At 43.3% G+C, this 72,089-nt stretch overlaps 2 protein-coding genes and 2 long non-coding RNA genes across 7 annotated transcripts; 2 read left to right on the forward strand and 2 right to left on the reverse strand.

Annotated features, from left to right (window-relative positions):
* Positions 1 to 6,108: 6,108 nt before the first annotated feature.
* On the reverse strand, positions 6,109 to 7,751 carry LOC127344510 (fasciclin-like arabinogalactan protein 4). Its single transcript, XM_051370810.2, has one exon. The coding sequence runs from the start codon at positions 7,618 to 7,620 to the stop codon at positions 6,331 to 6,333; it is 1,290 nt and encodes a 429-aa protein (XP_051226770.1). The 5' UTR covers positions 7,621 to 7,751; the 3' UTR covers positions 6,109 to 6,330.
* A 15,503-nt stretch (positions 7,752 to 23,254) lies between these two features.
* On the reverse strand, positions 23,255 to 28,918 carry LOC127344509 (protein ESMERALDA 1). 2 transcript variants are annotated; one of them, XM_051370808.2, is made up of 10 exons: positions 28,178 to 28,918; positions 26,654 to 26,723; positions 26,235 to 26,302; positions 26,063 to 26,151; positions 25,216 to 25,413; positions 24,903 to 25,107; positions 24,519 to 24,686; positions 24,187 to 24,354; positions 23,917 to 24,107; positions 23,255 to 23,798 (listed from the first exon to the last, which is right to left on the reverse strand). In XM_051370808.2, the coding sequence occupies exons 1-10, from the start codon at positions 28,568 to 28,570 to the stop codon at positions 23,636 to 23,638; spliced, it is 1,713 nt and encodes a 570-aa protein (XP_051226768.1). In that variant the 5' UTR covers positions 28,571 to 28,918; the 3' UTR covers positions 23,255 to 23,635. The 2 variants fall into 2 exon arrangements, with proteins under 2 accessions (XP_051226768.1, XP_051226769.1); XM_051370809.2 differs by having other exon boundaries at positions 26,654 to 26,719; positions 28,178 to 28,581.
* Positions 28,919 to 32,682: 3,764 nt separating this feature from the next.
* Positions 32,683 to 34,946, forward strand: LOC139837670 (uncharacterized). 2 transcript variants are annotated; one of them, XR_011754270.1, is made up of 6 exons: positions 32,683 to 32,769; positions 32,878 to 32,980; positions 33,483 to 33,626; positions 33,779 to 34,065; positions 34,226 to 34,434; positions 34,541 to 34,946. It is a non-coding gene; the product is annotated as an uncharacterized lncRNA (long non-coding RNA). The 2 variants fall into 2 exon arrangements; XR_011754269.1 differs by having other exon boundaries at positions 34,229 to 34,434.
* A 1,549-nt stretch (positions 34,947 to 36,495) lies between these two features.
* LOC127338700 (uncharacterized) lies at positions 36,496 to 38,056 on the forward strand. Of its 2 annotated transcripts, XR_007874462.2 has the most exons (4): positions 36,496 to 36,553; positions 36,868 to 36,953; positions 37,454 to 37,556; positions 37,714 to 38,056. It is a non-coding gene; the product is annotated as an uncharacterized lncRNA (long non-coding RNA). The 2 variants fall into 2 exon arrangements; XR_007874461.2 differs by lacking the exons at positions 36,496 to 36,553; positions 36,868 to 36,953 and having other exon boundaries at positions 37,394 to 37,556.
* Positions 38,057 to 72,089: the final 34,033 nt, after the last annotated feature.

Below are 72,089 nucleotides of genomic sequence, written 5' to 3' on the forward strand. Positions count from 1 at the left end.
TAGGGGGAGGGGGGCTAAAACCCTAAACCCTGCGGAGGCCTTTAGTCGCGGTTGGCCAGAAGAACCGCGACTAAAGGTCCTCCGCCTCGGCGCACGCCGGCGGCCCACGTGGACGGGCCTTTAGTCGCGGTTCGTAAGGAACCGCGACTAAAGGGGGGGGCCTTTAGTCGCGCTGCTTTGGTCGCGGTTGGGCCACCGCGACTAATGGCAGTTGCCAACCGCGACCAAAGCCCTTTTTTCCACCAGTGCAGTAATCCTCACTAAAACCAGCCCCCCAAACTTTTTTTGAACTGGGCTACGACGGGCTTACGCCAGCCTGAACATTAATAAAGAACAAGCGTACAGGGGATCACTACAACTTTTTTAGAGAGAGGAAGGGAGCCTGGGGGGACCTCAAGGCGGGTCGAAGTTGTTACATCAATTATTTAGAGAGAGGGAGGCAGAGGGGTTGTACATCTATGAGCCCAAAGTCTAATGTCTTGGATGCATCTGCGGGAGACCAGGGTAAGGTCTTCGTCAACACCATTAAAGGTCTTGGCATTGCGTCTCTTCCAGATATTCCAGGCGATGACGATGCTGATGGTGGTTTCTTCGTAGCTTCTGCATCGCGGTGACAAAATATCTGGAAGACCGGAGAGGGGACGAGCTTGGGGGTCCTGAAAGAAGGAAGCCCAAACTTCACTAGCGCGGAGGCAGCGAAGGAGAAGGTGATCAGTATCCTCATCCCGAGGGCAGGAGAGACACGTTGCAGAGGGCCCGAGGCGATGTCGAAAGCGGCGCTCGTTGGTTGGGAGGCGCCTCCTCACAGCGAGCCAACAGAAGATCTTGCACTTAAGGGGAGCTGCGCTTTTCCACACTTTCTCCGCCACCACGTCAATCTCTAGATGCCTAAAGAATTAGAGTACACACTTTTGTTCGAGAGCTTTTTGTTAGTGAGGCGGTCCCAACGCGAATCCTGAGTGTCGCTGCTCATAGCCACAGAGCTAAGCTCGATAGCAAGGTTACGAAGGTTAGTCTCGGCGGCCTTTCCCCCAAACTCAAACTCATCAAAAGCTAAAATCATTCTATACCTCTTTATAAGCTTAATTACGAAAGGGTACGAAGCGGTCTCAGCTTTTAATGTGTTTTTTGGAAGGAAATGTCAAAGTAGTCTAACATGTTTGCTGAACGTTGCCGAATACTTTAACTCCGTTCCCAGTGTTGTACTTGTACAGCAGCAACGTGCGCTTTGGCCGTCTGAATTGTGTTCCTCCGTTCTGAACTTGATGCTGAATGAATTGTGAAAGGAATCCCCAATCCGAAATGTAGCGAGAAATTTCCTACGATCCTCAAAAGTATACTTAATAATAGATGCAGAGAAATCATGTGATCCGTTCCAGGGGCCAGCGGCACATGTCTGCAGGGGGAAATGATGCAGGGTTTATCCTTGGACCAAACTGGACTACAGTCTACACAGGCAGGGGAAAGTGTCCTTATCAGCAGGATACCAGATTCCTGTCCCGTACCAGTTTCTCAATCTTGCTCCTATTTTTTTTTTTCCAAGCAAAACAATGTTCAGAAACTTTAGGAACTTTCGATGCAAGTGCAACCATGCCTAAAATCCTTCCTTTTTCCCACTATTACATCTCCCATGCGAATTGGTAGTCATCATCACATGGTTTACGATCATGATTCCAACTGCTATCGACTTACTCTTTTCAAACATTATTACAGCACTTGGTAAAGTTGCTACTAGTAACCAGGGGAAAGTAAGCCAACATAGACACGTCTAGAAAAAAAAAAAAAAAGACCAGCCGAATGAGACACACCAAATGTTCAGCATGTCCTGGTACACCCTTTTTTTTGGATCTACCAACATGCTCACTAGACAAATATGTATACAAACTAAAACTAATGTTATCAGCATAGATCAAATGTTAACGTACTCCTTCGCACACAACAGATGATTAGTGGACACCCCCTAAGAACAAACATCAGGCAAGACACATATAGCAGCATTGGTAAATAATATTTTTTTAAAGCAGAATACATATCCACCGTTCCAAAACAGGTGAAAGAATGTGCTGAGAATGTTCAGAAACCAGTGGTGAAGTGATAAATCATCAGTTCGGAGTAATAAAAAATCATCAGGAACCAGTTGAATAATTAGCTTTTGTTGCTAACATTCACAATGGTAAAGGATGTCACTGCAACCAGTGGTGAAGTGATAAATCACCAGTTGGGAGTAATCAGCAATCTTCATGAATAGAGTAAAAATAAAATCTTCAGGAACCAGTCAATAATTAGCTTTTGTGTTAGCACTCACAATGGTAAAGGATGTCACTCAAACCAGTGGTGAAGTGATAAATCACCAGTTGGGAGTAATCACAGATCTTCAGGAATAGTAAAAAAAAAAATCTTCAGGAACCAGTCGATAATGCGCTTTTGTTTCTGTCACTCACAGGGTAAAGGATGTCACTACAGAGGGTAAGTGATAAATCACCAGTTGGGAGTAATCAGAAATCTTCAGGAATAGTCAAAAAAAAAATCTTCAAGAACCAGCTTTTGTTGCTGTCACTCACAGGGTAAAGGATGTCACTACAACCAGTGGTAAGTGATAAATCACCAGTTGGGAGTAATCAGAAATCTTCAGGAATAGTCAAAAAAAAAAAAATCTTCAGGAACCAGCTTTTGTTGCTGTCACTCACAGGGTAAAGGATGTCACTACAACCAGTGGTAAGTGATAAATCACCAGTTGGGAGTAATCAGAAATCTTCAGGAACCAGTCGATAATTGGCTTCTGTTGCTACCACACATAGAGTAAAAGGTGTCGCTGCAACAAGCTGGTAAGTACTTGGATTTTCCTAATAAAACTAAACAGTGAATGCCAGATACAGATCTTGTTGCAGTCGGTTCCGACACGATTTTATTTGTCCGGTTTTACTTCCTATAGGTAGCTAATCATCACAAGTATAGGCAGTACAATGATATACACATGCTACCCGGTGACCACAAACTAACTTCCACTGCTGTATCAATCAAATGCCTCCACTGACATCCAATGTGCCCTACCAGTTTGGATCATCTGAAGTGGTTTCATGTCTTTCCTCCGTCTAAGACTTCCTAGCATGTGATATGTCTAAGATGTATTCATTCACATCTTTCAAGTCCTTCAAAATCACCCTAAACAGTTTTACAGAACTTGCTATGGCAAACACAAGCAAGTTTTACTTTTCCTTGGACTCGTTTGACCGACAGAAGACTGATTACTTGCTAGACCAATGTCATGTCAGCTGCTTCTTAATTTTCACAGTACTAGCACAATAACGGAAAAATTGGTAGTATTATATACCACTGAAAAAACGATTTTTTAAAACTCTACCACTACCCTCTAGTAAACATATGCATACATTTCCCTTCTTTTTTGTTAAACAAAGTACATTCAGTCAGGTACAACATATGTGTGCAGTCCTTCTTGTGGAGCATATGCTGTATTTCCATTGTGCTCATTTTGTGTTGTTGGACTGAACACCCCTCATTCATCTAATAGAAACCAATGTGGCATAATATTTATCTCACACATTGCATACCCCTATTATTGCACACTTGTAGAGTACATTAGTGGTTAAGTTACACAAAAGAGGTAAAACTGAACTTACTTAAAAGAGGAGAAAATTTCAGATAAGTAGCCTGAAGAACATCAAACTCTTCGAGGAAAAGATGGACAGCTTCAAGTTAGTATTCAGTATTGATGAAGTCCAACTACCTCATAAACGTAAAGTCGCATATGAGCCAAAGGAAATAGTACAACGGTAGAGTTAAGAGTACTCTACAGCATGATGAATACCTGTAGTGTGCAAGACACAGATGCAAATGCATGAAACAGTACATTTGGGGACCTTTTCATCTTATTGCAGGCTGTACGTGGGCAGCCCACAATGATCAACTGTACCATCATCATGGCAAGACCAAACTCAATCTTGACCCGGACAAAAACCCTACGCTCTCCAGACAATGCCCACAGTTCCACGCCTCACTGAGTAATTTCTCTCCCCTGACACGAAATCACTCAGTTTATAAATGTTCCCTGAATCTGAATAGTACATCCCTGATCTGAACATTTATTCTTCTTTCCTGTTAATTTTACTGTGGTAGGAATAGCGCTCACTTCTTGATCAGTCAATTGGCCAATAAGTCATATTGTGATGGGCAAAGGAGTTCATAATATTGGTCGTATTGAGTGAAAGTCTAAATATTCGTTCTGGTAGAATATCCTTACAGATTTTGCATGAGTTCAGCTCTTAAGAACTATAACTAGACAGCACATGGGTAAAACTTTGGAAATAATGGATCAATGAGTCCTGACACGAATATTATCCAGAAAATGATTACATGGTCCTTTTGAAACCGGGTGAATCACATATTTTTAGAGCCGAGAGGAAAGAAGTACTCCCTCCTTCCCATGAAACATGTCTTAACAAAGTTAAGACAACTTTCATGGGATATGAGTCCCATGGCTAATTGGAAACTTGCACATGCTGGAATAAGCCCAGGAACTAATCAAGTAAACATGGGCCACCTCATCGTTAGAGCAAAACTACAACTAAACATGATCATCCTAAAACATGAAAGATCACCGAATGTTAGTAACATCGCGACAAGAACTACAGCTAGAAAGGACATATCAACAAATGTCTCTCGCCCTATATGTTGTGTGAAGTGTTCGGGTAGTAGACAGGATGTACTACAAAGGAGTGCTGCTAAGCAATAAGCATGATGCTAGTACAAACTCCTATGATCAGTAACTTATCAGACTTTACTTCCTTATCAGAATTATATAAACATGCTAAATTTCTTTTAACTATGACAGGTGTTTTTACGGTCAAATCTGTGTATGCAGATCATATGAATGGGCATACAGCTTTTCTTAAAAAATACTTGTGAAAGTTAACATTCCGCTGAAGATTAGGATCTTTATGTGGTTCCTTTATAAGAAAGTGGTTCTAACTAAAGATAACCTTGCAAAAAGGCGTTGGAACGGATGCACAAAATGCGTCTTTTGCGGTTCACAGGAAACAATTTGACCATTCGTTCATTACATTTCCCTTTTCCCGTTTAGTTTGGGGAGTGGTACGCTTCACGTATAATATTCTGCCTCCATCTAATGTAACTAATCTATTTGGTAATTGGTTAAACAAGATTGATAAAAAAACAAAAGCTCGAATTCGTGCTGGAGTTTGTGCTTTAGTTTGGGCAATTTTGACACGGTGTGGTTTTTAACAGAACTATCAAACCAAAATAATTGCAGGTTATACATAGGCTGCTTCATTAATACACATCTGGTCTTACCTCTCCTTCATGTGGAGTAGCGGGGACCTATGGATGCAGCTGGGTGCAATCGCCTGATGCCGGTTGTACGGGCTATATTCAGCTAGGTGGCTGGCTGCGTACTAGTCGCCTTCAAGATGCATAACTGCCTTTTATATCTGTGTAATTTCTTTAGATGGCTGATTCATGTTGCCACTTTGAGTGACCCTTGAATTGTAAACTCTGATACTTTCAAACTATGCAATACATTAAAGGCTGTGTGCATCATTTCGATGCATAGGCTAGGGCATAGCTCCCATTTATAAAAAAAAAAATGCTAAATTTCTTGCCTTTCAGCAAACGTTTGTAGGCGATTATTGGAGTATGAACTTGAGCTGTATCAATGCGAAAAACTATATTATCAGACTTTAGTCCCTGCACTATAGTCAAAGATGAGTACGGACTAGTGTATCATCAGTATATGGTAAGGGTTCGTTCGATCGTTTTCATAATCGACACGATGCATAGAGTAGGACGATGTCAGCAGTGAGAGGCAGAGGAATCTAATGCAGGTTGACGGCCAGGCCGCGTTCCCTGATATGCTATGGTGGCCAGCCCATTCCCACTCATGCCCACCGCCTGGCCTGTCTCTATCTATTTCCTCATTGCCAGGGAACCCCACCGACTAGTCCCGGGTAAACTGGTAGGACGAGTAATCAAGTGCTAATTCAAGCAACAATTCCAACACCAATTGGTGAAATTGCAATTCATAAGACAAGGTAGAACTGAAGGAGTGAGAAACAGCAAGCAAGGTGTTGTTCGTTTTGCAGAAGAAGGAATGCATAGATTTCTGCACATGGTATTATTATTTCCCTAATAATCAAGTGATGAAGAAACCAGAAACAATTGCTACTCTACGGAATTCTCTCCCCATTCCATTCCAGGTGTACACACACATTCATTCAATCTAGAAAGAGGGGAAATGGTAAAAGAAGAAGAAGAAGAAGAAAAATTAAGAGAGCGAGCGAGCGAGCAAGCTGGATCTCATACCAGAGGTAGGAGCAATAGTGACAGGTAGAGCAATCCTATACACCGCCAATTTGCCGATGCCCTTGCCGATGCCGACGATGGCTTGATGTCGGTGCCGCCGTGTAAGGCTGGCGGCGAGAACAGCTTCGCCGGCCTCGTCCCCACGCCACCAGAGACGTCCGGAGCCTTGGTGGCCGGAGGCGCCGCAGCAGCCCCCGCGGCGGTATCGGTAGTAGGGCGGCCGAACATTTCCTTGGGCAGCAGAACCTTGGAGACGGCGAAGACGGCGACGGGGTTCTGGTCGAAGACGGTGCGGGTGATGGTGGCCTGCACGACGCCGGTGTCGATGGCGACGGAGCCGTTGAAGCGCGTGATGTTGAGCGTGAAGCGGCCGGCCTCGGCGGACTCGGTGGCGAGCGTGGGCTGGACGGGGTTGACGATGGACTGGAGGGAGCCGAGCGGGTAGTAGGAGTGCAGCACGTGGAAGCGCAGCACGACGGCCTTGCGGTCGGCGGGGAGGGACTGGAGCCGGTCGGTGGCCGGGAGGTCGGCGAAGGCGTCGTCGGTGGGGACGAAGACGGTGACCCCGGCCCCGCGCTCGTCGGCCTCGAGGTCGTCCGCCACGCCCGAGGCCTCCAGCATGGACGCGGCCACGTTGAAGCCCCGCGCGTCGAAGAGGACGCGCGTGATGTTGACCGCGGGCGACGGGCGCGTCTCGGAGCCGGAGGCCGCGATGTCGAGGCCGGAGGGCACGATGAGGCCGCCCACCGCCAGCACGCTGATGTTGTAGGGCTCCGAGGTGACGGCGCCGAGGACGGTGGCGTTGGACGGCCCCGGGGACGGGGACGGTGAGCGGACGACGACGGTGGTGGAGTTGCTGCCCGCGGCTGCCACGGCCGTGAGGTTGACGGCGCCGAAGTCGGAGGGCGCGCGGCCGGTGGTCTGGAACAGCGTGGTGACGAGCTTCCCCGAGGCGGGGAGGCGGGCGAGGTCGGACGGGGAGAGGTACTCGAGGAGGACGTGGTAGCGCAGCACGTCGGCGAGGTCGGCGCCGGAGGCCGCGGCGAATGCGGAGGGCGAGCGCGGCAGGTTGGCGTTCGGCACGGCCAGCAGCGTCAGCGACGACCGCCCGGCCAGCTCGGCGGCCACCGGGCTGGACGCCAGCAGCCGCGTGAAGTCGGAGAAGTTGGGGAACGCCACGAGCACGGCCGTCACGTTGACCCCGGCCGCCGGGGAAGGCAGCGCGGCGAGTAAGACGAGCACCCCGAGCGCGAGGCCTGGAGCGGGAGGGGAAGCTCTCCCCATCTCCAGGTTACTGACGTCCTGCACTGGAGTAGAGTGGAGTGGGGAACTGGGCCAGTGTGAGGTAGAAGATGAGCGAGGAGGAACTTTTCGTGAATTTCTTGTGTTTTGCAGAGTGCTTTGGTACGAGTTTTCGATGCTAGAGGATACACTCCACACTCCACTAGAGTTTATTAATGGCGTGGCAGTGTGTAGGTGGGCGACTACGCCAGCTCCCAAAGTCTACCAGCGAACTTTTGCGAAGTGTGTGTGTACATGTCGCGTCACGTGTGCGTTTGGTACTAGTCGACAAAATGATGCTGCCCGAGTCGTCATTCTAGCCCATGTCACGTTTTTGGATCAAGGGCTTTCTCCGTTCTTCGCAAAATGTTTCATCTAAGAGCACGATGGAGGCAGCTGTCCAACTAGATTTAGATAATTTTTTTGACATATGCATGCCATGTTATGGTCTCATTAATATGTCTTTCTCTCAAAAGCTGATTTGGTTTTTCTCTTTCTCTCACATTTCCACTCAGTTTTCACTTTATGGTTGAAGAGACTGCCTCCTGATGAAGAGGCTACTTCCTTATCCGAACCTAATTTGGACCACCCGAACCAAGATAAAGCTGCGAGGCAACACCCATGAGGCTATGCATTGGCCATGCCCTAAATCTCCTCCTTGAACACTGAAAAGAGATTACGGTCTGCTTTCAGTTTTCATAACTTTTGCAATAGCTGACAAGCCTAAATGAAGACACATAAAAAAGACATATCTTTCACTTTTTTTTAAATGATGAAGAGACTTCTTTGGTTGCTCCATCAGATTTTATTATAGAAGATAGAAGCACACGCTAGAAATAGGTACCAGCATGTGTTTTTGACGCTGAGAAATGTTGTTAGGATTTTTTAAACAATGTTTCCAATATAGTACTAATAAAGAAGATAATTTTTTTTTAACACCACAAACATCTAGACATTTGTCCTGAACACGCACGCCCCTCCAAAATATACAACATAGAAGCAAGCTACTAGGAGCAAATCCTTGGAACATAATCCATCACCACTCATTTTGATGCCGCCATTGAACCGGGAGGGAAGCACAGGAGAATAGATCAACTACTAAGTCGTTGGATCCGAAGAGACAACCTCCTTTGTGACACCGTAGTCGACACATCGATTCACGCTCACGGTCGAGTGTTTGTTGCCGGGAGGAACAGGGAACATAACCCCAAGAAGACGCATAGGGGGCAACCAGATGAGAAGTATTGTCTCCGTTGGGAAAACCAACCCATCGGTGATGGGGACCATGAACCAACAAAACCACCACATTGGAGCAACAACCTGGATATGAACACCTCCCACTGGCCCCTCGATGCCGCCAAGCACAACATCGAGAAAGGGGAGGAGCCGGTTATACTTTATTTGATGCGCCACCATTGACCCCATAAAGATGGCACATACACGAAACCTTGAAATTTGCTTCCGCCTACATGCCAGACACCCAGAACCGGGGTTCCCCACCTCTCGACAGGAGGCGAAGAGGAGGGGAATCAATAGTCTTGGGATAGTAGGCGAAAGAAACTTGCAGTGGCAGATAGGGTTCATTAGAGGAGGGAAAGGAGCATATCTTTGTTGGATGACCCTTGTTGCATCTACAGGGATGTTATCTGCTTGATTGCACAACATGGTTAAGGAAACAAACATATGTTGTTTTTGTACAAGGTTCTTTAGATGCAACAATCACTAGTTTGGTTGATATTTACCTCATATTTTTTACACCTGTAGGATAACGTAGCATAGAAAACAAAAATTTTCCTACCGTGAACACGAAATCCAAGCCAAGATGCAATCTAGAAGACGGTGGCAACGAGGGGATTATCGAGTCTCACCCTTGAAGAGATTCCAAAGCCTACAAGATGAGGCTCTTGTTGCTGCGGTAGACGATCACTTGCCGCTTGCAAAAGCGCGTAGAAGATCTTGATCACGGCACCACGAACGGGCAGCACCTCCGTACTCGGTCACACGTTCGGTTGTTGATGAAGACGACGTCCACCTCCCCGTTCCAGCGGGCAGCGGAAGTAGTAGCTCCTCTTGAATCCGACAGCACGACGGCGTGGTGTCGGTGGTGGTGGAGAAATCCGGCGGAGCTTCGCTAAGCGTGCGGGATGTGGTGGAGGAGAGAGGGCCGCTAGGGTTTGGGAGAGGGGGGCGCCGGCCACTAAGGGGTGCGGCCACCTTGTGGTCTTTGGGTGGCCGGGCCCCTCCCCTTGGCCCCTCATTATATAGGTGGAAGCCCCAAGTGTTGGACTACAAGTCTCCGAATAAGACCCGAACCCAAAACCTTCCATGTGATAGGGAAACCTACCCAAGGTGGGAATCCCACTTGGGTGGGATTCCCCCCTTCCATGTGGGGGGTGGGTGGCCGGCCCCCATAGGGGAGTCCACTTGGGACTCCTCCCCCTTAGGGTTGGCCGGCCATGGGAGGTGGAGTCCCTCCGGGACTCCGCCTTCCTTAGTGGTTTCTTCCGGACTTTTCTAGAACCTTCTAGAACCTTCCATAGAACCTTCCGGATCATTTTAAATCACATAAAATGACTTCCTATATATGAATCTTATTCTCTGGACCATTCCGGAACTCCTCGTGATGTCCGGGATCTCATCCGGGACTTCGAACAAATATTCGAACTCCATTCCATATTCAAGTTCTACCATTTCAACATCCAACTTTAAGTGTGTCACCCTACGGTTCGCGAACTATGCGGACATGGTTGAGTACTCACTCCGACCAATAACCAATAGCGGGATCTGGAGATCCATAATGGCTCCCACATATTCAACGATGACTTAGTGATCGAATGAACCATTCACATACGATACCAAATCCCTTTGTCACGCGATATTTTACTTGTCCGAGGTTTGATCATCGGTATCACTCTATACCTTGTTCAACCTCGTCTCCTGACAAGTACTCTTTACTCGTACCGTGGTATGTGGTCTCTTATGAACTTATTCATATGCTTGCAAGACATTAGACGACATTCCACCGAGAGGGCCCAGAGTATATCTATCCGTCATCGGGATGGACAAATCCCACTGTTGATCCATATGCCTCAACTCATACTTTCTGGATACTTAATCCCACCTTTATAACCACCCATTTACGCAAGTGGCGTTTGATGTAATCAAAGTACCTTTCCCGCATAAGTGATTTACATGATCTCATGGTCATAAGGACTAGGTAACTATGTATCGAAAGCTTATAGCAAATAACTTAATGACGTGATCTTATGCTACGCTTAATTGGGTGTGTCCATTACATCATTCATATAATGATATAACCTTGTCATTAATAACATCCAATGTTCATGATTATGAAACTAATCATCTATTAATCAACAAGCTAGTTAAGAGGCTTACTAGGGACTCATTTGTTTGTTTACATAACACACATGTATCAATGTTTCGGTTAATACAATTATAGCATGGTATATAAACATTTATCATAAACATAAAGATATATAATAACCACTTTTATTATTGCCTCTTGGGCATATCTCCAACAGTCTCCCACTTGCACTAGAGTCAATAATCTAGATTACATTGTAAGGTACCTAACACCCATGGCATTCTGGTGTTGGTCATGCTTTGCCCTAGGGAGAGCTTTAGTCAACGGATCTGCTACATTCAGATCAGTGTGTACTTTGCAAATCTTTACTTCTCCATCTTCGATGTACTTGCGAATCGAATGATAACGCAGCTTGATATGCTTCAGCCTCTTGTGTGACCTTGGTTCTTGTGCATTGGCGATGGCACCCATGTTGTCACAGTAGTTGACTAGTGGGTCCAATGCACTAGGAACCACACCGAGCTCTATAATGAACCTCTTCATCCATACCGCTTCGATGAAGCCTCCGAAGCCGCTATGTACTCCGATTCTCGTTGAGGATTTCGCCACCGTGCACCGCTTCGAGCTTGCCCACTTCATCGCAACACCATTCAATATAAACACGTACCCAGACCGTGACTTAGAGTCATCGGGATCGTTGTTCCAACTTGCATCGGTGTAACTTGTTACAACGAGCTCTTGGTCACCTCCATAACAAAGAAACATATCCTTAGTTCTTTTCAAGTACTTCAGGATATTCTTGACCGCTGTCCGGTTGTTCCATTCTGGATCACTTTGATATCTACTAGTCAAACTAACAAAGCATGTGCTACATCCGGTCTTGTACATAGCATGGCATACATGATAGAGCCTATCGCCGAGGCATAGGGGATTTGACTCATCCTTTCTCTTTCTTCTCGCTCGTAGCCGGACCTTGAGTCTTACTCAAGACCTTGCCTGGTAACATAGGTAAGAATCCTTTCTTACTTTCGTCCATTCTAAACTTCTTTAGAATCTTGTCCAGATATGTACTCTGTGATAGCCCTATTAGACGTCTTGATCTATCTCTATAAATCTTGATGCCTAATATATATGATGCTTCACCAAGGTCTTTCATTGAAAAACTATTATTCAAATAACCCTTTACACTGCTTAATAGTTCTATATCATTCCCAATCAATAATATGTCATCTACATATAATATCAGGAATGCTACAGAGCTCCCACTCACTTTCTTGTAAATACGGGCCTCTCCATGACACTGTATAAACCCGAAGTCTTTGATCACCTTATCAAAACGTCGGTTCCAACTTCTCGATGCTTGCTTCAGTCCATAGATTGAACGCTGAAGTTTGCATACTTTGTCAGCATTTTTAGGATCGACAAAACCTTTGGGTTGTACCATATACAACTCTTCCTCAATGTCTCCATTAAGGAACGCCGTTTTGACATCCATCTGCCAAATCTCATAATCGAAAAATGCAGCTATTGCTAACAAAATCCTCACAGATTTGAGCTTCGCTACAGGTGAGAAAGTCTCATCGTAGTCAACACCTTGAATTTGTCGGAAACCCTTTGCGACAAGTCGAGCTTTATAGACAGTAATATTACCATCAACATCTATTTTTCTCTTGAAGATCCATTTATTCTCGACAAATTTCTTTCAGCTATCGTAAGTCTACCAAAGTCCATACTTTGTTATCATACATGGATCCCATTTCGGATTTCATGGCTTCTTGCCATTTGTTGGAATCTGGGCTCATCATCGCTTCTTCATACGTCGCAGGGTCTTCATCATTGTTATCCACAATCATGACATTTAGACAAGGATCATACCATTCAGGAGTGGCACGTTCCCTTGCCGATCTGCGAGGTTCAGTAGTTGTCTTATTTGAAGTTTCATGATCATTATCATTAGCTTCCTCTGTTGTCTGTGTAGGCTGCACAGGAACATCTTCCGGTACTGCGCTATTCTGATGAACGAGCAGAGATTCTTCAATCTCATCGAGTTCTACTTTTCTTCCAGTCACTTCTTTAGTGAGAAATTCTTTCTTAAGAAAGGTTCCGTTCTTAGCAACAAAGATCTTGCCTTCGGATCTGTGATAGAAAGTGTACCCTATAGTTTCCTTAGGGTATCCTATGAAGATGCATTTCTCCGCTTTGGGTTCTAGCTTGTCCGGTTGTAACTTTTTTACATAGGCTTCGCAACCCCAAACTTTCAGGAACGACAGCTTAGGTTTATTATTAAACCATAATTCATACGGTGTCGTTTCAACGGATTTTGATGGTGCTCTATTTAAAGTGAATGCGGCTGTCTCTAATGCATAACTCCAAAATGATAACGGCAAATCAGTAAGAGACATCATAAAACGAACCATATCTAAGAGAGTTCGATTACGACGTTCGGACACACCGTTTCGTTGTGGTGTTCCCGACGGTGTCAATTGTGAAAGTATTCCGCATTTCTTTAAATGCATGCCAAACTCATAACTCAGATATTCACCTCCGCGATCAGATCGTAGAAATTTAATCTTCTTGTTACGTTGATTTTCTACTTCACTTTGGAATTCCTTAAACTTCTCAAAAGTTTCGGATTTATGTTTCATGAAATAGATATACCCGTATCTACTCAGATCATATGTGAAGGTTAGAACATAACGATAACCACCGCGCGATGCTACACTCATTGGTCCGCACACATCGGTATGTATGATTTCCAATAAGTCAGTAGCTCGCTCCATAATACCAGAGAATGGAGTCTTAGTCATTTTTCCCATTAGACATGCTTCGCATCTATCAAGTGACTCAAAGTCAAGTGATTCAAGTAATCCATCGGTATGGAGTTTCTTCATGCGTTTCACTCCAATATGACCAAGACGACAGTGCCACATATAAGTAGAATTATCATTCAATTTAATTCGCTTAGCATCAATGTTATGTATATGTGTATCACTACTATCGAGATCTAACAGAAATAAGCCATTCTTTTTCGTGTGCTCGACCATAAAAGATATTATTCATAAAAATAGAACAACCATTATTCTCAGACTTGAATGAATAACCGTCTTGCATTAAACAAGATCCAGATATAATGTTCATGCTCAACGCGGGTACAAAATAACAATTATTGAGGCTTAAAACTAATCCCGAAGGTAGATGTAGAGGAAGTGTGCCGACAGCGATCACATCGACTTTGGATCCATTTCCAACGCGCATGGTCACTTCATCCTTTAGTAGTCTTCGTTTATTCTTTAGTTCCTGTTTCGAGTTACAAATATGAGCAACCGAACCAGTATCAAATACCCAGGTACTAGTACGAGAACCAGTAAGATAAACATCTATAACATGTATATCATATATACCTTCTTTCTTCTTCTTGACAAGGCCGCTCTTCAGATCCGCCAAATACTTGGAGCAATTATGCTTCCAGTGTCCCTTCTCCTTGCGATAATAGCACTCAAGATCGTGCTTAGGGCCGCCTTAGGTTTCACAGGAGACGTGGCAGCTTTCTTGCCACTCTTCTTGTTCTTGCCTTTAGACTTGCCCTGTTTCTTGAAACTGGTGGTCTTGTTGACCATCAACACTTGGTGCTCTTTCTTGATCTCAATCTCAGCAGATTTCAGCATGGAGAAGAGTTCAGGTAACTCTTTGTTCATGTTCTGCATATTGTAGTTCATCACAAAGTTCTTGTAACTAGGTGGTAGTGATTGAAGGACACGATTAATCCCCAGTCTGTTAGGAATCACTATTCCCAAGACACTGAGTTTCTTCGTAAGATGCCTTGGCCATGGCGAGCATGTGCTCACTAACGGAGCTGCCTTCTTCCATCATGCAAATGAAGAAGTGTTTCGATGCTTCATAGCATTCCACGGCCGCATGAGTTTCAAAGATAGTCTTCAACTTATTGATTAACTCATGTGGATCGTGGTGCTCAAAACGTTTTTGAAGATCGGCTTCCAGACTGCATAGGATGGCACACTGAACTTGAGAGTACCGAGTTTTCCGAGTCGCGTAAACATTCTTTACTTCATCGGTTTCAGTTTCTGCAGGAGGGTCACCTAGCGATGCATCAAGCACATATTGCAGATTTCCGCCATTGAGGAAGATCCTCACATGACGGAACCAGTCGGTGAAGTTGCTACCGTTGCTCTTAAGCTTTTCTTTCTCTAGGAACTGGTTAAAATTGATTGAGGACGCCATATCTACAACATATTTGCAATAGTTTAGACTAATGTTTATGACAAATTGAGTTCAAATTTTAATTCAACATAATTAAAAACTAGGTGAACTCCCACTCAAAACAATATCCCTCGCATTGTCTTAGTGATCACACGAACCAAATCCACCACACCAAGTCCGATCATCACGAGACAAGATGTAACTTCAATGGCGAACACTCAAAGTGTTCATCATATCAATCATATGATTCATGCTCTACCTTTCGGTATCACGTGTTCCGAGACCATGTCTGTACATGCTAGGCTCGTCAAGGCCACCTTAGTATCCGCATGTGCAAAACTGTCTTGCACCCGTTGTATGCACTTGTTGAATCTATCACACCCGATCATCACGAGATGCTTCGAAACGACAAGTCTTGGCAACGGTGCTACTAAGGATGAACACTTTATTATCTTGATATTTTAGTGAGAGGGATCATCTTATAATGCTACTGTCGCGATCTAAGCAAAATAAGATGCATAAAAGGATTAACATCACATGCAGTTCATTTGTGATATGATATGGCCCTTTTGTCTTTGCGCCTTTGATCTTCATCTCCAAAGCACGGACATGATCTCCATCATCAACGGGCATGATCTCCATCATCGTCGGCGAAGCATCAAGGTCAATGGCGCCGTCTTCATGATTGTCCTCCATGTAGCAACTATTACAACTACTTTGAAATACTACTCAACATGAAATTTAAAGACAACCATAAGGCTCCTGCCGGTTGCCACAATACAATAATGATCATCTCATACATAGTCATCATCACATTATGGCCATATCACATCACCAAACCCTGCAAAAACAAGTTAGACGTTCTCTAATTTGGTTTGCATATTTTACGTGGTTTAGGGTTTTCGAGTAAGATCCAATCTACCTACGAACATGAACCACAACGGTGATACTAGTGTTGTCAATAGAAGAGTAAATTAAATCTTCACTATAGTAGGAGAGACAGACACCCGCAAAGCCACTTATGCAATACAAGTTGCATGTCGAGCGTGGAGCAAATCTCATGAACACGGTCATGTAAAGTTAGCCTGAGCCGCTTCATCCCACTATGCCACAAAGATGCAAAGTAGTCAAACTAAAGATAACAAAAGCATCAACGCCCACAAAACCATTGTGTTCTACTCGTGCAACCATCTATGCATAGACACGACTCTGATACCACTGTAGGATAACGTAGCATAGAAAACAAAAAATTTCCTACCGCGAACACGAAATCCAAGCCAAGATGCAATCTAGAAGACGGTGGCAACGAGGGGATTATCAAGTCTCACCCTTGAAGAGATTCCAAAGTCTACAAGATGAGGCTCTTGTTGCTGCGGTAGACGATCACTTGCCGCTTGCAAAAGCGCGTAGAAGATCTTGATCACGGCACCACGAACGGGCAGCACCTCCGTACTCGGTCACACGTTCGGTTGTTGATGAAGACAACGTCCACCTCCCCGTTCCAGCGGGCAGCGGAAGTAGTAGCTCCTCTTGAATCCGACAGCACGACGGCGTGGTGTCGGTGGTGGTGGAGAAATCCGGTGGAGCTTCGCTAAGCGTGCGGGATGTGGTGGAGGAGAGAGGGCCGCTAGGGTTTGGGAGAGGGGGGCGCCGGCCACTAAGGGGTGCGGTCACCTTGTGGTCTTTGGGTGGCCGGCCCCCTCCCCTTGGCCCCTCATTATATAGGTGGAAGCCCCAAGTGTTGGACTACAAGTCTCCGAATAAGACCCGAACCCAAAACCTTCCTTGTGATAGGGAAACCTACCCAAGGTGGGAATCCCACTTGGGTGGGATTCCCCCCTTCCATCTGGGGGGTGGGTGGCCGGCCCCCATAGGGGAGTCCACTTGGGACTCCTCCCCCTTAGGGTTGGCCGGCCATGGGAGGTGGAGTCCCTCCGGGACTCCGCCTTCCTTAGTGGTTTCTTCCGGACTTTTCTAGAACCTTCTAGAACCTTCCATAGAACCTTCCGGATCATTTTAAATCACATAAAATGACTTGCTATATATGAATCTTATTCTCCGGACCATTCTGGAACTCCTCGTGATGTCCGAGATCTCATCCGGGACTTCGAACAAATATTCGAACTCCATTCCATATTCAAGTTCTACCATTTCAACATCCAACTTTAAGTGTGTCACCCTACGGTTCGCGAACTATGCGGACATGGTGGAGTACTCACTCCGACCAATAACCAATAGCGGGATCTGGAGATCCATAATGGCTCCCACATATTCAACGATGACTTAGTGATCGAATGAACCATTCACATACGATACCAAATCCCTTTGTCACGCGATATTTTACTTGTCCGAGGTTTGATCATCGGTATCACTCTATACCTTGTTCAACCTCGTCTCCTGACAAGTACTCTTTACTCGTACCGTGGTATGTGGTCTCTTATGAACTTATTCATATGCTTGCAAGACATTAGACGACATTCCACCGAGAGGGCCCAGAGTATATCTATCCGTCATCGGGATGGACAAATCCCACTGTTGATCCATATGCCTCAACTCATACTTTCCGGATACTTAATCCCACCTTTATAACCACCCATTTACGCAGTGGCGTTTGATGTAATCAAAGTACCTTTCCGGCATAAGTGATTTACATGATCTCATGGTCATAAGGACTAGGTAACTATGTATCGAAAGCTTATAGCAAATAACTTAATGACGTGATCTTATGCTACGCTTAATTGGGTGTGTCCATTACATCATTCATATAATGATATAACCTTGTCATTAATAACATCCAATGTTCATGATTATGAAACTAATCATCTATTAATCAACAAGCTAGTTAAGAGGCTTACTAGGGACTCATTTGTTTGTTTACATAACACACATGTATCAATGTTTCGGTTAATACAATTATAGCATGGTATATAAACATTTATCATAAACATAAAGATATATAATAACCACTTTTATTATTGCCTCTTGGGCATATCTCCAACAACACCACCGCACATAAAGAACATATTACCACTTCGTTTATGATTCCCGACATAAAAATGCCAATATGTTACGCCAAGGATCACCCATGCATGATGAGATTGGCGATATCGAGATAAGTAAGGTCGATATTCCGAAGGCGTTGGTTTATGATAGGGTGGCAAGCAGCACGGGTTGTGGGCATATGTTTTTACTAAGCTAGCTTAAATTATGATCGGTTTTGTAAGTATTTTTGCACTAAAATTTCTTCTACGGGACGGGAAGTGGGCGCCGCCTACAACCGTAGGTTATGGTGTTGCTGAAACAACATTTCATGATCTCTAGGGTGTTGTGTGTTTGGCGACAACACCGATGATCATTTAAAAATATGTTAAGCGGGATGCAGAGATTCTATTCAAATATCACCATCGGCATCGACACCCCCCCCTACAAAGGAGAAAAAAGTGCCAGTTTTACCAGTTGGGCGGCACTACCCTCCACATCAGGGCGGCGGCTGGGCGGCACTACCGCCACCCCAGGGGCGGTAATGCCACTGGCCTCCAGAGTTCATCGTCGGGGTGCACTGCCGTGCAAGCCAGGCGGCGCTACCGCTGGGGGTGGGAGTGATGAGGGATTAACTCGTCAATGCCTACGTATTGTAGACTTAGGATTTCGTAGAAAGTAGAGGGTAAGTAGATCTCGAAGGTTTCAAGCCGAACAAAGGTGCTCAACTCTTACGGTGGCTAGGGTTACAATGATTCGATCCCTCTTCCACCCTCGGCTTCCCCTTTATATAGGAGGTGAAGCCGAGACTTTTCTGTGTCGTACAAGTACAAATTATCAGGCCGCGTTGGGATTTTTCCCTATATTGATACAAGTTTCCTATAATAACTCTATCTTCCTAATTCGAGGATCTTCAATCTTCTAGGCCTCCAAAGCTTCGAGTCCATGGGCTTTCCTGATCCACTACAAACCAGGGGTATTCATACGACATGCCCCGTAGGCATACCCATGTCAGGAAGGCACTCCCGCTATCCTCGAGCGGCACTGCTGCTGGGTAGTCAGAATCCTGATCCTACTACCAAAATTCTACCGTATCGATCCAAATCCCACTATGAATCCAAATCGCGTAGAACCCATGTTGAGCCCTGATCCGAATCATAGAATCCTTTAGAATAATGTAGAATCTCGATCCCTTTTATGGATTTTTTCGATTCTACTAACTCATTATTTTTCCATCCGTAAAACCATACAAGGATACTACTTAAACATCCCAAGCCCTTTTCACTTGCTTTACTACCCTTTATTTACCTACGAAATCTCAAATGATCTATTGCTAGAAACTTTATGTATTAGAATTTTTATCTCCATTATACTATTACACAAACTTTCTATGTGATAAAAAGTTCTTCTCTGAGTAAGTATGGTAGGATCCCAGATTCTACGATTCGATACTACGACTCGATTCTGCCTGACAAAAATCGATCCGACTCCGAATCCCAACCCTGACTACCAGTGTATGGGCGGCACTACCGTTGGGCTCGAGCATCACTAGTGCTGGAGCCTGCTTCGAGCTCTTCTTATGGACAAATTCCCGGGGGCGGTACTAGCTGAGCCACGATTTTCACTAGATCTCCTCCCTCAACCACCCAAAGTTCTTGATCTTTGGAGAATCGAAGGAGAAGACCAAGATCTACATCCTCACCAAAGCGATTTGAATTTCCCCCTCATTCACTTGAGGCCCTTTGGCTAGAGTTTCCTTTGGAAACCCTAGTTGTTATTTACACCATTGATAACTTGTTGTGTTGTAACAGCCTTGGGAGCCCCCAATTCGGTTGTGGATACGTGCCCCAAGAACCTTGTAAACTCCCGCTTTTCGCCTCAAGGAAATCCCTTAGTGGATCAGTGAGCTAGGCCTTTGTGGCGGTGCTCACTGGAGAATAAGGTGAGGCATTTGTATCGTTGGTATGGCCTTCGTGGAAACCACACCTCTCCAACGTAAACGTACTACCCCTCAAAAAGAAGGAACTACGGGAATCATCCCTTGTGTATCCGCGTGTTTCACTCTCGGTTACCTTTATTCTTTATTGTCTACATTGCATCTTGCTTAGTGGTAGCTTGTCATCTAGGTAAATTCACTTAGTTGCATATCTAGAAAAATTACCTTTTGTGAAAAGCCTAAATTGAAAAGGAACTAAAATTTGGCAGCTAGGTGCGGCATACGATCCTTTTAATTGGTATAAGAGCCCCGGCTCTTATTTCGTACTTAACCGCCTAAGAGTATGCCGAACGATGGGGATAAGGAGGAGGTCGGTAAGCCGGTGTCCATGGACGATCTCAAGGCTTTGGAAACTACCTTGAAATCTTCCATGGATGCTCAAATGGTAGCAATGCGAGAACTAATCGTAGGGCTAATGGCGGCGAAAGCCCTCCCGTTATTCCCATCCTAGAGGACACAGACTTTTTATTAGCGGGTAAACCTTCGGACTCACCCTCTAGTAAAAAACTTGTGGATGGTGATGAACTTGATAAAGCTAAGGCCTCTAGCGCCTCTTCCCTAAAGGGAGATGGTGGGAAGAGGGAGTATCATGCTAAAAAGTGGCGCTCCCCCCAACCCACCTATCCCTCACCCTCATATAAACACTAGATGTGATCCACCTAAGCTTGATGTTAGTGATTTATTAAATGGCAATTTGAGTTTCACTCATGTGTGGGCATTGCCTCTAATGAGCTATGGAGAATCATCAAGAAAGGGTACAAACCCCACGATATTGAAAACTTATAAAAGAGAAGTAGTTGATAGTCAACTCAACTCCATTGCTCTACACATGGTCAACAACCAATTGGTTCAAAAAACCTGTTCTACATAGTGCACTCCATTGAAAGCCTGATGTACAAAAGTGTAACAAAAATTAATTTTACTTGGGGTGAAAGCTTGGTGCACTGAAGTAGAAATGTAACCTTTGTTTGGGGTGAAAGGGTGTTGTCTTAAAAGAGCCAAACAGATCTACAATCTTTATATTCGCACTCGCGAGATTCGGTACCCTGAAGTCGACTTAGGGAGCCACTTTAGCCTGAAATCATGTCAGTCGATGCCAGCTACGTAAAGAAGTTAGTTTAGCCTGTTGAGAAGCGTTTGATTCACTACCATTAGGCTGCTGCTCGAAGATGGATATCTGGAAAGAGGATCCAGCAAATGCCGTTTTCAAATGGAAAATGATTAGATTCCCCCGGGGCTGTGCGTCTCGCAGCCTCCGGGTCGCGCGACGTGCGATTTTGCCCCGATCACTTGGTCAAAAATAAGCCACGTCACCTCCTTATCTCTTCCACACCAGCGTGCGAAAACGCCGCCTGCGCCCTCCTCCGCCTCGCCCAGCTCGACGGCGCCGCGGCCGCCGCCTCCCCCGCCGCGCGAGGATGCCGCCGCGCCCTCCTCCGCCTCGCCCAGCTCGACGGCGCCGCGGCCGCCGCCTCCCCGCCGCGCGAGGACGCCGCCGCGCCCTCCTCCGCTCGCTTCAGCTCGGGACGGCGCCGCGGTCGCCGCCGTCGGCCGCACCGGGGCGGTCCCGCCGTCGTGGCCTCGCTCGAGACGGCCCTCCTCCGCCTCGCTCAGCCCGACGAGCTGCGCCGCCACCGTCGGCCGCGCCGGGCGGTCCCGCTGCTCGTGGCCCTGCTCGAGACGAGCGGCCCGCGCGGGAAGAAGGACGCCGCGACGGCGCTCGCCGTCCTCCGCCGCGCCCCAAGCTCTAGCCACGCCCGTCGCCGTCCTTTGCAGCTACGGCCGACCCCGGCTCCCTCTGATGCTAATGACATCCGGCGGCGCCCCACACGTACTCCTCCTTCCTCGACCATCTCCTAGCAGCGGTGGGGCGAGGTCCTGCCAGGTTGCCTTTGCTACCGGCTGTGCACAACGGTGTTGCCATGGCGCGGCAGTGTTGCTACGTTAGGGATTGCTTGCTGCCTTAGGCTTGCGGCGTTGCTACCTGCGAAGGATGGTTTTGCTATTTTAAGGTGTTCGACATTGCTACCGGCGGATGGTAGATTTTTGCTACCATTGGCATAGGGCGTTGCTACTAGCGGCTTCTAGCGTTGCTGTCCTGGACGGACGGAGTTGCTGCAACCTCGGACGGCGCTGCTGCCGGCTGCAGGCGAGGTCTCCGTTAATGTCTTAAGAGGATTTGCAGCATATGAATAAAAAAATTGCTACAATTTATTTTGCAGTTTTGCTACATCTATGTAATATGTTTGCTACGTGGTCTCCGGCGAGGTCTCCGACGAGCCCAGCTTTTTTTTTTGTTTCATAGATGAACCGTTTTTTGCTTCAGTCATTTGCTGCCGGGGGTGATTTTTTGCTGCCGGAGATGTTTTTTTGCTACATGCAAATCTAACCGTCAAAATGATTGATCCGACGGCTGGGGACCCGGGGCTGGGAAATCAGATCCCCGGGGGACGCCCAGCAGTTTCGTTTTCAAATCCATCAGAGATTTCACGGGGAAAAAGGTTATTCGCAAATCACCAGCTTCTTCTCAGAAGTGCTATCATCCCCGTAGAGTACAGCGCCATGTATTGCAAACCGCCAAACCGAGCATGTAGCCGGACTTGACATGAAAGCTGCTTTACATAACTGCCGCTTTGTGACTTTGCGTCCTCTACGTAATAAAGTACTCAACAAAATACTCACTCAAAAGACTTGTTTACCACTGTCCTTCAGACAGTCCACAATGACACAGGCGCAGAGAAATGTAAACAAAATACGATACTCCAAATACGGAGTACTTGTTTACCTCTGTACCTGGATACCTGGTTGCTCAGACAGTGTCCAATGAGACATGTACCATGTGCACCAAATCTCCACTCACCTTAGAAATACGATGTTTTTTATTTTAAAAAAAGGGTCCATGTGCACCAAATCTCCACTCACCTTTTGGGTCCTTCCTTCTTTGCATTGACCATAATTTGTCTTCTCATCTTCTGTAGCAGCGCAACCAAGTTACACAGCAATGAAACCCTGGAATAATCTACCATCTACTCTGCATTGTACCACTCCAAAGAATAGACAATAAAAATACATTGAGAGAAGGGGCCAGCATCAGATAAAATCATAGACAAGCAGAACAATGCGAACAATGTGTGTCTTCCCTTCAAAATTCATATATCACAATTTGTGTTTGCTTCCTAGCTGAGCAATGTACAAGGAGAACTACAAACACAACATGAAGATTGACACTACATTGTCAAGAAGTAGCCCTAGAGATGGTTAAGACCTAAGAGATACATCTAGTATAGAGGAGATCAGTGTATTGTTAGCCCCAGAATTAGCCCACGTGAATATAGCCTGAACATGTCTCTGCAAAAGTCGACATGGGGGGAGGGAGTGGAACACTGCAATAGGGGTGTCTGATGAGGAACATCACACCACCAGACTGCACGGAAAGAATGAGCATACTGTACTATGATGTCAAAAAGAATCAGGATCAGTCAAAGCAGTCAAGGCAGATACTATCTAGCCTGGATGGGTTTAGAGTGTTCTGATTTATTGGAACGGCACATGCAGTCAGGGCATGGAAATGAGTATATAGATTCATTTGCTCTTTTCATCTGAATACCCTTGGCATCGCTGTGTGACCTCATATTAAGCAACTGGCGTCTCAATGACTTCCATCTGCATAAAAGGGGAGTGCAGCTTCAATAAAATACGATTTAGGATTTCAAAATGAAGAAATACAAAAATATCCAAGGCTTCAATGTGAAGAACTGGCCACGAACCACAATTAACATACCCGATACGTGGACTGTCAAAGAGTATGGCCAATCTTCTTTTATCAGGCTTAATTGTCTTTGAATGCCCACCATACAAGTATCTTCTGTGACCAAGAAGAAATTGAGGAAAATTTCCGCCTTGAGTAGTCACGAAAACCTCACTATGCACACAGACACTGTAGTCAATAGCCGCCATCCTCGAGGAGAAATTCTGGAAAGCATGCACTATGTTAGAGCAGCATACTTCAAAGTTCAGTAAATAAAATTTTGCATCTCTGATTCCTACAAACCTTGAAAGGAGCAAGTTCTTCATCTGATGCCAATGTTTCTTTTGTCTGTAAGAGAGGGAACATTTCAAGAAGAGGAGCCATGTTCTTCTCTGCTTTATATATCTTTCCAGAAGCCAAATAGATGGAAGTGTTATTACTGAAACCCATTCCACGAAGCATTAATCCGACCTAAACACCACACATCATGGACATGTAAGTCTTTGTGACACAAAATCAGCACCGACTATTGTCGAGATCAGAATAAACTTGCTGCAAATATATCTTGTATTCACTTCATAATGAAATTCCTGAAGCATCTTTCAAAGAAGTAACACTGCCATTACATAGCATACCTCCAAAGGTGTAAGTGGACATTTCCCATTCATCCTTATTGCTCCAGGCCTTATTACACGTCCGGGCCTAGTAAATTTACCACGCCAGCCTCTTTCCCTGGCCACATCCAATTCCTTCTTCTCCTCATCACCACCGTCAAAGACACAGCAAGAGAAAGCAACCATATCCTGTAAAAAACACAGTGGATGACAGTTCTTTGTCAGATAAGCATGTGCAAGCCATACTTCAGAAGTGAAATTCTGACAGAAGAATGTGTCGATTTCTCAACACAGTGAAAGTAACTAGGACCTGGTAGTCACCCTAAACCCGCCTTAGTAAGTCTTGTAGGTTCATAAGCAGACTAAGAAACATGAAGCACACATCTTTTATAGAAGAAAACCAACCTCTTCAAAACGGAGATGTACCGCTACATATTTTCCGTTGTTTTCCGTGCTTTTTGCTCTCATCCGAGATATTAAAGTGTCGGATAAAGTGGTGATTGGTTTAGAAAACTTTAAGGCTTCAAAGTTAGCAAGGCATCTCAGTCGTTGAACAGCAGGCGGAGCATCAAATGACAGCCGATTTGCAAAAGGCGATATCCTAATGAGCCTATAATTTACAGACAATACTGTTAAAAGGTCATATACCGGTTAAAATGAATAATGCCTGAAGTGCATCTTCTTCAGAACTGCAATAACCAATTTGACTTTAACTCACCTTTCTTCAATCAACTTCGGAAGAACAGCATCTCTGTAGTATTCAACAGGAGACCAAGCCTTTATCTTGAAATTAAAAACATTACTCATATTGTGACTAAACCGCTCCATTATGAATTCAGGCACCTTGTCAACCACTCGGACATCATTTTTCAAACGTTGGACAAAGTGATCCGCATCATAAATATCACTAAATTTGCTGTACGAACAAACAATTAATTAAATATTAGTATCTAACCTTTGATATTGTAGACAAACTTAGTAGAAACTAAATTAAAATTGAACTAAGACCCAAACTTTCAAGAAAACACCATATTCCAACACTTCTGAGATTTATTTTATAATAAACGGTATTTTATTTTTCAGAACCACCAGAACACTGAAGTTCTGCATAGCTAACAAAAGATAGACTTCAAAGAAAAAGGTATTATTTCGAATGGTTTCCCAAGTAGTTCGTAAAATTGACTAAGTGCCTACGTGGATAATTCATTTTGTTTCAGCCATTGAGCATAGTCTGACAGTACATCATGCAAAAAGAAAAGGATAACAGTCCATAGCTAACAATTTGAGCTCTCTAGTGTGAATCTGGCCAATAATTGTTAATTTGGAGTAGTATACAACTCATCCTTTAAAAAATCGTGCATATCAAATAGACATGCATGTAAAGTTAGTGCAGTGTCATTCTTGTTGTTCAGGAAAACTGTCAACTACGATAAATTCAAATATATCAATCCTAACCAAATGTCATGGTACAACAAGATTATATACAGATGGTGGAGGGCATACAAGAACACAGTAGCATTATTAAGGATCACAATCATCATCATGGATATCAGATAGAAATAGACCTAGGATCCCTCCAAATGCTGTGATAGTGGAAATTTGGGATTATAAGAGTTGCGTTCAGAAAACCAGCAACTGCGACTGCATTGCATATCTACAAAACAACAGGAAATATATGTGACCAACCCATTGTACATTGAAAATTTACAATCTGATTTTCTTGGGAAAAGTAAATACCGATGTCCTTTGCTGATTCAAACCACCATTTGCCTCCACATATATGTAACCATTTGGTTCAGGCAAACCTACCAAAACACAGAAGTAACCAAAAAATGATATATATTTCCTTCGATATGAGGTTCATCATGGGAAATGGCATCTGCCGTATACTAACAAACAAAATAGAGTAATGCAAATATTGTGGCTAAATATGTCAAATACATGAAGTGTTCCGTTTTGTGAACTATAACCTTCAAAGGATTCGCACCAGGGAAATCAAATTAAAAAAGTGTCCCTACTGCAAACCAGAGATCATTGGTGGTAAATATGGAGAAAAACAAAGCTAATCTTCTTCAGAATTCATAAAGCTCTATCAGTAGAACAAACCTAGTATTTAGAAGTACAAAGAAATATTCAAAGCTTTTAAATTGACATACCATAGGTATTATTTCTTATGCAAGGTTGCCAAACACCACCTTTGTAAGCATGTCGCCATACAGTTGCTAGCTACAAAAATGTAGCAATATGAGAATAATAAAACATAATATGCAAAATACATATATATGTGAATTTAGAATAATAGGTAACAGGATGCGCCAAAATACATATCCCACAAACACAATAGAACGGAAGACAAATTCTCTTATAACATACAACATGAACATGTAGGCATGATCTACTAGATCACAATGTAAGTCCTGATACCTATTATCAAATACATCAAGGCCAATGAACAGTGAAATGCATGAAGTCCCAGGCCATAATAATAAACAGCCATTAAACTCTAAACTATACCACTGGGGCACAACTATCTTTATTGTATACTCCCTCTGCGAAGATAGACTTTCACCACAGTCAAAATAAAGGTATTGTTATAGCACGTAGCAAGAGTTGTGTCTGTTATTGTCTGCTACCAACCTATGCCATTTCCCTTGAGCAATGGGTAAATCATGAGCAACCACTAAACACAAAGGGTCTGGAGTTGAAGGTTATGAGACACACAAGTTTCATCCATACGAATAGAAAAAGGCCGTGTTTGGCCAGATGGTCCTAACCACATGCATTGTTACATTCATTCACATGATTCAAATTTAGAAGCAGCAGACCAGCAGAACTGCGGACTGCTTGTGGATAGTTTACATCAGGTGTTTTATCCTCTGTGAAGTTCACAAATACAACAGTTGCGTGCTTGGCATTCCTAAATATGCAAGTAGTTATACTGTTGTAAATTTATTTAGAACTTCCTACGCTTGTAATATGTTTCATCCAGTTTATTTTAGTCAAGACGTGCATTGCATTTACTAGTTACTACTTACTAGGCTTCTATGTATGCTTTGTTTTTACAGCCACATTGAATTTGGCAGCTTATCCAGGAAGAAACCAGCATATGTCCTTGAGGTGCTGTTACACCTGAATAACTGATAATAATAATAATAATAATAATAATGAGGGGAAAATATAAATGAGGTGTAGTCATCACAGCTTGTGATTCGATGTGACACCCATAGGTGACATTCCCCACATGTTATTGCTCAAAGCAACTTATGTGAAAAATTGCAGCTATCTGATTCTGGCCAAGATACACAGCTTCTCCCAGCTAACTAAAATACAAGGAACCCAGCGACTTTGAGTGGTGAAACATGGCTGGCTTGCCCTGTCATCCATTCCCGCATACGTTTGCACAGCCGTATTGTAGTTCAGCAGCGATTGGGGAGGAAACAAACCCATAGTAGTCCTGACAGGCACGGACTACAACAATCCAAACAAGTACTCCCTCCCAAAACTACGCCGCTCCGAAAATTCTTCGCATCCAATGATCCAAGCACGAAACACAGCCCCAGCACCCAGTATTCCGCAAATCACCGAAATGGAGTAATAAACAGTTTGTGACAAGCGTCAATAAACTCCTAGTCCAACACTGCCGGGCCAGAGATGAGCAAGGAAGAGGAGGAGGCGCTCACCGCGTCGGTGGCGTTGTCGGCGTCCATGTCGGCGCGGAGTCGGGCGTACAGCTGCGGGCTGCGGTACATGGACCCGGGGGCCGGGCGCGAGATGATGCGGGGCACGCCGTCGAGGGAGAGGGAGCCCATGTAGAGCAGCATGGCCGCGACGTAGAGCAGCGGCGCGAAGAGGAACACCGCCTGCCTCCGCAGCAGCGCCGCCAGCACCGCCCGCGCCGCCCTCCGCGCCCTCCCCGCGCCGGCCCCCGCCGCCGCGGCCCTCGCCGCCGCGGAGGTGGCGGCCCCCTTCGCGGACGCCTTCCTCCCCCACGCCCGCCGCGGGGACGACGGCGGGGACGGGGCCGCGGCGGCGCCGCCGAGGCTGCCGAGGCGGCTGTACGCGTGGTGCTGCATCGGAGGCTCCGGTGTGGAATCCCCCGCCCGGCGCTACCTATGCGGGGCGCGGCGAGGGGTTGGTCGGCTGGTGTTGGGGTTTCAGCCGCCGCTTTGTCGATCGGGTTTCCACGGCGAGGGAGGACTCCCGGAGGAGAGAGGTGGACTCGGGAGTCTGCTGGCCTGCTGCGCTTGTTGGAGGAGGCGCAGGCAGGGCATGCGGGCGGCGCGTGAGCGCGTGCGTGCGTTCGAACTGGGGAGGAGTTTTGGTGGGTGTGGGTGGGGGATGCGGGTTTGGCTGCGGGCTCGTCGGCTTCGGGTGGCGCCGCCCGCCGCTGACCGGGGACTCGGTATTTTCTGGCGTCTTGTTCCGGGGCGGCCGGTGGGTGGGGCACGCTGACGTCGAAGTGGAAGGTCTCGGAGGATTTGGACTCGGATTTTGGAATGGTCAGCTGCTCCTCGCGTGTGTGTGTGTGGGTGGACAGCTGGGTGTGGGGAAGAGATACGTTGCGATCTTTGCTTGCCTAGGACCGTGACGGAAAAACGGTCCTACTGCTGCCGTGTTGAGTGTGGTTGGTGACAAGGATACCAAGTCGGTAATGGACCTAGTGCGACGAATTGTATTCCCGTTGGCGACACGTGTGCTTGCGACGTTAACCGCTATCACAAAATTATGTTATTCCATCACATTCCAAGAGCATCCTAACCAGTCCTGGCTCGTCTGGAACAGCCCATTTCTCCTATAAATGTTCAAAGACTACCCTCTCAACCAGGGGGTCTGAAAGGGGCAAACGAATCTGGGTCGTCCAATCAGGTTGCAACAGTAACTCTCAAGTCCCACTTTTCACCACAGCCGTCGGATACGATAATTGTTTTCTCACTTTATGATCTTCCGAACAAGTCAATGACGTATGGGACCAGCTACCCGTGGGGGCCGCCGGTCGGAGGCAGCCACGCTCGCTCGTCCGCGTCTGTCCGCCAGAGGTGAGAGAATCTAGATCGAAGGAGCTCCCCAATCCTGGCCTCGCTCCTCGCTCCCCAATCCCCGTCCCTCTTTTCCCCAAACCGCCAGAGGTGAGAGAATCTCCTGCAGTGAGCTCCGATGGAGGCGGCGACCAGCGGGTGGAGGTGAGGCGGGAGCGGCCGGAGACGGGATCGCGCGGGGCGGATCCACGGCGGCGACTGGAGGCTCCGGACACGGCCGGAGACGGGCCGGCGCGGGGTGGATCTCGTCCGGCGACGACCGGAGGCGACGTGCTCGCGCGGGGCGGATCCGCCACACTTTGGCTCACGCGACTCGGCGGTCGGTGGCAGCCAGCACGCTCGTTCGTGGTCACCATGCTTCCCCAATCCCCATCCTCTCTTCTGCCCAATCCCGTCCTCCTCTCCTCTCCCTAATCGCCCGCCTCCTCCCTGCCGTTCCTCCAATCCCAGGACCAACGCCTCTCTCTCCCCTTTGGCGGGCTCAGCGCAGCGGCGGGTGATGCGGGGCAGCCGCGCGGCGGCTCGGCGGCGGTGGTGGCCGACGCGCTCTGCCGCTTTGCATCTCCTTAGGCACGGACGGATATCTTGATGCGCCACTGCAACAAGTTGCCCTTGAGGTAAGGTTTCTTTTCAGATCTTTGCAACTCCAGTTTTAGGATTCATATTTTTGGGAACCGATTTGCAACTGCAGCTAGCCACTAGGTGATCTATTCCCCCTGAATAATTTTCGTTTTTTCTTGATTTGGTAGAAAGCATGCTCATCCCGATTCTTTCGTGCTTTTCTTGTTGGATTTCAGTTGATGAAAAGCATACGGTTCTCATGAGTACCGCATACGTACACACGAGCATGCTTGTTTTTATCGAGTCTAAAAGAAATAGTAGGGTTAGAAGTAGTGTTCTTGTCTAATATGTCGCTAATTGCCTTGAAGTAGTATGGACAGGTTGAGGAATGGTGTTGATTTGATGATTTCTGCGTGGGCTCGTTCGTGAAGGATGCCAATGTTGAAAAGTAATGTTCTGTCATCTATGGAAGTCTTCAAAATCTATAATGGGAGATTATTACTCAATATTTAATTTGTTATTCTAATATCCAGGTGCTAATGCGGATATACATTTCATTCCAAAAGCGAGGGCTGATTCAATTCCAAACATGCAGTCAATTATTTCTCGCTTCAGATGCCTATACTGTTTAATTCTCCTTCCCACATGTAAATTTCCTTAGATCGCTTGTGTCATGAAAACTGCGTTCAAGAAATGGTTCTCAGCATAGCTTCTTCAAATGTTTTATAGGCAATGGTGGCTCATGGAGATCTGGGTGCTAAACTTGCGGTTGAGGAAGTACCTTTACTACAGTGAGACTAAAACAACAACATATATAAATTTGGGCGGCAAGAAAATGATCATTCCTTTTAAACATCCCTTTCTTGTTAATATGCCTAAAATGTAACCAAGCTTTTAGTATTGTTGGTAATCATATTTTTTGAAGGTATTGTTGTAAAATAAAGCACACAGGAGGCTGATTACCTCACAGTTTTTCTTTTTGGCCGCAGCATTATGATGCTTAGATCCGATACTTCTCTGGCACATTAAATGTCTGTTTTCTCTCCATGGACCGTAAAACTGCTCACGATTCTTTCTTTGGCCAGTGCATTCTACATTATTATTTTTACTTCCCCTTTTGCAGGGAAACAACAGAAGACCGTTCAGCCTCATTCTACACTTCAATTGCAAAGGTATAATTCATTTTGGTTTATAAAAAATACTTGCTTTGTACACACCCTATGCGGTATAAAATGATTGTTAGCTGCCCTTTTTTATTAATTGTAGTCTGTCTACAAGTGGACTGTAAAGCAACAGCAAAGCATATTGGCCTTAAGTAGGTTTATCTAAACATACAATATATGATGGTTATTTCTGCTCTGCAGGTTTTGTAATGTATGTGTCTATGACATATTGACCTTCTAAGGAGTTGCTTTCTGGATTTGCTCGCTGCTCTATGAATCTATTATTTTAAGAAATGATGCCGGCCGCTCCTCCCCTCCGTCGTCCCTCTTCACCTGCTGGGTCCTCGCGGCTGGACGTCGTGGCCGTCGGTGGAGCCGTCCAGCCGGCATCGCCGGCGCCGTGATGTTGACCACTGCAGGTATGAGCTGTGCTCCAACCCCCATCCCCCAATCATCTTCTTCCCAATCTCAAAAATTGTATTTTTCTTCAAAGAGTTCGAGAAGAGAGGCCGGATGCACTGGTGATGGTCGCCACTCTCCGGCTGCAGGCGAGGCGACATGCTGCTGCACTCCACCTCCCCAACGAGCTGCTGCCCGTGAGGTCCCTCTCCTCCCAAGTTAGTTTTGCTGAAAAATGTTTCTTTTCATTCTGTTGAGTGTGTAGCAAGTATAGAGAAAAAATGCATGTATGGATGGGAATCGGTGTGTGCATAGGCGGTGGGTGCACATGAAATTGATGTGCTCATTTTGTTTGATTTCATTGCTGCTTATGTGTATAGACAAGGCTTGAAAACTTGTAGAATTTCAGGTTCAAATCATGTCGGGGGAGGAGGAGCCCAAGGGCGCGAGGTGTGGTTACCGGGAGACTGCCTCGTGTGGTGTTCGGTGTTTGTGGTGCCCTCCGGTGGTGATGTCCACCGGAGCTCCCGACGGCAACGGTGATGCCATGAACGGGCTGCTGCTGGTTGAACCGCTGCCACGACAAGGAGGATCAAGCTCATCTCCCGAAGTCGGTCTGCGTCTTGCTGGTCTTGTATGGTATTTTTCTCTGGCTGGCTCAAGTGCACGCATATATGCATGTAGACCAGAAAAAGTTAATTGGAGATTCATGAACAGTTGTGCACAGTAGAGCCATGTATAGCTGCTGCTTGTTCTTCCTATAAATGTCCCAAGACTACCCGCCAACCAGGGCACCCAAAAGGGGCAAAAGATCTGGTTCGTTCGTTCCACCCTGTACGCAAGTCTTCAATCCCGCTTTTCACCACAACCGTCCAATCAGTAGAAACTTTTCTCACTCGTTCAGTTTCAAAAAGACTCCATGACAGGTGGGACCTTTTTTATATGTTCTTATATTTCTTTTGCAGTTTTCTCACTCTGTTTACATACAAATTGCAGAGTATAAGGAAACTTAAATTATATCAAGAGGTTTATAGGTTGGATGCGCACTGACTTCTGAAACTCATTAATCTAGACACCTTGGTTCTGGAGCTTTTGTGATGAATGACAAATGAGGTACCAAATGAATATAAAAGCATTGCATAAAGTATCTAGATAGCTATGCTTCAATTTAGATTGTTTTATTCTTATGATTTTCTCTATGAACTTTTCCTCTTTGTACAGGTTTTGATCGTTCGATCATGCTGGTAGTAGGCCATTGCCCCTTCAAGCCAGCAAGATGCTTGTTGTACGTCGATGAATAAGGGCGTCCATCCAAGATACCAAGGTTAAACCTGATTCTTTCTCTGTCAAGGGGCATTTTTTTTTGGTGGGTATACTATTTTGCTCTTGTCTGAAAGTCATGCATAAATATTGATTTTGATTCTGCAGTTTCCGGCCATTTTATATTTTCATCTCGAGGATGTAGAATTAGTGGTTTATTCTATACAGAACTATTCATCCATGTAGTCTTCTTATCCAGTAGAGAAATTCGGGCCCTGGAAATAAAATCTGAGTATGTCATCTTATTCAGTCAACTTGAGGATTTGTAGTCATAGGTGCTTGCTTTTGTTGCATACTCAGAATTTTCCTTTTCTTGCTTCAATAGCCTTTACCTTTTTTTTTTTTTTTTGCTTCATGACATAGAATGCCTAAAGGCTTTGTTGAGCGAGTTTGTCATATATTTAGAAAGCATGACATGTATGATCTTCATAAATTAGTTTACTGAAGTACAATCAGTCTATTAAATGTGCAAAATTTCTTTTATGAGGGTCTTCTTCTGCTTGCAGGACTGCCCTCTTGTTTCTATCCTTAAAAGCTGCTGCGCTACCCGGCCAACCGAGGCCTCCCAAGGGGCACATTGATCTGGCTCGTTCGTTTTGCCCAACGACAGTAAATTCGTTCCCCACTTTTCATCACAACCGCTCAATACGGTAAAAAAAAAAAAATTAACCCGCTACTGCTCATTTTGAGCCCCTGTATGATGGGCCCGTGGGCGTGCGGGGCAGCCAGCCAGAGAGACGGCGACACCCGGCGACACCAGCTCGCTCACGTCGCCTTCCTTTCTGTGTGCGCGTGGGGGCAGGAGGTGGTGAAAACCTAGATCGGCGCGGAGGGTGGCGGCAGCGCACCGCCTTGCGCCGCCTCTCCCCGAGATGGAGCCATTCGGGGATGGCCATGGTGGTAAGCTGGAGGAGGCGATACGGGAGGAGGAGGGTGCGGACCTTTTTCCCCAACGCATGCAGTGGCGCCCGAGCAACGGGGGCGTTGACGCCGGCGGCTGGACGCGGCAGCGTTGGGGACGGACGATGCATCAACGCGGAGCAGCAGCATGCTCTGGATGCGAGCTCGTCCGTTTCCTGTGACGCCATGGTGAGCATCTCTCAATCCTTCTTTCTATATGCTCCTGATCTCTCTCTTTTAGGCTTGTTCTTTTGATTTGCTTGTACATTCAGATCTTGCGTTTGAACTGTTTGATGAAATGTCTGTGCTGATCCATTTTTGCTGCTCTATTTTTTTGCTACCCGTGAAGCAGCTGCTGGCCAAGCAGGGCAATTTGTGAGATGACTGAATGCTCCTGGAAGAAAACGAGGACAATAGCATCACTCCCACATGTGAACTCCATGCTCATCGCTTGTTAATTTCCTCGAGAAAATGATGAGATGCATGTTGTTCAACTTGTGTAGATTTCTCTGAAAATATATGGAGAAGTTAAATATGACGAGGATTCTGATCAGATATGTGAGGGCTTTGGTTGCAGCGGATTTTTTATTTTGTTTACCGATTTTATTTTGCCAAATTTGGTTTTCAAACTCATGTTTTTTGTGTGTGATTGTGATACCTGTAGGAATTGGTACTGGGCTGGATGCTGAAGCACTTAATTACCGTATGGAGACTAGCTCAAGAGACAGAAGATGTACCTCAAAGAATCTGTCCCAAAAACTAACAAAGTTGCTTGAAGAATTTCTGGTTCATGGCACCTTCATGATAGTGCCATTATCTGGTTGAAATATCTGGTAGACTATTGGGTAATCTTGTCCCAGAAAGTTGTTTTTTATACACTATTAGCATTGAAATTAAACTTGATATTTGATGAAATGTTACCATGACTGGATGTTTGATGCAAAAGTAGACTAGGGTACCATCAGGTTTGCCAATAATGTTTCTGATGCTGATCAGCGCCTGCCATGATGGTGCTCGTTTCGGTGTGTGGTGGCGGGTCTGCTCGGCAAAAGTTGGACATCCTACTCTGGCAGAGGTGTCTTGGGTCCTTCCGTCTCTTGTTTGTTTTTCCCTTACAATTGATGATGTGATGTGCTGACTAGCAATAAACTATGAAGATTGATTAGTTATGTGCAGTTTGAGTTAACTGAAATCAATGACAAATTGAGACGTCAAAAAATAATTCAAAATCAATGGGTCCAAGGACATACAATTTTATTGGTGATGATTTAGTTATTCAAGCTGGAGATTCCCAGTGGCCATTTCTTCATGTTCATACTTTTATAGATTGTTTTTTGGCGACCAATATAGAATTACTAATTCAAAATTAGAGAACCATTTAATTTTTAGTGGTCAAGAATTACAGAAATAAAATAGCATTTCTAAATGTAGATTTTCCAGTCCTTTTATTACTTGCTTCTTGTCAAGATCCATTTGGTTACGTAGTGTGATTAATTTTATCGGGACTTGTGGGCAGGAACACAAGGAGGATCAGATGGATCACTCCTCCTTCGTATATGTTCTATTTAATGTACGTAATCCAAAATATATTACCCCGCCATGACCCGGTACTCTCTCCTTGTTTCGATTAAGCGCATTTTAGGCCGCAGCAGTGGTGGATGGCGAAGGCCGCAACAGCTCGACTCCTCCTCTTTTCTCTCCCGCCAAGAAGAAGCACCGCATACTGGGAGGTTCTAGACCTTCATGCAGGTACTGTTCTCCTAAGCAATTTCCTCTGCTTAAATACCTTGGGAGTTAGACAGGGTTAAGTAAATTTTGTATTGGGTCGTTGATGCAGGTAAATGCTTTTTTGGTTCATTGGTGCGTTGAATGGGTGCTAAACATTTTCTTTTGGATTGTTTGTGTAGGTAAATTGGTGTCAATTAGCAGCAATGGACTAGGACATCAGCTGTGTGCGCTCGAGTACCAGGAAGCAAGCCAAAAGTGAGTTGGCATTGCAATAGCTATTGCCTAAAATTCGTTGCTCCTCCTGAAATGTACAATAAAACAATGATTTTATTGTTTTCTTATTTTTGATTGTGATCTTTGTAACTAGGTGTCTGCTCCAAGGTTGCCGGTTGTGATTCTGGTCACTTTTCAAGCAGAGAAGCATGATGAAAATAGGTAAGAACCACTTTTAGGTCTCCCTTTATGATTTAAAATGGCATCGGATCATTTCACTTTTCCGGTCTTCGTAACATCCACACCAATGTATACATGTATATTTGTTCAGCCACTACAAAGATAATTTTCCTCTCAAATTGGGAAGTTCTTTTCTCTGAAATATTTCGAGAATAGTGCCTTTGGAGATTCAGGTGAAGTTATAGTTGCAATAGGAAAAGGGAGATGGGCCAATAGCTTTCACTCACCGTCCTCACTAAAGATCTGTTCACTAGGTTAAAAACGTAAGATGCACTCAGATGTATATGTGCCCTTACGGGTGCGGATTTTGCTATTATCATCTTTCTATGCAAATAACTTTCACTCACTTTCTTTACTTAAGAACTGTTACCTGTGTTAAACGCTTGAGATACACTTAATATCTGTGTCTCTTTCTTAGTGCAGATTTTGTTATGATGGTCTTACTACGCCGAGATGCTTGCTCGAGCTCATGGATCACGCACGAAGAAATGAGGAGGTAAGAATGGGAATGCCAGGAAAGCAACATTTTATTTTTACCTTTGCATTCCCATGTATAATGAGAATTTTTGTGTGTGTCTTTCTCTCTCAAGATAAATTAGCTTCTGCTAAAAGTATTGCATGGCGTCATGCCCTCGTGGGCACCCTTCATCTTCTTTCATCTGGTTTCGTCAACCCATAAAATATTAGCACCTGATCGATGCTTACATTCCCATACTAATATGCTATCCTGCAATTGTATATGGGTCAACCTTCTTTCCTCTATTTTTCTGGGCCATTTGCTTACAATCAGGTTACTACCTTTCTTTGCAGGATTCTGTTGCCCAAATGTGGTCCGAGTGGGGTGTTATGATGGGATGATGCTCTTACAGTATTTTGGGCCATTGACATACAACCAGGTTACTACCGTTCCTTGACAAGATGAACATATGAAAGTCTGTTATATTTTATTCCGTTACTATTATGATGATTCGTTTGTAGTTGTACTACTTCTCAGTTTGCCTTTAACATGAAAACACTGAGTGGTTGCGATTAACAGAGCTCTCCTAAAAATTCTACCAGCATTTCTTTTGTCATTTCAATGATTGTCGTACTACTATTTTCAGTCTGCTTCAATCTATATGCATAGTCGATCGATTCTGTTTTTTACATTTGTGCCTGAAAAATATGGTGTAAATCATCCTCTTGAAATTCTCTCAGGAGATATTGAAGCCCTAAAGGTGTAAGCTTACACAAATAAAGACGGTAATGACCAGTTACTTAAGTTTGTTGCTTTTGATTCTTTGCCTAATAAACATGCTCGCCAATGTTAAGACAACTCACGTAGCTTGAGAAGATATTTTGTTTGCTTTCCCCTTCCGTTGCTTCTCTTTATCTATCTCCCCTTACTAAGATCCAGAAGTATTGTTAAAGAAGATCCAGAAGCAGACCTTTCTGAAGCCGAGTCAAGTTTGTATTTGCCTGGCTCGATGGATGAAGAACTATTTGCGGATCTCCCCACGGTTAGATTTCTCTTTGATTCCCCCCAAATTGCTCTAAAATTCCTCAGCTCATTAGTCAAACAATTGAATCTCAGTTCTACATTTTTGCAAGCTATATTGAGGCGTTCCAATTTTTGTACGCTTGGCAGCTTTCGGTGACACCCGTTGTCATATGCAGGCATCGTGTGCTGCAGCAGGCATTGGAGACTGTAGGCATGTCTATGCTCTGAACAACGACACGCTATGACGAGGAGAACGAGATGCTCACTGCTATTCGCATCCATGTTCCTCTGCATCCGAATTCCCCGCCTCACAACAAATCTCTTCTACAGTGACTGGTCTGCATACCCGAATGTATGCACGAATCAGTATTATTACAGAAAATGAATTGAATAGTATCTCCATTTCATCTCAAAAAAATGTAGAATAATACTAAAGAAAGAAATTTCCCATCCATGTAGATGAAGTACCCCAATCAGTTTATAATGTTTAAGACCAATTATTGAACATTTGTTCTTCAACATTTGCTTTTGCTTTTACCATTTATTCTTTAATATTAGTGTCCCTTATGCCTGTGCGCCGGGGCGCACCGGGTCATCTAGTATGGATAAGTTGACATGCTGCGCACGCTTCACCAGGATCGACTCACTCGTATCGGTCCATCCGTTCATCAAATTTGGATTGTGGATGCGTCAGACCAGGCAGCACACACGTTCTCCCCTTGACCACCCTGGTTCCTCTCGCCAGTGACACACAAACCACTCAATTCCTTCCAAAAACTCTATACCGAAAATTGGCCGATGGGAGCAGAAGCGATGGATCCCGTCCCATCGTTGTGTCCGCCACCGATGGCGTCGCCAAGAAGCTCACTGATACGTCCAAAACGTATCTACTTTCTCGAACTCTTTTGCTATTGTTTTGCCTCTAATTTGTGTATTTTGGATACAACTAACACAGACTAACGCTGTTTTCACCATAAATGCCCTGCCTTGATTGTTACATGAGTTCTCTTATCCATGCAGCGCCCGTTCATCCATCCCTGTGCCTACAGTATTTTAATCCTGTTGTTTACTATAATCACTACTGCTATCTTTGTTACACTGCTGCTTATATTTCACTACTGCTACTGCTATAAAACTGTTGCTACTGATAAACTCTTGCGAGCAAGTCTGTTTATCAGTGCCACATGAGATAAATGCTGAGGTGGAGGGGAAAGAATGTTGAACAAATGGTTTATCTTCTTCCGATGTTAACCGCTATCACAGAATTATGCTATTCCATCACATTCCAAGAGCATCCTAACCAGTCTGGAACAGCCCATATGGATAAGTCGACATGCCGCACACGCTTCAGGGACACAATCCAAAAGATCGATTCACACGTGCCGGTCATCCGTTCACCAAATTTGGACCGTGGATGCGTCACACTGATACGTGCAATTAACACACGTCTGTTGGGAACCCCAAGAGGAAGGTGTGATGCAGACAGTAGCAAGTTTTTTCTCAGAAAGAAACCAAGGTTTATCGAACCAGGAGGAGCCAAGAAGCACGTTGAAGGTTGATGGCGGCGAAGTGTAGTGCGGCGCAACACCAGGGATTCCGGCGCCAACGTGGAACCTGCACAACACAACCAAAGTACTTTGCCCCAACGTAACAGTGAGGTTGTCAATCTCACCGGCTTGCTGTGAACAAAGGATTAAACGTATTGTGTGGAAGATGATGATTGTTTGCGAAGAACAGTAAAGAACAATTGCAGTAGATTGTATTTCAGATGTAAAGAATAGGACCGGGGTCCACAGTTCACTAGTGGTGTCTCTCCCATAAGATAAATAGCATGTTGGGTGAACAAATTACAGTTGGGCAATTGACAAATAAAGAAGGCATAACAATGCACATACATGTATCATGATGAGTACTATGAGATTTAATCAGGGCATTATGACAAAGTACATAGACCGCCATCCAGCATGCATCTATGCCTAAAAAGTCCACTTTCAGGTTATCATCCGAAACCCTTCCGGTATTAAGTTGCAAGCAACAGACAATTGCATTAAGTATGGTGCGTAATGTAATCAACACAAATATCCTTAGACAAAGCATTGATGTTTTATTCCTAGTGGCAACAGCACATCCACAACCTTAGAACTTTCTGTCACTGTCCCAGATTTAATGGAGGCATGAACCCACTATCGAGCATAAATACTCCCTCTTGGAGTCACAAGTATCAACTTGGCCAGAGCCTCTACTAGCAACGGAGAGCATGCAAGAACATAAACAACTCATATATGATAGATTGATAATCAACTTGACATAGTATTCAATATCCATCGGATCCCAACAAACACAACATGTAGGATTACAAATAGACGATCTTGATCATGATAGGCAGCTTACAAGATCGAACATGATAGCACAATGAGGAGAAGACGACCATCTAGCTACTGCTATGGACCCATAGTCCAGGGTGAACTACTCACACATCGATCCGGAGGCGATCATGGCGATGAAGAGACCTCCGGGAGATGATTCCCCTCTCCGGCAGGGTGCCGGAGGCGATCTCCTGAATCCCCCGAGATGGGATTGGCGGCGGCTACGTCTCTGGAAGGTTTTCCGTATCGTGGCTCTCGGTACTGGGGGTTTCGCGACGAAGACTATATGTAGGCGGAAGGGCAGGTCAGGGGGCGTCACGAGGGGCCCACACAACAGGGCCGCGCGGCCAGGGGCTGGGCCGCGCCGCCCTAGTGTGGCGTCGCCTCGTGGCCCCACTTCGTTTCCTCTTCGGACTTCTGGAAGCTTCGTGGAAAAATAAGCCCCTGGGCGTTGATTTCGTCCAATTCCGAGAATATTTCCTTACTAGGATTTCTGAAACCAAAAACAGCAGAAAACAGCAACTGGCTCTTCGGCATCTCGTCAATAGGTTAGTGCCAGAAAATGCATAATAATGACATATAATGTGTATAAAACATGTGAGTATCATCAATAAAGTAGCATGGAACATAAGAAATTATAGATAAGTTTGAGACGTATCAAGCATCCCCAAGCTTAGTTCCTACTCGCCCTCGAGTAGGTAAACGATAACAAAGATAATTTCTGAAGTGACATGCTATCATAATCTTGATCATACTATTGTAAGCATATGAGATGAATGCAGCGATTCGAAGCAATGATGAAGATAATGAGTAAACAAATGAATCATATAGCGAAGACTTTTCATGAATAGTACTTTCAAGACAAGCATCAATAAGACTTGCATAACAGTTAACTCATAAGCAATAAGTTCTTAGTAGAAAGCTTGAAACAACACAAAGGAAGATATAAGTTTCAGCGGTTGCTTTCAACTTCAACATATATATCTCATGGATAATTGTCAACACAAAGTAATATAACAAGTGCAATAGGTAAACATGTAAGAATCAATGCACACAGTTTACACAAGTGTTTGCTTCTAAGATAGAAAGAATAGGTAAACTGACTCAACAATAAGTAGAAGAATGGCCCTTCGCAGAGGGAAGCATGGATTACTATTTTTGTGCTAGAGCTTTTCATTTTGAAAACAAGAAACAATTTTGTCAATGGTAGTAATAAATCATATGAGTTATGTATAAGATATCTTATAAGTTGCAAGCCTCATGCATAGTATACCAATAGTGCCCGCACCTTGTCCTAATTAGCTTGGATTAACACGGATTATCATTGCATGACATATGTTTCAACCAAGTGTCACAAAGGGGTACCTCTATGCCGCCTGTACAAGGGTCTAAGGAGAAGGTTCGCATTGGATTTCTCGCTTTTGATCATTCTCAACTTAGACACCCATACCGGGACAACATAGACAACAGATAATGGACTCCTCTTTTAATGCTTAAGCATTCAACAACTGGTAATATTCTCATAAGAGATTGAGGTTTTGTGTCCAAACTGAAACTTCCACCATGATTCATGGCTTTAGTTAGCGGCCCAATGTTCTTCTCTAACAATATGCATACTCAAACCATTTGATCATGAAAATCTCCCTTACTTCAGACAAGACGAACATGCATAGCAACTCACATGATATTCAACAAAGGTAAAAGTTGATGGCGTCCCCAGAAACATGGTTACCGCTCAACAAGCAACTTATTAAGAAATAAGATACATAAGTACATATTCTTCACCACAATAGTTTTTAAGGCTATTTTCCCATAAGCTATGTATTGTAAAGGCAAAGAATAGAAGTTTAAAGGTAGCACTCAAGTAATGTACTTTGGAATGGCAGAGAAATACCATGTGGTAGGTAGGTATGGTGGACACAAATAGCATAGTTTTTGGCTCAAGGATTTGGATGCACGAGAAGAATCCCTCTCAATACAAGGCTAGGCTAGCAAGGTTGTTTGAAGCAAACTCAAGTACGAAATGGTGTATGAAATGGTGCAGCAAGACTCACATATAAACATATTGTAAGCATTATAAGACTTTACATCGTCTCCTTGTTGTTCAAACACCTCAACCAGAAAATATCTAGACTTAGAGAGACCAATCATGCAAACCAAATTTTAACAAGCTCTATGTAGTTCTTCGTTAATAGGTGCAAAGTACATGATGCAAGAGCTTAAACATGATTTATATGAGCACAACAATTGCCAAGTATCACATTATTCAAGATATTATACCATTTACCACATGCGGCATTTTCCGTTTCCAACCATATATCAATGAACGAAGTAGTTCAACCTTCGCAATGAACATTAGAAATAAAGCTAAGAACACATGTGTTCATACGAAACAGCGGAGCGTGTCTCTCTCCCATATAAAGAATGCTAGGATCTGACTTTATTCAAACAAAAACAAAAACAAAAACAAAAGCAAACAGACGCTCCAAGCAAAGCACATAAGATGTGGCTGAATAAAAATATAGTTTCACTAGAGGAACCTGATAATGTTGTCGATGAAGAAGGGATGCCTTGGGCATCCCCAAACTTAGACGCTTGGGTCTTCTTAAAATATGCAGGGATGAACCACGGGGGCATCCCGAAGGTTAGACTTTTCACTCTTCTTGATCATATTGTATCATCCTCCTCTCTTGACCCTTGAAAACTTCCTCCACACCAAACTCAAAACAAACTCATTAGAGGGTTAGTGCATAATTGAAAATTCATACATTCAGAGGTGACATAATCATTTTTAACACTTCTAGACATTGCACAAAGCTACTGAAAGTTAATGTAACAAAGAAATCCATCAAACATAGCAAAACAGGCAATGCGAAATAAAAGGCAGAATCTGTCAAAACAGAACAGTCCGTAAAGACGAATTTTCCAGGGGCACTTAACTTGCTCAGATGAAAATGCTCAAATTGAATGAAAGTTGCGTACATATCTGAGGATCACGCACGTAAATTGGCAGATTTTTCTGAATTACCTACAGAGAACCATACCCAGATTCGTGACAACAAGAAATCTGTTTCTGCGCAGTAATCCAAATCTAGTATTGACTTTACTATCAAAAACTTTACTTGGCACCACAATGCAATAAAATAAAGATGAGGAGAGGTTGCTACAGTAGTAACAACTTCCAAGACTCAAATATAAAACAAAGCACTGTAGTAAAAACATGGGTTGTCTCCCATAAGCGCTTTTCTTTAACGCCTTTCAGCTAGGCGCAGAAAGTGTGAATCAAGTGTTTGATACGTCTCCGACGTATCGATAATTTCTTATGTTTCATGCCACATTATTGATGTTATCTACATGTTTTATGCACACTTCATGTCATATTCGTGCATTTTCTGGAACTAGCCTATTAACAAGATGCCGAAGTGCCAGTTCCTGTTTTCTGCTGTTTTTGGTTTCAGAAATCCTAGTAACGAAATATTCTCGGAATCGGACGAAATCAACTCCCAGGTTCCTATTTTTCCCGGAACCATCCAGAACACCCGAGAGCCGCCAGAGGGGAGCCCTGGGGGCCCCACACCACACCCTGGCGCGGCCAGAGGGGGGCCGCGCCGCCCTATGGTGTGGGCCCCCCAGAAGCCCTCCTGCGCCGCCTCTTCGCCTATATAAAGCCTCCGTCGTGAAAACCCTGATGCGTTCGACGAAAACCACAGAAACCTTCCAGAGCCGCCGCCATCGCGAGGCCAAGATCTGGGGGATAGGAGTCTCTGTTCCGGCACGCTGCCGGAACGGGGAAGTGCCCCCGGAAGGCTTCTCCATCGACACCGCTGCCATCTCCACCGCCGTCTTCACCGCCATCTTCACCGCCATCGCTGCTTCCATGATGAGGAGGGAGTAATCCACCTCCGAGGCTGAGGGCTCCGCTGTAGCTATGTGGTTCATCTCTCTCCCATGTACCTCAATACAATAATCTCATGAGCTGCTTTACATGATTGAGATTCATATGAGTTTGTATCACAATTTATCTATGTGCTACTCTAGCAAAGTTATTAAAGTAGTTCTATTCCTCCTGCACGTGTGTAAAGGTGACAGTGTGTGCACCGTGTTAGTACTTGGTTTATGCTATGATCATGATCTCTTGTAGATTGCGAAGTTAACTATTGCTATGATAATATTGATGTGATCTATTCCTCCTACATATGCATGAAGGTGACAGTGTGCATGCTATGCTAGTACTTGGTTTAGTCTTTTGATCTATCTTACACTAAAGGTTACTAAAATATGAGCATTATTGTGGAGCTTGTTAACTCCGGCATTGAGGGTTCGTGTAATCCTACGCAATGTGTTCATCATCCAACAAAAGTGTAGAGTATGCATTTATCTATTCTGTTATGTGATCAATGTTGAGAGTGTCCACTAGTGAAAGTGTAATCCCTAGGCCTTGTTCCTAAATATCGCTATCGCTGCTTGTTTCTTGTTTTACTGCGTTACTACTGCTGCAATACTACCACCATCAACTACACGCCAGCAAGCTATTTTCTCGGCACCGTTGCTCTTGCTCATATATATTCATACCACCTGTATTTCACTATCTCTTCGCCGAACTAGTGCACCTATTAGGTGTGTTGGGGACACAAGAGACTTCTTGCTTTGTGGTTGCAGGGGTTGCATGAGAGGGATATCTTTGACCTCTTCCTCCTGAGTTCGATAAACCTTGGGTGATCCACTTAAGGGAAAACTTGTCGCTGTTCTACAAACCTCTGCTCTTGGAGGCCCAACACTGTCTACAGGAAAGGAGGGGGAACGTAGACATCAAGCACTTTTCTCGGCGCCGTTGCCGGGAGGAAAGGTAAAAGGCACTCATACTCCGGTTCCGGGTAAAGTACTTTTCTGGCGCCATTGTGTTTGTGCTCGAAGCTATTTCCTTTAGATCCTGCAATTGCATCTTTTTGTTTCTTGTTTACACTAGTAAGGCATAATGGACAACATCTGTGAGCTTTTTATTCTATTTCCTGAGTCAAGACATGAATGGTTTAATGCGAAAATTAAAAAACCCATGAAATCTTATTTGCATGCTAGTAGCAATGATATTAGTATGAATGCTTTGAACACCATTGTTGCTAATGATATGGAAAATTCTAAGCTTGGGGAAGCTGGCTTTGATGAGCATGATATTTTTAGTCCCCCAAGCATTGAGGAGAAAATTTTCTTTGATGATACTTTGCCTCCTATTTATGATGATTATAATGATAGTGGTCTTTTGGTGCCACCTACTATGGAGAGTAAATTTTGTTGTGATTATACTATGCCTCCTACACTTGATGAGAATAATAATGATAGCTACTTTGTTGAATTTGCTCCCACTACAACTAATAAAATTGATTATGCCTATGTGGAGAGTAATAATTTTATGCATGAGACTCATGATAAGAATGCTTTATGTGATAGTTATATTGTTGAGTTTGCTAATGTTGCTACTGAAAGTTATTATGAGAGAGAAAAATATGGTTGTAGAAATTTTCATGTTACTAAAACACCTCTCTATGTGCTGAAATTTTTGAAGCTACACTTGTTTTATCTTCCTATGCTTGTTACTTTGCTCTTCATGAACTTGTTTATTTACAAGATTCCTTTGCATAGGAAGCATGTTAGACTTAAATGTGTTTTGAATTTGCCTCTTGATGCTCTCTTTTGCTTCAAATACTATTTCTTATGAGTGCATCATTAAAACTGCTGAGCCCATCTTAATGGCTATAAAGAAAGAACTTCTTGGGAGATAACCCATGTGTTATTTTGCTACAGTACTTTGTTTTATATTTGTGTCTTGGAAGTTGTTTACTACTGTAGCAACCTATCCTTATCTTAGTTTTGTGTTTTGTTGTGCCAAGTGAAGCCTCTAATCGAAGGTTGATACTAGATTTGGATTTCTGCACAGAAACAGATTTCTATCTGTCACGAATCTGGGATTTTCTCTCTGTAGAAAAATCAGAAAAATATGCCAATTTACGTGCGTGTTCCTCAGATATGTACGCAACTTTCATTAGTTTTGAGTTTTCTGATTTGAGCAACGGAAGTATTTATTAGAAATTCGTCTTTACGGACTGTTCTGTTTTGACAGATTCTGCCTTTTATTTCGCATTGCCTCTTTTGCTATGTGGGATGGATTTCTTTGTTCCATTAAACTCCAGTAGCTTTGAGCAATGTCCAGAAGTGTTAAGAATGATTGTGTCACCTCTGAACATGTGAGTTTTTGATTATGTACTAACCCCTCTAATGAAGTTTATGAGAAGTTTGGTGTGAAGGAAGTTTTCAAGGGTCAAGAGAGGAGGATGATATACTATGATCAAGAAGAGTCAAAGCTCTAAGCTTGGGGATGCCCCGGTGGTTCACCCCTGCATATATCAAGAAGACTCAAGCGTCTAAGCTTGGGGATGCCCAAGGCATCCCCTTCTTCATCGACAACATTATCAGGTTCCTCCCCTGAAACTATATTTTTATTCAGTCACATCTGATGTACTTTACTTGGAGCGTCTGTGTGCTTTTGTTTTTGTTTGTGTTTGAATAAATTGGATTACATCATGCTTGTGTGGGAGAGAGACACGCTCCGCTGGTTCGTATGAACACATGTGTTCTTAGCTCATAATATTCATGGCGAAGTTTCTTCTTCGTTAAATTGTTATATGGTTGGAATTGGAAAATGATACATGTAGTAATTGCTATAATATCTTGGGTAATGTGATACTTGGCAATTGTTGTGCTCATGTTTAAGCTCTTGCATCATATGCTTTGCACCCATTAATGAAGAAATACATAGAGCATGCTAAAATTTGGTTTGCATAATTGGTTTCTCTAAGGTCTAGATAATTCCTAGTATTGAGTTTGAACAACAAGGAAGACGGTGTAGAGTCTTATAATGTTTTCAATATGTCTTTTATGTGACTTTTGCTGCACCGGTTCATCCTTGTGTTTGTTTCAAATAACCTTGCTAGCCTAAAACTTGTATCGAGAGGGAATACTTCTCATGCATCCAAATACTTGAGCCAACCACTATGCCATTTGTGTCCACCATACCTACCTACTACATGGTATTTCTCCGCCATTCCAAAGTAAATTGCTTGAGTGCTACCTTTAAAATTCCATCATTCACCTTTGCAATATATAGCTCATGGGACAAATAGCTTAAAAACTATTGTGGTATTGAATATGTACTTATGCACTTTATCTCTTATTAAGTTGCTTGTTGTGCGATAACCATGTTCACTGGGGACGCCATCAACTATTCATTGTTGAATTTCATGTGAGTTGCTATGCATGTCCGTCTTGTCTGAAGTAAGAGAGATCTACCACCCTATGGTTAAGCATGCATATTGTTAGAGAAGAACATTGGGCCGCTAACTAAAGCCATGATCCATGGTGGAAGTTTCAGTTTTGGACATATATCCTCAATCTCAAATGAGAAAATTATTAATTGTTGTTACATGCTTATGCATAAAAGAGGAGTCCATTATCTGTTGTCTATGTTGTCCCGGTATGGATGTCTAAGTGAAGAATAATCAATAGCGAGAAATCCAATGCGAGCTTTCTCCTTAGACCTTTGTACAGGCGGCATAGAGGTACCCCATTGTGACACTTGGTTAAAACATGTGCATTGTGATGATCCGGTAGTCCAAGCTAATTAGGACAAGGTGCGGGCACTATTAGTATACTATGCATGAGGCTTGCAACTTGTAAGATATAATTTACATGATACATATGCTTTATTACTACCGTTGACAAAATTGTTTCATGTTTTCAAAATCAAAGCTCTAGCACAAATATAGCAATCGATGCTTTTCCTCTATGGAGGACCATTCTTTTACTTTCAATGTTGAGTCAGTTCACCTATTTCTCTCCACCTCAAGAAGCAAACACTTGTGTGAACTGTGCATTGATTCCTACATATTTGCTTATTGCACTTATTATATTACTCTATGTTGACAATATCCATGAGATATACATGTTATAAGTTGAAAGCAACCGCTGAAACTTAATCTTCCTTTGTGTTGCTTCAATGCCTTTACTTTGAATTATTGCTTTATGAGTTAACTCTTATGCAAGACTTATTGATGCTTGTCTTGAAGTGCTATTCATGAAAAGTCTTTGCTATATGATTCACTTGTTTACTCATGTCATATACATTGTTTTGATCGCTGCATTCACTACATATGCTTTACAAATAGTATGATCAAGATTATGATGGCATGTCACTCCAGAAATTATCTGTGTTATCGTTTTACCTGCTCGGGACGAGCAGAACTAAGCTTGGGGATGCTGATACGTCTCCGACGTATCGATAATTTCTTATGTTTCATGCCACATTATTGATGTTATCTACATGTTTTATGCACACTTCAAGTCATATTCGTGCATTTTCTGGAACTATCCTATTAACAAGATGCCGAAGTGCCGCCTCTGTTTTTGCTGTTTTTGGTTTCAGAAATCCTAGTAACGAAATATTCTCGGAATCGGACGAAATCAACTCCTGTGTTCCTATTTTTCCGGAACCATCCAGAACACCCGAGAGCCGCCAGAGGGGAGCCCTGGGGGCCCCACACCACACCCTGGCGCGGCCAGAGGGGGGGCCGCGCCGCCCTATGGTGTGGGCCCCCCAGAAGCCCTCCTGCGCCGCCTCTTCGCCTATATAAAGCCTCCGTCGCGAAAACCCTGATGCGTTCGACGAAAACCACAGAAACCTTCCAGAGCCGCCGCCATCGCGAGGCCAAGATCTGGGGGACAGGAGTCTCTGTTCCGGCACGCTGCCGGAACGGGGAAGTGCCCCCGGAAGGCTTCTCCATCGACACCGCTGCCATCTCCACCGCCGTCTTCACCGCCATCTTCACCGCCATCGCTGCTTCCATGATGATGAGGGAGTAATCCACCTCCGAGGCTGAGGGCTCCGCTGTAGCTATGTGGTTCATCTCTCTCCCATGTACCTCAATACAATAATCTCATGAGCTGCTTTACATGATTGAGATTCATATGAGTTTGTATCACAATTTATCTATGTGCTACTCTAGCAAAGTTATTAAAGTAGTTCTATTCCTCCTGCACGTGTGTAAAGGTGACAAAGGTGTGCACCGTGTTAGTACTTGGTTTATGCTATGATCATGATCTCTTGTAGATTGCGAAGTTAACTATTGCTATGATAATATTGATGTGATCTATTCCTCCTACATATGCATGAAGGTGACAGTGTGCATGCTATGCTAGTACTTGGTTTAGTCTTTTGATCTATCTTACACTAAAGGTTACTAAAATATGAGCATTATTGTGGAGCTTGTTAACTCCGGCATTGAGGGTTCGTGTAATCCTACGCAATGTGTTCATCATCCAACAAAAGTGTAGAGTATGCATTTATCTATTCTGTTATGTGATCAATGTTGAGAGTGTCCACTAGTGAAAGTGTAATCCCTAGGCCTTGTTCCTAAATATCGCTATCGCTGCTTGTTTCTTGTTTCTTATCAGTTACTACTGCTGCAATACTACCACCATCAACTACACGCCAGCAAGCTATTTTCTGGCACCGTTGCTACTGCTCATATATATTCATACCACCTGTATTTCACTATCTCTTCGCCGAACTAGTGCACCTATTAGGTGTGTTGGGGACACAAGAGACTTCTTGCTTTGTGGTTGCAGGGTTGCATGAGAGGGATATCTTTGACCTCTTCCTCCCTGAGTTCGATAAACCTTGGGTGATCCACTTAAGGGAAAACTTGCTGCTGTTCTACAAACCTCTGCTCTTGGAGGCCCAACACTGTCTACAGGAAAGGAGGGGGAACGTAGACATCAGTGTTATCAAGAGATGAAGCATCAACAGAGGGGTTTGGAGTTTTCTCAACTATACATGTTATCTTATCTATGTAAGTTTCAGAGGCTCCTTTTTCATTACTCTTAGGCTTGCTATTCTCATCAAACAAATTTTCAGGAACAAGCCAACCATAGTTATTTTCTAGAGCTTCATGCATTCCTAGGAGCTTGCTAGGTATCGGTACTTTAATTTCCCCTCCATCATTAACATTATTGGTGTACTTTATTCTATCAATGTCCATCTTTTCAAGGGTACTAGCAAAGTTGGTGTAAGATCCAAGCATATTATATTTAATAAAGACTTTTCTAGCCTCTCTTGCTACACCACCAAATTCTTTAAGAAGGGTTTCTAAGACAAAATCTTTCTTTTCTCCTTCCTCCATATCAGAGAGTGTAAGAAACATATGCTGAATTATAGGATTGAGATTAACAAATTTAGTCTCCAACATGTGTACTAAAGAGGCAGCAGCAATTTCATAAGTAGGAGCAAGTTCTACCAAGTGTCTATCTTCAAAATCTTCAGCTATACTAACATGAGTGAAACAATCTTCTATATTATCTCTTCCAATTATAGACCCTCGTCCTACCGGTATGTCTCTTAGAGTGTACTTAGGAGGAAACATGATGAAATAAACAAAAGGTAAATAAAGTAAATGCAAGTAACTAATTTTTTTGTGTTTTTGACATAGAGAACAAGACAGTAAATAAAGTAAAGCTAGCAACTAATTTTTTTGTGTTTTATTTTAGTGCAGCAAACAAAGTAGTAAATGAAATAAAGCAAGACAAAAACAAAGTAAAGAGATTGGAAGTGGAGACTCCCCTTGCAGCGTGTCTTGATCTCCCCGGCAACGGCGCCAGAAAAAGAGCTTGATGCGTGCAATTAACACACGTCCGTTGGGAACCCCAAGAGGAAGGTGTGATGCAGACAGTAGCAAGTTTTCCCTCAGAAAGAAACCAAGGTTTAGCGAACCAGGAGGAGCCAAGAAGCACGTTGAAGGTTGATAGCGGCGAAGTGTAGTGCGGCGCAACACCAGGGATTCCGGCGCCAACGTGGAACCTGCACAACACAACCAAAGTACTTTGCCCCAACGTAACAGTGAGGTTGTCAATCTCACCGGCTTGCTGTGAACAAAGGATTAAACGTATTGTGTGGAAGATGATGATTGTTTGCGAAGAACAGTAAAGAACAACTGCAGTAGATTGTATTTTAGATGTAAAGAATAGGACCGGGGTCCACAGTTCACTAGTGGTGTCTCTCCCATAAGATAAATAGCATGTTGAGTGAACAAATTACAGTTGGGCAATTGACAAATAAAGAAGGCATAACAATCCACATACATGTATCATGATGAGTACTATGAGATTTAATCAGGGCATTATGACAAAGTACATAGACCGCCATCCAGCATGCATCTATGCCTAAAAAGTCCACTTTCAGGTTATCATCCGAACCCCTTCCGGTATTAAGTTGCAAGCAACAGACAATTGCATTAAGTATGGTGCGTAATGTAATCAACACAAATATCCTTAGACAAAGCATCGATGTTTTATCCCTAGTGGCAACAACACATCCACAACCTTAGAACTTTCTCACATCGTCCTGCATTTAATGGAGGCATGAACCCACTATCGAGCATAAATACTCCCTCTTGGAGTCACAAGTATCAACTTGGCCAGAGCCTCTACTAGCAACGGAGAGCATGCAAGAACATAAACAACTCATATATGATAGATTGATAATCAACTTGACATAGTATTCAATATCCATCGGATCCCAACAAACACAACATGTAGGATTACAAATAGACGATCTTGATCATGATAGGCAGCTCACAAGATCGAACATGATAGCACAATGAGGAGAAGACGACCATCTAGCTACTGATATGGACCCATAGTCCAGGGGTGGACTACTCACACATCGATCCGGAGGCGATCATGGCGATGAAGAGACCTCCGGGAGATGATTCCCCTCTCCGGCAGGGTGCCGGAGGCGATCTCCTGAATCCCCCGAGATGGGATTGGCGGCGGCTGCATCTCTGGAAGGTTTTCTGTATCGTGGCTCTCGGTACTGGGGGTTTCGCGACGAAGACTATATGTAGGCGGAAGGGCAGGTCAGGGGGCGTCACGAGGGGCCCACACAACAGGGCCGCGCCGCCCTAGTGTGGCGTCGCCTCGTGGCCCCACTTCGTTTCCTCTTCGGACTTCTAGAAGCTTCGTGGAAAAATAAGCCCCTGGGCGTTGATTTCGTCCAATTCCGAGAATATTTCCTTACTAGGATTTCTGAAACCAAAAACAGCAGAAAACAACAACTGGCTCTTCGGCATCTCGTCAATAGGTTAGTGCCGGAAAATGCATAATAATGACATATAATGGGTATAAAACATGTGAGTATCATCAATAAAGTAGCATGGAACATAAGAAATTATAGATACGTTTGAGACGTATCACACACCAGGCAGCGCACACGTCCTCCCCTTGACCACCAAACCACTCAATTCCTTCCAAAAACTCTATACTGAAATTTGGCCGATGGGAGCGGCAGCGATGGATCCCGCCCCATTGTTGTGTCCGCCGCCGGTGGAACCACCAAGAAGCTGGCCAAGCCGAAGAAGCTCGCCAATGATCTGACATCGGAGGAGCGTCGGGTCAAGTCGGAGAAGCGTGCAAGACGACGGCCACGGGAGGCTCGGATGCGCGCTATCCCGACTCCGTGATCCTCGGTCGACGTCGTTGGAGACGACATGGCATGTCATCGACCTCAACCGCATTCCAGTGTCCGGAGACATAACACTGGCACCAGCGAAGAAGAAATAGCGCATGCCACCACCAGTCAACCTATTCGACAGAATGACTGGCTAGCCTCCATCGACCAATAAGACAGTAATGGCATGCTAGGTAGTGGCGGCCGTGCCCGCCGGCATGTATGCCACAAGGCCTCGAAGGCCGACATCAACTGTTAAGCTTCCTCGTTGGCATTCCAAGACACCTCAGGGGAGTTGATTGCCAAGAAGGAAGAGTTCATTGCCGAGAGGAAGAAAACGCGGAGCAAAGAGAAAGACGCCACGACCAAGAGCTTTATTGATCTCCAAATGACAATTCTTGAGGTGAAAGAGGCCAATGCCAAGTCTATGCTCCTCGAGGCCAAAGCCAAGGTCATGGCCAAGGAGAACTGGCTTGGACATCATCTCCAATCCCAAATAGAGGGCTTGGATCGAGAAGAGGCAAAAGATCATCCAAGCTCGTGATGTTTGAAAAGCAATGGCATAGGTAATTGCTATTTGGGACAAACTTGCCACTTTTTGGACATATTGTATGATATTATCTTATTTTTTCTCACATTTGGGATTAGGGCTGGAATTCGAGCCGAGCCGAGCCAGCTCGGCTTGACTCGCTAAAGCTCGGTCAACAATCGAGTTAGCTCGACTCGACTCGTTTAACAATCGAGTCCAGATTTGAAACTCGGCTCGACTCGCAAAGCTCACAAGTAACTCACGAGTAGCTCGTTTAAAACTGTCAAATAGAACATCTAATATGTATAATGCATTTTCCCCGAATATTTGGGCATAAATAATGAACAACAAGCATTAGGACTATGGTACCATAAAAATATAAACCACAACGATCAATATATCATCAGCATAAGATTGCCAAGTTGAGAAACCACAAATATACTTGCGCTTTTTGGTGGGCTTGGGCCAAATTCATTTTTACCGAGCTAAACGAGCTACTCACGAGTTCGATGAACTCGGCTCGTTTAGCTTGAACTCGTTTAACGACAAAATATGAAACTCGGCTTGGCTCGTTATACACCGAGTTCGAGTTGAGGCGAGTCGAGTCACGAGTTACTCGTTTAACTCGCGAGTTTCGAGTTTTAATTCCAAGCCTATTTGGGATGAACTTGTCGCTTATTGGCGATGCCTAAAGGTCATATGCACATTTTTCGATAAAGAGGGCATATCCACTTGTTTGCCGCTTTATTTAATTACCGTTTTACATATTTATATATGCCAATTTCTCCTATAAATGTTCAAAGACTACCCTCTCAACCAGGGGGTCTGAAGGGGCAAACGAATCTGGGTCGTCCAATCAGGTTGCAACAGTAAAATCTGCATCCCACTTTTCATCTCAGCCGTCGGATGCAGTAATTTTTCTTTCACTTCTTGCTAATGTGGATGACTCCATGACGGTTGGGCCCATGTGCGTGCGGGGCCGGTGTTTCAGCGAGCGATCCAGCACAATCACCACGTCCGTTCTGCACACGCCGTCCGCGTCGCGCCCATGTCCCGCGGTAAAACCTAGATCTCGATTCGTGAAAATATCTGAGCCCGTGTCTCCTCTCTCTCTCGTCTCCGCCTCCCCACTCCCGCCCCGAGCTGCCTCCCGCTCCTCTCCTCTCTGCGACTCCACCCTGGATGCGCTCGCGCCCCCAGGCGAGGCCGCGGTGACAGGCCGGAGGAGGCGCGGCGGCGCAGAGGGTCGCGGTGGCGGGCCAGAGGAGGCGTGGCGGCGCGCAGGGACGGCCAGATCGTGGTGGGCGGCGGATTTCGAGCGCAGGCGACGGCGACCTTGAGCGGTGGGTTCAATCCCACCTCGCGATTGCCGGCGTCCTTACAGGTTTGCAGCGGTAGTCGACACCCCAATCCCCGCTCCTCTCCTGCTCCTCTCTTTCTCCCCAATTGGCCCCTCCTTTAACCTCTTTTTTCCTCACCATCAAGGGATCCTGGGCCGCGCACTGCTGGGAGTCGAACTGCGGCGGCGCCGGAGCCGGAGCCGCGAGTCGCCGTCGAGCGTGTCCTTTCCTCTCCTCTAGCCCACACAGCCTCCATCTTCTTCTTCCTCCCGCACATAAGTGACGGACACGGATGGCGGCGGCCCAGCGACGGTAGCCTCCCTCTGGATCTTCTCTCGTTGCCCTCTTGTTGAAGCCACCGAGGGGGACAAAGGACGCGTACCCAAGACAACGCGCTCACAGTGGCGCAGATCCCCCTGTTGCCTGGTGCCGGCAGTATGTTGCCCTGTCCCTTTCGGTTGGGTTGGCCGGCGGGAGCGAGTGAAAGGGGATCGTGAGGGGATAGTGCACTGCAGGTAGTTTCTCATGTTCTTTGCTAATTTTTGTGTCAGATGTCGTTTGCTTTTTGTTTTCCACATCATTCAATCATTCATATCCCTATTAATTAGTCACTTGTCAAGATACATTTTATCACGTCTCTGTTAATGAACTGGTTAATAATGCTAGGTAAGCTTGCAGGGGAAGAAATTCGATGGAGGAGCTCACACAGAGAGGTTACGCAATATTTACATTACATTTCCTTGCTGATGAGCGACACTAACCTAATGATGTATTTCTCATAGATTTTCATTTCCTTGGTACTCAAGTTCAATAGATTCATCTCATAATCTTGCCACTGACAATAGCTCTTGCAACTTTGCAAGCTTACATATGTTGATTACCTAGGGTAATGCAATTGTGCAAACCGCAAGCACCACCGCTGGATCAACAAGAATCCAGACATGCCACATGAAGGAAAGTTTGCTAAAGCTCTTTAATTGGGACGGTGGGATCTGCTTTGTTTTCCCTTCTTGGGTTCTCCTTTTATAATCTTGGGTGCCAGCATATCAAAGACAGTCTATGTACTTTCCCGAGAATGAAATGTTGTTATATTTATGGGTTCTTGTCTGGGTGCCATGATTTAACTTTCTTTGCACTATCTCTTACCAGTGTTTGTTCTTTCTCGTGTGTGAGGCCTGAGTTTTTGACTTGCACCTTTGGCAGGTCATTGAAATCAGAACCCTGTCAACTCTGAAGCGGCTGCTACATCAATTTCTATAACTCACAGAATTCCCTACTTCAATTGCACATGCATGCTTGATGGATATGAGGATATCTTGTACGAGTTAACGAGTGAGCTGATGTCTGATTTTACTTGCTCTGAATTTTGCATAGAAATGCTAACCAACCAAATCAGCTACCTGAGTACTCATTAATGTTTGATTATTTCATCTTTTAGGCTGCACTAAGGATAATTTTATGGCTCTCTCTCTCTAAATTAATCTTTACCTTATGGCGTAAAAATATTTACCTGCAGATTCTAGCATTAAGTCGTACTTCCTGAAGACGTAGTTGATTATGAAACTCAGACACTGTAACCTTAGACCAGGTTTGTGGTTCCCACTCTTTTCATTAAATTTACATGATAGTCTCAATGATTAACTTGATTTTATCTTCCTTTTTAAATTCTTCAGATCAGAAGCAACATTTGTACATGCCCCGTTCCAGAATATGCAGAGAAGATGATTGCTGCAATTGATGAAGTACGAGTTGATAGAAATTAGATTGGTGGGACGGTCACATGTATTGCGAGAAATGTTCCTCGTGTAAGTATTAGCATGTTATGTTCATTTTGGTGTGCTCCATCATAATAAATAAAATAAGACCTCCGTTTTTTTTCTAATCATGAGCATGGTTTGGGCCACATCATATATAGTAATACAGTGACTTTGGATTTCCAGTATAATTTATAGACCTCACGCTCCTTTTTCTATGCCCCGTTGATTTTTCCCCCTTAAACAACAATTGAATGTATATTTGGAACACCAGCTGAGCATATTAGGGAAATGATAAAGGTAGGCCCGATCTTGAATGATGGCAACGCTACTTGCAGAGTCAGAATGAAATTATTTTCAGCATTTTCCTTTGTTGATCTACTTGAATTACTGCATTTGTTTTGTACCTTTAAACCCTTTTTCAAACTACTCGGTTTATTTTCCATTTGTGAAATAATGGTTTGTAGACTTAAAACAACCAATTGCAATACTTGGTTTTATAGATACTGACCCATATATACATATGTTTGATTCTTTTTGGCACAAAAAATGGCCTCAGTTCATTAATAGAAACAAATGCCCATGGTTTCCAAAAAAATCTGACAATTGTTTACACCAAGAAAAATGAGATGCTACTATTTGAAATGCTACTTATCCTGTTTTCCATCTTTGTTAATGGTCTAGGCATACATTTCGATGTTTATGATAAAATTGTTGGATCTCCTTACCAGTATATTTTCGTACGCTTAAATAGCAGCACCTACAATAGCACCTGTGGCGAAGTTACTTTTTGAAGTGAAATATTTATATGGCAATAGACCTTGATGAATCAAATTTCATCCGTAAGCTATAGTACTGTCCTTTTCTGGTCAAGTCTGTTACAATTGAACTCGAGCATATCCATTCTCTATTTTGCCATCAGTGTGCACTTGGCATATTTGAGAATGATAGGACTGTATCATTCATACTTCTATGGAGCTTTTGATCTAATATAATGGCATACAGGCTCGGGAATGATATACAATTATGTTGGGTACTTGCTGTGGGATTTTTCACCTTTCGTATACCTGGTGAGATTTCTGATCCACTATCTATTTTTGCCCAGTATCTGTGATATCTTATATGCACATAGATATGTTAGCGATATAGAGACATACTGTCTGCTGCTTTTTTACCTTAATGCTATTCTTGCGTTTAGATTTTTGTTCAATACATTATATGGAGGTTTACACCTTATTGTGTTGCAAATTAATCAACCAACATTCATGATGTATGCACTGCCTTTTAGATTTCTGTAAAGGCCTTGCTTGATTTAGTCCAGCCTCCATTTGCACCGTGCTTTGTGCTTGTTTTCTGCTTTCCATGAATTACCTTTATGTTTGACTAGCTTTCATATGTCACACTGAACTTCCTGGGGGTTGTGTTGGTGTGGTGCCGCGGAGGAAGTTCTTTTGGAGTATCGCCTTGTGTGATTTTTTGGAAGCTTACAACCAGGCCACTATGCAAGTGATCAGATTTTTGCAAGAAATGTATGGTTTTGTTTTTTGAGACTATAACTATGACTGTATGATCTCGTACATAGATTCTACACATTCTGCTTGTCGTTGCAGCATGTGCCTTGTTTTTATGTTCTTTGTCACCTTTTATCATACTATGTACTTAGAGGAAATTAACAACCTGCATATTTTTTTCTCAGATATGCATTGATTCATTTGCCTGAAAGTAACTTGTGTTAATTTGTGATATGAAATATATTTCTTTAAAATTTCCTACTATTTCTCTAATTGTACTGTGTTAGGATTCTGAATTGACAACATATTGTCTTAGGATTTTGCAATGTTTAATATGTTTTGTCCTCTATCAAGTGTTAGGTAAGTCTTGGAGCGAGTAGTGGATGGCGTGGATGGTTCTGGCTGATGGCGTGGATGGCCACGACAGAGTCGACGGTGGAGGCGGCCGCTAGCTCAGGGTGTCACGTCCATGGTCATCCTGTCTGCTGTTTGCAGCACGGATGTCGTAGATGGCGTGTAGGCCAACCTTGACCAGCAACGTAGGTGCAGGTCATTTCCCCATAATGGCAACAGTGGCGATGGAGAGGTACAGTCGCCGCCGTGGACTGCTGCAGATGGCTCTTTGCCTTGGGATGGTGATGCTGCTTCCCCTGTGGGACGGGGTATGTTAACCGAGTGTGTGTTTTTGTCATCACTGTACTTATGCAGAGTGTTCATCTAAAAGGAGCTCACTCATGAAGTTAGAACTTTCTCAACTGCAGAATACTACTTTTCTTTTAGGGAAAACTGTAGGATAACGTTGCATAGAAAACAAAAAATTTCCTACCGCGAACACGAAATCCAAGCCAAGATGCAATCTAGAAGACGGTAGCAACGAGGGGATTATCGAGTCTCACCCTTGAAGAGATTCCAAAGCCTACAAGAGGAGGCTCTTGTTGCTGCGGTAGACGTTCACTTGCCGCTTGCAAAAGCGCGTAGAAGATCTTGATCACGATCGGTTCCGGCGCCACGAACGGGCAGCACCTCCGTACTCGGTCACACGTTCGGTTGTTGATGAAGACGACGTCCACCTCCCCGTTCCAGCGGGCAGCGGAAGTAGTAGCTCCTCTTGAATCCGGCAGCACGACGGCGTGGTGTCGGTGGCGGTGGAGAAGTCCGGCGGAGCTTCGCTAAGCTACGCGGGAGATATGGAGGAGAGGGGGGCGGCTAGGGTTTGGGAGGGGGTGGCCGGCCACTTCAAGGGGGGCGGCCAGCTTGTGGTCTTAGGGTGGCCGGCCCCCTCCCCTTGGCCCCTCTATATATAGGTGGAACCCAAGTGTTGGTCTCCAAGTCTTCGAATAAGACCTGAACCAAAAACCTTCCATATGGTGGGGAAACCTACCCAAGTTAGGACTCCCACTAGAGGTGGGGTTTCCACCTCCCATATGGGGGGGTGGCCGGCCCCCTAAGGGGGAGTCCACTTGGGACTCCTCCCCCACTAGGGTTGGCCGGCCATGGAGGTGGAGTCCCATGTGGACTCCACCTTCCTTGGTGGTTTCTTCCGGACTTTTCTAGAACCTTCTAGAACCTTCCATAGAACCTTCCGCGACATTTTAATTCACATAAAATGACATCCTATATATGAATCTTATTCTCCGGACCATTCCGGAACTCCTCGTGATGTCCGGGATCTCATCCGGGACTCCGAACAAATATTCGAACTCCATTCCATATTCAATTTCTACCATTTCAACATCCAACTTTAAGTGTGTCACCCTACGGTTCGTGAACTATGCGGACATGGTTGAGTACTCACTCCGACCAATAACCAATAGCGGGATCTGGAGATCCATAATGGCTCCCACATATTCAATGATGACTTTAGTGATCGAATGAACCATTCACATACAATACCAATTCCCTTTGTCACGCGATATTTTACTTGTCCGAGGTTTGATCTTCGGTATCACTCTATACCTTGTTCAACCTCGTCTCCTGACAAGTACTCTTTACTCGTACCGTGGTATGTGGTCTCTTATGAACTCATTCATATGCTTGCAAGACATTAGACGACATTCCACCGAGAGGGCCCAGAGTATATCTATCCGTCATCGGGATGGACAAATCCCACTGTTGATCCATATGCTTCAACTCATACTTTCCGGATACTTAATCCCACCTTTATAGCCACCCATTTACGCAGTGGTGTTTGGTGTAATCAAAGTACCTTTCCGGTATAAGTGATTTATATGATCTCATGGTCATAAGGACTAGGTAACTATGTATCGAAAGCTTATAGCAAATAACTTAATGACGAGATCTTATGCTACGCTTAATTGGGTGTGTCCATTGCATCATTCATATAATGATATAACCTTGTTATTAATAACATCCAATGTTCATGATTATGAAACTAATCATCCATTAATCAACAAGCTAGTTTAAGAGGCATACTAGGGACTTCTTGTTTGTCTACATATCACACATGTACTAATGTTTCGGTTAATACAATTATAGCATGATATATAAACATTTATCATAAACATAAAGATATAAATAATAACCATTTTATTATTACCTCTAGGGCATATCTCCTTCAGTCTCCCACTTGCACTAGAGTCAATAATCTAGTTTACATTTGTAAAGATATAACACCTTGGCCTTCCGGTGCTTTATCATGTTTTGCTTACGGGAGAGGTTTTAGTCAACGGATCTGACACGTTCAGAAACGTATGTATTTTGTAATTCATTTGCGTCTCAACGCATCACTCATTTCCAAATGAGTCGGCATTAAATATGTTTGGTCTTCTGGTGGAACCTTAATTCCGCGGTCTGAAATATGTCACTAATATTGTCACACACAATATAGCTTCAAAGTTCTGACACTATCGAAACTACACCAAGTTCTCAAAGAACTTCTTGACTTAACATCCTTTGTCATTGTCAAAACAATGACATAATCTGCCTTCTTTTGTAGAATCCGTCACAATATTTAGAACTCTTCTAAATCTAGCATAGACAACTTCTAGCTCATTGTGCTACCTTTTAAACAACACTTAGTCTAATTTGAGATTTGAAATTTTATTTTCATATGTGACAAAATTAGTATCGGTGCAACACCTTACAGCGATTTGTTTTGTCATTTCTCCATATAAAACTATATATATATACTTGGTTCTTCTTAAGTACTCAAGAATATTCTTACTGTTTTTCAGTGATCATCACATGAACCATGCTCATAACACTCTTAGAGCATAGGATATCTGATTGTGTACATATTATTCGTGATCTATAATCACTCATGTGTTTTTACTCATTGAGTGTCAGATACACTCAAGTCTTGTTAAAACTTCACATGACAAGAACATCTTCTTAATATTTCTATATTGAACTATTTCAATATCCATTCTATGTACTTTGACTTAAACTTATTTTGTGTTTCAATCTATCTTCATAGATCTTGACACTAAATTTGTTTCAGTCCATATCTTTTCATTGAAGTTAATTTCTCAATGAAACCTTTTTAATCAAGTATATAATTACATTATTTATAACCAACTATATGTCACCTACATAAAGTATTATAAATATGTCTTAGCGCTCCCACTTAATTTCTTGCAAATGCAAGCCTCTTCATCGTCTCTGATGAAATCAAAAACTCTTTGACTATTTCATCTGGTGAAAACTCCATACCCACTTCATCAAATTGAAGTTTGTATACCTATCTAATATTTCACGGACCAGCAAAACTCTTGGTTGTATCTTGTATACACCTTTAATACATACTTCTGATAAGTAATGTATTTTGCCATCCTACTAGAATAATCCATATAGACTATAAGCATTTCTACGGAAGATCTAATCTTATCGTAGTCAACTCTTTGAACTTTGTCGTAAACAATTTTTCGACAAGTCGAGCTTCTTCAAGGATATTTCATCCAAGTCTATAGATCCATTTACTTTCAAAAAGTATTCATCTATTATGGATTTCATGGCGCATGGCCATTTTAACGGAGTCAGGGCCCATCATAACTTCTTTGTTTGTAGTTGGTTTATCATTGTCAAAATCAATCCTTTGTCCACAAATCATTTATTTGATCACAAAGTAAACCATACCTACAAGGTTCAATATGTACTTCGATCTCCATGACTAAAACACTTTGTAGTCATGGGAGCCATGATCGTTGTGGCCGCTTCCGAAACCAATTCCGATGCTGCGCTACTCTGATTATTATGCTCAGGTTCATAAAACTTATCAAATTATATTGTCCTCCCACTCAAATACTTCACTAGAAACAATTTCTCGGAAATAAGAAACATTGACAAACACTTTTGTCTTTGTCTCGTGGGAAGAATTCCCAATCAAATCTCTGGGATAACCAACAAAGACATTCATCCGATTTTGGTTGTAAACTTATTTACTTATGCTATGCATACCAAAATTTAAGAAAAGACTATCAGGTTTCTTACCTATGCCATAACTCGTATGGTGTCATTTCAACGGATCATGATGATGCTCTATTTAGTGTAAAAGCGGTAGTCACTAAAGCATAATCCACAAAAATATAATGGCGTCATAATATTTTTATCTCATCATTAATCCAACAAGGTTTGGATACATATCTTGAATACTATATCATCATTATGATACTCCAAGAAATGTGAGTTGTAGAACAATTTCATAACTCTCTTAGATGTTCGCTAAAACTCGTAATTCAAATATTTCCACCATCATCCAATCATAGATATTTGACTTTTCTATTACGATGATTTCCACTTCATGCTGAAATTTATTTGAATCCATTCAAATGTTTCAAACTTCTTCCTTATTGAATATATCCACATATATATACTCAATTCATTGTTGAAAGTTTTCATGAAGTAGAAGAATCTCCCGCACACAACTATGCCCAGTGAACCACATACATCATCATGTATTTTTCCACTAAGTTAGTTGCCCGTTCAACTTTTGGCCTATGAACGGTATTTTAATCATTCTCTTTAGAAAAGATTTGCAAGCGCCAAATGATTCAAAAATCAAATGACTCCAAAAATCCATTTGCATAGAGTTCCTTCATGCGTTCCTTTCTAACATGACCTAAATGGTGGTTCCACAAATAAGTGGAATTCAAATCATTTGCCTTATGGCATTTTTAGCATCAGTGTTATGTATGTGTGTTTCACCATTAAAATTTATAATAACTTATCCATCGTTCATGGAGTAATGTCATAATTTGAACAACTCATTGTTTTTATTTGACAAGAGCAAAATAACAATTATTAAGTTCTTTATTATAAATTCTAAGGGCTAGATAGAATGCCAACGATGAACATAATAACACTTTATTTTTTGTTTCAGACGTGCATTCCTATCATATTCCTTGTCAGTCACTTAGGCCATTGTATTCTTGTATTGCGTTGTTTTGTATGACACTTCATACCAACCAAAATACCCAAGAATTTCATTGTGTGACCAAACGAGGAATACATCCATAACATGTATATCATTGATATACACCTGAGCTAGACTTTCTAGTCTTTTCTTTTCTTTCTGCCAGAATATCTTTTGCAGTTTCTCTTTTAGCTTTCCTCATTATTCAGAAAAACACTTCAACATCAATAACTTCTAGGTTTGTTGGTCAAATACCAATAACCTTGAGGTTCTTACTTTGAAGTTGATTATCATATGACAAGTGTTCTAGATTTCACTTATTAGTAACTATGATGAACAATTTCACTCATAATTTTATCCATCAATTCATGACAGCTTTTTGAGACCATGTCTGTACATGCCAGGCTCATAAAGTTTAACCTTAGTATTCGCATGTACAAATCTGGCTTGCACCCGTTGTATGCACACGTAGAATCTATCACACCCGATCATCACGTGATGCTTCGAAACGACTGATACGTCTCCGACGTATCGATAATTTCTTATGTTCCATGCCACATTATTGATGTTATCTACATGTTTTATGCACACTTTATGTCATATTCGTGCATTTTCTGGAACTAACCTATTAACAAGATGCCGAAGTGCCGATTCTTTGTTTTCTGCTGTTTTTGGTTTCAGAAATCCTAGTAACGAAATATTCTCGGAATTGGACGAAATCAACGTCCAGGGTCCTATTTTGCCACGAAGCTTCCAGAAGTCCGAAGGAGAGACGAAGAGGGGCCACGAGGGGGCCACACCCTAGGGCGGCGCGGCCCCCCCTTGGCCACGCGGCCCTGTGGTGTGGGGCCCTCGTGCCGCCTCTTGACCTGCCCTTCCGCCTACAAATAGCCTCCGTGACGAAACCCCCGATGCGAGAGCCACGATACGGAAAACCTTGCGAGACGCCGCCGCCGCCGATCCCATCTCGGGGGATCCAGGAGATCGCCTCCGGCACCCTGCCGGAGAGGGGAATCATCTCCCGGAGGACTCTACGCCGCCATGGTCGCCTCCGGTGTGATGTGTGAGTAGTCTACCCCTGGACTATGGGTCCATAGCAGTAGCTAGATGGTTGTCTTCTCCCCATTGTGCTATCATTGTCGGATCTTCTGAGCTGCCTAACATGATCAAGATCATCTATCTGTAATTCTATATGTTGCGTTTGTTGGGATCCGATGAATAGAGAATACTTGTTATGTTGATTATCAAAGTTATATCTATGTGTTGTTTATGATCTTGCATGCTCTCCGTTACTAGTAGATGCTCTGGCCAAGTAGATGCTTGTAACTCCAAGAGGGAGTATTTATGCTCGATAGTGGGTTCATGCCTGCATTGACACCGGGACGATGTGACGAAAGTTCTAAGGTTGTGTTGTCTTGTTGCCACTAGGGATAAAACATTGATGCTATGTCTAAGGATGTAGTTGTTGATTAAATTAAGCACCTTTCTTAATGCAATTGTCTGTTGCTTTGGATCTTAATACTTGAGGGGTTCGGATGATAACCTGAAGGTGGACTTTTTAGGCATAGATGCAGTTGGATGGCGGTCTATGTACTTTGTCATAATGCCCAATTAAATCTCACTATACTCATCATGATATGTATGTGCATGGTCATGCCCTCTTTATTTGTCAATTGCCCAACTGTAATTTGTTCACCCAACATGCTGTTTATCTTATGGGAGAGACACCTCTAGTGAACTGTGGACCCCGGTCCAATTCTCTTTCTTGAAATACAATCATCGCAATACTTGTTCTACTGTTTTCTGCAAACAATCATCTTCCACACAATACGGTTAATCCTTTGTTACAACAAGCCGGTGAGATTGACAACCTCACTGTTTCGTTGGGGCAAAGTACTTTGGTTGTGTTGTGCAGGTTCCACGTTGGCGCCGGAATCCCTGGTGTTGCGCCGCACTACATCCCGCCGCCATCAACCTTCAACGTGCTTCTTGGCTCCTCCTGGTTCGATAAACCTTGGTTTCTTTCTGAGGGAAAACTTGCTGCTGTGCGCATCATACCTTCCTCTTGGGGTTCCCAACGAACGTGTGAGTTACACGCCATCAAGCTCTTTTTCTGGCGCCGTTGCCGGGGAGATCAAGACACGCTGCAAGGGGAGTCTCCACTTCTCAATCTCTTTACTTTGTTTTTGTCTTGCTTTATTTTATTTACTACTTTGTTTGCTGCACTAAATCAAAATACAAAAAAATTACTTGCTAGTTTTACTTTATTTGCTATCTTGTTTGCTATATCAAAAACACAAAAAAATTAGTTACTTGTTTTACTTTACTTAATATCATGCATGTTTTTATTTCACTAGTTTGGCATAATGGACAAGAATGAGCTTCTATTTCTATTTCCTGATTTAAAACATGGATTGTTTGATGCGAAAATTAAAAAACCTATGGAATCTTATTTGCATGCTGGTAGTAATATTAGTATGAACGCTTTGAACACCATTGTTGATAATAATATAGAAAGTTCTAAGCTTGGGGAAGCTGGTTTTCATGATCTTTTTATTCCCCCAAGCATTGAGGAGAAAATTTACTTTGATGATACTTTGCCTCCTATTTATGATGATGATAGTAGTCTTTTAGTACCGCCTGTTATGGAGGATAAATTTGATTATGATTATAATATGCCTCCTATATTTGATAATGAGAATAATAATGATAGCTACTTTGTTGAATTTGCTCCCACTACAACTAATAAAATTGATTATGCTTATGTGGAGAGTAATAATTTTATGCATGAGACTCATGATAAGAATGCTTTATGTGATAGTTATATTGTTGAGTTTGCTCATGACACTACTGAAAGTTATTATGAGAGAGGAAAATATGGTTGCAAAAATTTTCATGTTACTAAAACACCTCTCTATGTGCTGAAATTTTTGAAGCTATACTTGTTTTATCTGTCTACGCTTGTTGCATTATGCTTCTTGAACTTGTTTATTTACAAGATTCCTCTTCATAGGAAGCATGTTAGACTTAAATGTGTTTTGAATTTGCCTCTTGAAGCTCTCTTTTGCTTCAAATACTATTTCTTGCGAGTGCATCATCAAAACTGCTGAGCCCATCTTAATGTCTATAAAGAAAGAACTTCTTGGGAGATAACCCATGTGTTATTTTGCTATAGCAGTTTGTTTTATATTTGTGTCTTGGAAGTTGTTTACTACTGTAGCAACCTCTCCTTATCTTAGTTTTGTGTTTTGTTGTGCCAAGTAAAGTCGTTGATAGAAAAGTTCATACTAGATTTGGATTACTGCGCAGTTTCAGATTTCTTTGCTGTCACGAATTCCGACCTGCCTCTCTGTAGGTAGCTCAGAAAAATATGCCAATTTACGTGCATGATCCTCAGATACGTACGCAACTTTCATTCAATTTGGGCATTTTCATTTGAGCAAGTCTGGTGCCATTTTAAAATTCGTCAATACGAACTATTCTGTTTTGACAGATTCTGCCTTTTATTTCGCATTGCCTCTTTTGCTATGTTGGATGAATTTCTTTGATCCATTAATGTCCAGTAGCTTTATGCAATGTCCAGAAGTGTTAAGAATGATTGTGTCACCTCTGAACATGTGAGTTTTTGATTATGCACTAACCCTCTAATGAGTTTGTTTCGAGTTTGGTGTGAAGGAAGTTTTCAAGGGTCAAGAGAGGAGGATGATATACTATGATCAAGAAGAGTGAAAGCTCTAAGCTTGGGGATGCCCCGGTGGTTCACCCCTGCATATATCAAGAAGACTCAAGCGTCTAAGCTTGGGGATGCCCAAGGCGTCCCCTTCTTCATCGACAACATTATCAGGTTCCTCCCCTGAAACTATATTTTTATTCCATCACATCTTATGTGCTTTGCTTGAAGCGTCGGTTTGTTTTTGTTTTTTGTTTTGTTTGAATAAAATGGATCCTAGCATTCACTTTATGGGAGAGAGACACGCTCCGCTGTAGCATATGGACAAGTATGTCCTTAGCTTCTACTCATAGTATTCATGGCGAAGTTTCTTCTTCGTTAAATTGTTATATGGTTGGAATTGGAAAATGATACATGTAGTAATTGCTATAAATGTCTTGGGTAATGTGATACTTGGCAATTGTTGTGCTCATGTTTAAGCTCTTGCATCATATGCTTTGCACCCATTAATGAAGAAATACATAGAGCTTGCTAAAATTTGGTTTGCATAATTGGTCTCTCTAAAGTCTAGATAATTTCTAGTATTGAGTTTTGAACAACAAGGAAGACGGTGTAGAGTCTTATAATGTTTACAATATGTCTTTTATGTGAGTTTTGCTGCACCGGTTCATCCTTGTGTTTGTTTCAAATAAGCCTTGCTAGCCTAAACCTTGTATCGAGAGGGAATACTTCTCATGCATCCAAAATACTTGAGCCAACCACTATGCCATTTGTGTCCACCATACCTACCTACTACATGGTATTTCTCTGCCATTCCAAAGTAAATTGCTTGAGTGCTACCTTTAAAATTCCATCATTCACCTTACAATATATAGCTCATGGGACAAATAGCTTAAAAACTATTGTGGTATTGAATATGTACTTATGCATTTTATCTCTTATTAAGTTGCTTGTTGTGCGATAACCATGTTTACTGGGGACGCCATCAACTATTCTTTGTTGAATATCATGTGAGTTGCTATGCATGTTCGTCTTGTCTGAAGTAAGAGCGATCTACCACCTTATGGTTAAGCATGCATATTGTTAGAGAAGAACATTGGGCCGCTAACTAAAGCCATGATCCATGGTGGAAGTTTCAGTTTTGGACATATATCCTCAATCTCAAATGAGAAAATTATTAATTGTTGTTACATGCTTATGCATAAAAGAGGAGTCCATTATCTGTTGTCTATGTTGTCCCGGTATGGATGTCTGATATCTACGTTCCCCCTCCTTTCCTGTAGACAGTGTTGGGCCTCCAAGAGCAGAGGTTTGTAGAACAGCAGCAAGTTTTCCCTTAAGTGGATCACCCAAGGTTTATCGAACTCAGGGAGGAAGAGGTCAAAGATATCCCTCTCATGCAACCCTGCAACCACAAAGCAAGAAGTCTCTTGTGTCCCCAACACACCTAATAGGTGCACTAGTTCGGCGAAGAGATAGTGAAATACAGGTGGTATGAATAAGTATGAGCAGTAGCAACGGTGCCAGAAAATAGCTTGCTGGCGTGTAGTTGATGGTGGTAGTATTGCAGCAGTAGTAACACAGTGAAACAGTAAACAAGCAGTAGTAACGCAGCAGTAGTAAACAAGTAGCGATAGCAGTATTTAGGAACAAGGCCTAGGGATTAGACTTTCACTAGTGGACACTCTCAACATTGATCACATAACAGAACAGATAAATGCATACTCTACACTTTTGTTGGATGATGAACGCATTGCGTAGGATTACACGAACCCTCAATGCCGGAGTTAACAAGCTCCACAATAATGCTCATATTTTAGTAACCTTTAGTGTAAGATAGATCAAAAGACTAAACCAAGTACTAGCATAGCATGCACACTGTCACCTTCATGCATATGTAGGAGGAATAGATCACATCAATATTATCATAGCAATAGTTAACTTCGCAATCTACAAGAGATCATGATCATAGCATAAACCAAGTACTAACACGGTGCACACACTGTCACATTTACACACGTGCAGGAGGAATAGAACTACTTTAATAACTTTGCTAGAGTAGCACATAGATAAATTGTGATACAAACTCATATGAATCTCAATCATGTAAAGCAGCTCATGAGATTATTGTATTGAGGTACATGGGAGAGAGATGAACCACATAGCTACCGGTACAGCCCCGAGCCTCGATGGAGAACTACTCCCTCCTCATGGGAGCAGCAGCGGTGATGAAGATGGCGGTGGAGATGGCAGCGGTGTCAATGGAGGAGCCTTCCGGGGGCACTTCCCCGTTCCGGCAGGGTGCCGGAACAGAGACTCCTGTCCCCCAGATCTTGGCGTCGCGATGGCGGCGGCTCTGGAAGGTTTCTGTGGTTTTCGCCAATCGTATTGCGTTTTTAGGTCGAAAGGGCTTTTATAGGCGAAGAGGCGGCGCAGGAGGGTCGAAGGGCTGGCCAAACCATAGGGGGGCGCGGGCCCCCCCTAGGCCGCGCCAGGGTATGGTGTGGTGGGCCTGTGCCCCCCCTCTGGTCCCTCTCGTGTGTTCTGGATGCTTCCGGGGATTCTAAGATCTTTGGCGTTGATTTCGTCCGATTCCGAGAATATTTCGTTACTAGGATTTCTGAAACCAAAAACAGCAGAAAACAGGAACTGGCACTTCGGCATCTTGTTAATAGGTTAGTTCCAGAAAATGCACGAATATGACATAAAGTGTGCATAAAACATGTAGATAACTTCAATAATGTGGCATGGAACATAAGAAATTATCGATACGTCGGAGACGTATCAGCATCCACAAGCTTAGTTCTGCTCGTCCCGAGCAGGTAAAACGATAACACAGATAATTTCTGGAGTGACATGCCATCATAATCTTGATCATACTATTTGTAAAGCATATGTAGTGAATGCAGCGATCGAAACAATGTATATGACATGAGTAAACAAGTGAATCATATAGCAAAGACTTTTCATGAATAGCACTTCAAGACAAGCATCAATAAGTCTTGCATAAGAGTTAACTCATAAAGCAATAATTCAAAGTAGAGACATTGAAGCAACACAAAAGAAGATTAAGTTTCAGCGGTTGCTTTCAACTTGTAACATGTATATCTCATGGATATTGTCAACATAGAGTAATATAATAAGTGCAATAAGCAAGTATGTAGTAATCAATGCACAGTTCACACAAGTGTTTGCTTCTTGAGGTGGAGAGAAATAGGTGAACTGACTCAACATTGAAAGTAAAAGAATGGTCCTCATAGAGGAAGAGCATCGATTGCTATATTTGTGCTAGAGCTTTGATTTTGAAAACATGAAACAATTTTGTCAACGGTAGTAATAAAGCATATGTATCATGTAAATTATATCTTATAAGTTGCAAGCCTCATGCATAGTGTACTAATAGTGCCCGCACCTTGTCCTAATTAGCTTGGACTACCGGATCATCACAATGCACATGTTTTTACCAAGTGTCACAAAGGGGTACCTCTATGCCGCCTGTACAAAGGTCTAAGGAGAAAGCTCGCATTGGATTTCTCGCTATTGATTATTCTTCAACTTAGACATCCATACCGGGACAACATAGACAACAGATAATGGACTCCTCTTTTATGCATAAGCATGTAACAACAATTAATAATTTTCTCATTTGAGATTGAGGATATATGTCCAAAACTGAAACTTCCACCATGGATCATGGCTTTAGTTAGCGGCCCAATGTTCTTCTCTAACAATATGCATGCTTAACCATAAGGTGGTAGATCTCTCTTACTTCAGACAAGACGGACATGCATAGCAACTCACATGAAATTCAACAAAGAGTAGTTGATGGCGTCCCCAGTGAACATGGTTATCGCACAACAAGCAACTTAATAAGAGATAAAGTGCATAATTACATATTCAATACCACAATAGTTTTTAAGCTATTTGTCCCATGAGCTATATATTGCAAAGGTGAATGATGGAATTTTAAAGGTAGCACTCAAGCAATTTACTTTGGAATGGCGGGAAAATACCATGTAGTATAGGTAGGTATGGTGGACACAAATGGCATAGTGTTGTTTGGCTCAAGGATTTGGATGCATGAGAAGTATTCCCTCTCGATACAAGGTTTAGGCTAGCAAGGTTGTTTGAAGCAAACACAAGCATGAACTAGTACAGCAAAACTCACATAGAAGACATATTACAAGCATTATAAAACTATACATCGTCTTCCTTGTTGTTCAAACATCTTACTAGAAAATATCTAGACTCTAGAGAAACCACTCATGCAAACCAAATTTTAACAAGCTCTATGTATTTCTTCACTAATGGGTGCAAAGTATATGATGCAAGAGCTTAAACAAGAGCACAACAATTGCCAAGTATCAAGTTATTCAAGACATCATACCAATTACTACATGTAGCATTTTCCAATTCCAACCATATAATAATTAACGAAGAAGTTTCAACCTTCGCCATGAATATTATGAGCTAAGAACACATGTGTTCATACGAACCAGCGGAGCGTGTCTCTCTCCCACACAAGCATTTATTCAAACACAAACAAAAACAAAAGCATACAGACGCTCCAAGTAAAGCACATAAGATGTGACCGAATAAAAATATAGTTTCAAGAGAAGGAACCTGATAATTTGTCGATGAAGAAGGGGATGCCTTGGGCATCCCCAAGCTTAGACGCTTGAGTCTTCTTGATATATGCAGGGGTGAACCACCGGGGCATCCCCAAGCTTAGAGCTTTCACTCTCCTTGATCATGGTATATCATCCTCCTCTCTTGACCCTTGAAAACTTCCTTCACACCAAACTCGAAACAAACTCATTAGAGGGTTAGTGCATAATCAAAAACTCACATGTTCAGAGGTGACACAATCATTTTTAACACTTCTAGACATTGCATAATGCTACTGGACATTAGTGGATCAAAGAAATTCATCCAACATAGCAAAAGAGGCATTGCGAAATAAAAGGCAGAATCTGTCAAAACAGAACAGTTCGTATTGACGAATTTTAAAATGGCACCAGACTTGCTCAAATGAAAATGCTCAAATTGAATGAATGTTGCGTACATATCTGAGGATCATGCACGTAAATTGGCTTAATTTTCTGAGCTACCTACAGGGAGGTGGACCCAGATTCGTGACAGCAAAGAAATCTGGAACTGTGCAGTAATCCAAATCTAGTACTTACTTTTCTATCAACGGCTTTACTTGGCACAACAAAACACAAAACTAAGATAAGGAGAGGTTGCTACAGTAGTAAACAACTTCCAAGACACAAATATAAAACAAAGTACTGTAGCAAAATAACACATGGGTTATCTCCCAAGAAGTTCTTTCTTTATAGCCATTAAGATGGGCTCAGCAGTTTTAATGATGCACTCGCAAGAAATAGTATTTGAAGCAAAAGAGAGCATCAAGAGGCAAATTCAAAACACATTTAAGTCTAACATGCTTCCTATGCAA

The sequence above is a fragment of the Lolium perenne genome, chromosome 3 (genome assembly GCF_019359855.2).
Source record: "Lolium perenne isolate Kyuss_39 chromosome 3, Kyuss_2.0, whole genome shotgun sequence".
NCBI classification, from domain to species: domain Eukaryota; kingdom Viridiplantae; phylum Streptophyta; class Magnoliopsida; order Poales; family Poaceae; genus Lolium; species Lolium perenne.

Coding starts and splice junctions, on each gene's coding strand:
- LOC127344509 (XM_051370808.2), bottom strand. CDS start 28,570: ATGCAGCACCACGCGTACAGCCGCCTCGGCAGCCTCGGCGGCGCCGCC. Junction 26,303..26,653: donor CATAAGAAATAATACCTATG/GTATGTCAATTT, acceptor GTGTTTTGGTAG/GTTTGCCTGAACCAAATGGT. Junction 24,687..24,902: donor TACATCTCCGTTTTGAAGAG/GTTGGTTTTCTT, acceptor TGTTTTTTACAG/GATATGGTTGCTTTCTCTTG.
- LOC127344510 (XM_051370810.2), bottom strand. CDS start 7,620: ATGGGGAGAGCTTCCCCTCCCGCTCCAGGCCTCGCGCTCGGGGTGCTC.